Source organism: Urocitellus parryii, chromosome 6, assembly GCF_045843805.1.
Source record: "Urocitellus parryii isolate mUroPar1 chromosome 6, mUroPar1.hap1, whole genome shotgun sequence".
NCBI classification, from domain to species: Eukaryota; Metazoa; Chordata; class Mammalia; order Rodentia; family Sciuridae; genus Urocitellus; species Urocitellus parryii.
Genome location: NC_135536.1, coordinates 164,653,686 through 164,725,774, shown reverse-complemented (window position 1 = coordinate 164,725,774; position 72,089 = coordinate 164,653,686). Strand labels below are relative to the sequence as shown.

Sequence of the window (72,089 nt, the reverse complement as noted above, 5' to 3'; positions counted from 1 at the left end):
AAAAAAGAAGATGGCATGGGGCATGGACCAAGAGAAGGAATAATTAATTCTAGCCTGCCAGCAAAAAAGTGAGAAGAAGGAGGCAGCTTTCACAGTCTTGGGGAGGATTCTACCACAATAATCACAGAAATATAGTTTCTAGATGGGAATAAATAAATAAATAAATAAATAAATAAAGTGGGTGGATGGGGTGCAAGAGGATGCTGCAGGGCTTCATTTTAGAGCTCGAATATCCATCCATCATGAGGAAGCTCAGAAGCCAACGTCAGTGAGAGGCAGATTCTCTCTACCCCTCATGGGCCCAAACCAGAAAATACAGTTAGAACTAAAATAATACGAGCAGATGTCTCTGATGAAAAATGCTCTGGTATAATCAGGGAGTGCAAATTTTATACCATGGATCCCAAATAGCCATTTAAATAACAAAACTAAAGCTGGTTTAATGGTGAAAGAAGAGTGGGGCATTATTCGTACCTGGTTTTAAATCCCAACTTAGACCCCCTACTCCAGATTCTTTTGAACTACTGGGCATTTACTGACTCTTTGTGGTTTTCGAGAACAGCTAGGTTTCATACATGCATACCTACACCTCTTCACAGTGGGGATGCTGTTTGAGCAATGCATTGTTAAGAGATTTTATCACTGTATGATCACCATGGAGTGTGCTTACTCAAACCTACATGGTATAGGTCAATTCCTCCTCATGGCCTCTTGATGCAATCCAGAGATGTGATGAACACAAGATGTATAAGCTGTTCGCAGTGGCAAAACCCTATAATCCAGCAGTTTGGGAGACTGAGACAGGAGGATTGTGAATTCAAAGTCAGCCTCAGTGACTTAGCGAGGCTCTAAGCAACTTAGTGAGACCCTGTCTCTAAATAAAAAATAAAAAGGGTTGGGGATGTGGCTAAGTGGTAGGCACCCCTGGGTTCAATCCCCAGTACAAAAAAAAAAGGGATATATGAAATGGTGCCTATGTAACACAGCATGTTTTGTAATAAACATATTTATCAGCAGGAGTGAGTGCTGAAATAATGACAAAAAGCATAATACAGTAAATACATAAATAGGTAGTATGGTTGTTCATTGTTATCAAGTGTTATGCACTGTACAGACATGTATGGGCTGTGCTTTTATACAACTCACAATGCAGTAGGTTTGTTTACAACATTATCACCACTAGCACGTGAGTTATATGTTGCACTACAGCAGTATGACAGCCACTACATCACTAGGCAATAGGAATCCTTCAGCTCCATTATAATTTTATGGAACCCCTTTTATTTATGTATCCTGTCATTGACCAAAACATTGTTATGCAGTGCATGACTGTCTATGAAATTCACAAACACATATATCATAGGTGTTTGAAGTAATGTAACTGCTCTGAAGAAAAACAGGGTAGGAAGAACTGAGAAAACGATGGGGATACTATATACAGGGAAGAGGGAGCATTTATATAAGTATTTTGGCTTTGGAACACAGTTGAATTTTTCCTAGGCCCAGGCCTGTCTACCTTAAAAAAATTTTTTTAATCCATATATGTAATCTTTTGAGGTGGGATCTGACTATATTGCCCAGGCTGGTCTCGAAATCATAGGCTCAAGTAATCTTCCTCCTGAGTAGCTGGGACTACAGACATGCAATATCATGCCCTGCCTTTTCCATGTTTTTAAAGTACAAACTAGATATAATTTGGTAGCTGCAAGCAAGAGTGCAGCAGTAGAGAATTACTTTTAAAATACCTTACAAATATGCCATCGGACACTAAGCTGAGTGCTCTATGGACATGAAGTCATTCGCATACACATCCTGGCCAAATGTAGTGGGTACTCTCAATTTTACCATTTACAGATGAGGAAATTGAGGTTTAAGAGGTAATAAGAAATATGTCCAGAGACCATGCTAGTCAGTGGAGTAGGAATCACTGGAACATGCATAACCTCTTGACAAAGGCCCCCGTGATACACTACAATGTCCCTTGAGCCCTCCCTGAGTAGAAGAGCAGAGGAAGGCAAGAGGAGGGAGAAGCCCTCTGACTTGTGGGAGGTAGCACCGGTAACCCACACAGCATTTCTAGAACCCAGGTATTCATTAGGTATAGCTGTCAATATGTTACTGCACATCTACTGGCTTAAAGCAACATGCATTTCTTGTTGTACAATTTCTGTGGATCATGATTCTGGGCCCAGCATTGCAGGGCTCTCTGTTCAGGATCTCACAAGACTGCCATTCTGGGCTTAGCCAGGACAATGTTTTCATCATGGTCCACTTCCAAGATCATTCAGGCCGTTGGCAGAACTCATTTCCTTGCATTGCAGGACTGAGGAACCTGTTTACTGGCTGTCCATTCTTAATTCCCTAGCACATGGTCCCCTCAGGCCATTTGCCTTAAAACTGCTGACCTCTTCAAGCCCAGCAGGAAGGGCCAGTGTCTCTTTAGGAACTTTCATCTGATTAAATCAGACTCACTCAAAATAACCTCCTTTCTTACTATCTCAAAATCAACTGATTGGGAACTTTTAATTACACATACAGAATCTCTTTACCTTTTCTACTTATTTCAACCTAACCCACAGTGACATCTGGTGCCACCCAAACTCAAGGGAAAGAGATTATACTGAAACTTTTCCCCAGGGGGAGGGAACCATCCTAGGATTCCACCTTCCACACTGGGGAAAGTGAGATTCTGCCTCCTGCAGCCATCCTCAGGCGTCTCCTCCTAGGTTGTGCAGGATCCTACCCCTGGAGAGAGCCATGGTGCACATCTCACAGTCAGAGGCCTCCCAAATGAACATTTCTCAGTTATGCAGGGCTTTGTTCTGAACTGTGTAATTTTGATGTTTGCAGACCTGCCTGCCTGCCTGCCTCACTTGGGGCCTGTGTGCATTTTTCTGACCTTGATTGCCTCAGTCCACAATCATCCTTCTAGAGAAGGCAAGGCCTGCAGAGCCCTAGAAGAGCAGGCAGGGGCTCCGGAGTATTCATCTTTCAGTGTTTTCCATTAGTGACCTGGGGAGTATACAGATTGCTTCAGTGGCTCCGTGGAGCCAGCAATCACAGCAGGCATTGGGGGTCCCTGAAAATGAGCTAGAGAATGTCCTCTGTGAAGCAGCTGCTAGGGGGATGGGAAGGCCCTGCAGCTTTGCTGAGTCTCCACGGGGCCAAACTAGAGGTCTGTGGCTGGCTGCCCTGTTCCAGAGATGCCCAGTGGGAACTGCAGGGCCAATGTGGGCTTTCTGGCAAAGGTCTCTGGTGCTCCTTTAAGGAGTGAGGCAGCCCAGCTTTGGCTCTGACTGGGACAGACCTCAAGAAGCAGGTTGGTAGAGCAGGTACACTTGGGCAGTGTAGGGTGACATCTTTGTTCTACAATCGATGAGCAGCCTAGCAGTGTCTCCTGAGCCTCAGAGGGCATTAGGTGGGTTCAATACTGTGGATCCTCATACTCACAGTGAAAATTGGAGCCCACAGCATTCACTAAGTCTCCTCTGTCACTCATCTTGTATTTTCCCAGCATCTGTTATATGCCAAATGCTGCTCTAAGTAATGGGAAAACAGGAGGAATATGTCACACTTTTTTTTTTTTTTTTGAAACCAGGGATTGAACCCAGGGGTGCTTAACCATTGAATCACATCACATCCCCAGCCTTTTTTTAAATTTTTTTATTTTGAGATAGGGTCTCACTAAGTTGCTTAGGCCTCACTAAATTGCTGAGGCTGGCTTTGAACTTGTGATTCAGGTATGTGCCACCCTGCCCAGCTCAGTCTCTTGCAAAGGTAACGTTTTAATAGGAAGAGACAGACATCAAACAGATGCATGAAAAATATGTGGGGGAGGGAGGGCTAAGTAGGAAATATGGGTGAGGGGACAATAAGAGATGGTTCCAGGGTAGTATAATCTGTGGAGATGTTGAAGCTGAGGCCTAACAACAGGAAGGGACTAGTCACCAGATGATTTCAGACAATTGGTGCAAAGACACAGGCAGGGGCAAGGTTGGTGTGTTTAGGAACATCAACAGGCTATTGGAGGGAAGTGGGCAGGAAAAAAAGGAGAGTTAGGAAAGAACCAATCAGCCAGCACCTGTGAGACTGATGAGGAGCATTGTAAAGCTGCTGGATTTGTGGGAAGGGGACTGACATGATCTGACGTATCTTTTTACAAGATCACCCTGTATTGTAGTGGGGTAAGACTGGAAACAGAAAACCCACTGGAAGGCAACTGCAATTCCAGAGTGTCCAAGGGTAAAGACATTTGGACCCAGGGAGGTGACATGACTCACTAGAAGCTTTTCCAGCTAGACAGAAATGGCCAGAGGGTCATCATCAGGCAGGGTCACTAGAGAGCCCTAACTACTGTCCCTCTATCGCCAATCTGAAGCAGAATAGAAGCTAATTCTAAATCTATCCCCTAGTGCAGCAGAATTTGCACTTAGGGGATAGATTTAGAATTCAGCAAGAGGATTTTCAGGTGAAACTTAAAAGGAAATAAGTGAAACAGGAGCAGAAGCAGAGGAGACAGACAAGCAGGGGTGGGATCTGAGATGGAGCCTTGTATCAGCCTGATCCCAGGAGCTCTGGAATGTGAATTACATCATAGTTGGCCCTCTCTTGAGGTGAGGGGGTTCCAGCTTTGTTAGCCCTATATTACTTAGTCATTGACCAGCATAGTGTCGAGGGGCATGCAAACACCCAGGCATCTTCAGGGGAGAGGGCTCCAGGGAGCTAAGGACAAGACAGAGCAGAAAATGCAGCTGTAAATTGTGAGCCACAACAAGCACAGCATCTTGAGAACAGGTGCACCTGCCAGTAAAGAATTAACAGGGACATGGACATGCACCTGGAGCATCTCTTATAATAGCTGTGGCTTTACAGAGAGAAGGGAGAGAGGATGCTCAGACCAAGAAAGTGCAAGGACACAGGGAGCCCCAATTTATACATTGAATAGTTAACATAGGAGGCCTGTTTTAGGAGGAACCTCTCATTGCCCACAAATTCTCTTTAAAAACCTTTAGTTAGCTTCCACTAGGCACTTAAATTAGAAATTGCTAATTCCATTCATTCAACTTCTCAGCAATAAATCCATTGCATACTCGAAGGCTATCTCTGAATATCCATTTAAGCATCATAAAAAGAGATTAGAATTAGGTGCACTTACTCAGGACATTAAAAACTTCCACCAAAGCAATCTAACCCTCTGTTTCTGAGAATAAATATGGCCTATGAGTAAGGAGTGTTGTCCTTAAAGGAACCACAGCAACTGCAGAGAAGGAACCAGAGTCAAGGCATAGGACCACCAAACACAGTGGCCCTGGGACTGTCACAACTTTACTTGATGACATGAGCTTTACCACATAACTGTGTAGCTCTTTTAAATGTAGATCAGTGGTTTCCAAAACTTGTCTGCATATCAGAATACCCAGAGATCTTATTAAAAGTCCAAAGCCCAGGCCATGTCCTGAACCAATCAAATCATGATTTCTTTTTATTTTCAAATGATTTTAAACTTACAAAAAAGTTCCAAAGATTCTTCCCAATTTTGTTAACACCTTACACAACAACTGTATACTTTTTACCACCAAGAAATTGGCATTGGTACATTACAATTAATCAAGTAAGGCCTGAATTTCTAAAGATGGATGAGTTAACATAGGAAGCCTATTCCAGGAGGAACCTCTTTATTTATTTATTTGGGTTTCACCAGGTTGTCCATTAATGTCCCCTTCCTATGCCAGGACCATTCCAGGGTGCCACATTGCACGTAGTTGGCCTATCTCCCCTGTCTCGTTTCGCCAGTGAGTTTCTCAGTCCTTGTTCTTTGTGACCTTGACAGTCTTGAGGAACACAGGCCAGGCGTCCTACAAAATGCTCTCCAATCTGCATTTGTCTACTGTTGTTCTCTCAACAGAACAAGACTATCATTGTTTGAGTGGGGTGATGGGTCTTTGGAATAAATACAGCAGAGGTGAACTGCCCACTTATCACATCACCCCAGGGGGCACAGCTAATTCACATGACATCACCAGTGTTGTTATATTTTATCACTTGGTGAAGGGAGTGTTTGCTATACACTATAGTTATTTTATTTCCCTTTCCCTACTCTAATACTTAGATGAGTATAGTCCACATTCAATGTATGGTATGTATAGAGGGGAATGGTCAGCAGTAAGAAATCATAAAGGGACATTTTCATGGCCACTTCTTTGCCTATGTTGCCAATTATTATTGTACAAACATTTTCAAACAATCCAGGATTGAGTAGACTCTGGATCCCCTGGGATTGAACCAGTACTTCCCGTCTATGTTTTTTAGTCCCTTCTGAGCCTCAGTTTACCCATCTAAGTCTCAGTAGAGTATCTATCTATTCCTAAGGGTTATTACAAAGATCAAGTTAAATAAAGACTATGAAGTGTTGACCACAATGCAACTTTTAACATGTTTTGCTACCAATAGTAATAGAAGTAATAATAATGCCTACCTGAATTTGACCTTGTGTAGTAGCTATTTAGTGCTACAAAAATGCCTCTCAGTGACATAAAACAATAAGTTGAAACTTACATTTGAAGAAAGAACTATATTAAAAAAACTAATTCCAAAATTTTCATATATTAAAGAAACACTTACTTATCCTTTATTATGTCACGCACTATTCTAATTGCTTTTATACATATTAACTCAGTGTTCATAAAAAGACTATGAGGTTGAAACTGTTATTATCCCCATTTTGCTGTTAAGGAAACTGAGGCACAATGAGATTAAGCTGCTTTCTTAAAGGCACACAGCTAGTGAATGGGAGAGCTGAGATTTGAACTGAGGCAGCCTGATTGCAGAGTCTGTGCTTGTAGTCACTCTACTATACTAAATGGTATAAAAGAAATAGGAAGTATAAATTTTTCTAGGACTGTGTAAATCGGGGAGGGGAGGCTGACCTGGCCAGGTTAAGGGAAAACAATCAATGAAAACACCTTGTATATCCTAGGTAAGAATATACCCAGACAGGTGAGAGGGGCTGGAGTAGAAGGAGGGAGCAGGGTGTTTGGAAAGATTATTAAATGACCTCCTGGTCAAGTACAGCACCTTCCTAACACTAGCTGATAGCATCTTTCCAGGAAAGCCCCTTCTCTGTCACTTTCTCTTGCTCTCTCCATTTCTGAGTGTGCACTTGAGAATTCAGCAGATCTCTGATTTCAGGGAGATTGGAGGGGATGAAACATCTATTTCAATAACTGGAATGGATGGCCAACATAAAAGAATCTGGGCCATTCAAAACATATCCTCACGCTTTGTCTTCCAACACTTAAGAAAAATCAATCCACCCTCCTGAGTTTTTAGGTCAGGAATGTTGGTGATGCAAAGGAAGTTTCTGATTGTGAAAATTTAGATCAGCCATCAAGTCATGTTTGGGGAGAATGAATGCCATTTGTATCTAGGGACCTAAAGGGGTACTGCTTCTAGAACAGAGTGGGTTTCAAAGTGTTGCATATAGGGCCTCACTATGGGTATGTCCCCAGATGTGGATTTTTGCACTTGAATGCAGACTTCTTGGTGACAAATAATGCTATCATATTTATCTTTCACACATACACTGGCAATTCATTTTCAGCGAGTAGCTGCTCGAAATGTGTTTTAAATGAAATTATAATTAGACTCATGATGAGAATCTGTGACTTGCTTATTTACCATAGCATGTATATTTGAAATCCTAAAAGTACATGTAAATCATCACCTTTGTCCTTCCCTTTGTCCCATCTTGTCTGCATGTAAAATCATCTTTCTGATTCTAATATTGGCAAGGAATCAAAGTATGTTAATTCACCTCATGATTGAAATTTTAAATGTGGTTTTACCAAAATTGGAGGCTTCAAAGCTGTGTACCCTTCAGGTAAGGTAACTAAGGAGTGTCCTTGGGCGCTGGCATTATTTAGAGAGGCTCATTGGGATTCATTTTATACCTGAATAAGATGACTCCACTTCTGTCTGAAGCCCATTAGGAAAACTTGGAATTCCATCGGCTTCATTGAGGACATACTGATTTTGAGCTAATTCTAAGCTATTTCTGAGCTGTCACATTTCAAAAGCAGAGTCTCTCATTGAATTTCCCTTGTTTCTAGCAAGAGAGGTTAGAGGGAGTCTATAACCTGTGCACATCTGTATGTGTATGTTGAGGGGAGAGAGTAGAAGACGAGAAGCAAGAGATAAAAGGGCTTGAGAGAATATTTCATTTTTGAGGTTCTCCTTGTCAGTAAAGACAGGATATTATCTGAGCCCTGGAAATTTTGCTGTGTGGCTAGAACATCTTATAGAAAAGAAAGAAGAGAGAAAGTCACCCTGACAGTGGTTGATCCTTTTGCTATTTACCAGGTCTAGGGTCTTCATCAGTACCCCAACCCTCATCCATGATGCTCATATGACCTGAGTGAAAACTGTTTTTGCTGAGAAAACTCCTTTTCTAGACAAGACTCCTAAATTTCCCACCAAATGGCCACCATTTAACTTCATGGATCTTTTTTGAAATCCAGAAAGACTTGATGTGCTAAGCATGGCCCTTTAAGAATGAGACAGGGACAGAGGGGGGAGGGTAAATTGATGTTTCATCACTAATATTGATTCCATAGGTGTGTTCACATGCCCCCCAAGAACGATGTCCCTATTTAGAACTCACCGTATTCATTCAGCCACAATATTTCTTGAGCATCTATCATGTCCCAGGCACTGTCCTGGCATTTGGTCTCATTGTAATTTAAGTGTTAAAGGCAAGTACTTTGAGGAAGTTATTTAACTTTTCTGCTCCTCAGTTTCTTCATGTCTCCAAGAAGGGTAATGACAGTGGGGTTGTGGTGATGAGCAGCATAGTGAAGAGTTAGACACTTGACACACAGTGAGTGCTACGCAGTCTATCAGAGTGTTTCTGGACACTCAATGTGGCCTGTGCCTCTGAGACCCAGACGACCCCAAGGTTAGAAAGGAATAGGCAATCTCTCAATGCAGAGTTAAGGATCTTACTCCCTAAGAAAGCTGCAGAGAATACCCTCATTCTACTCAAAATGCTGCCTCTGAGTTCTCACTAATTGATGACCATCTTCAGAGTGCTAAAGAACTGCCACCAACACTCCCTTGTGCCAATTGGTAATGACATCTGGGTCCAGCCCGACAGCAATACTTTTAGGTTGCTCAAGTGAAATGAGATGACAAAATTCTATTGTACCAACTACATTCTTCCTGTCCTAGCCCACAACTTCAGAATTCTCTTTCAGACCAAGATAGGCATTAACTGGAAATAAATTTCAGCTTCAATAGAGGAAAAGCTAAGAATAGAATCAGTGGTTGTCCCTGAGATGCCATATGAAAAATTTAGATTAAGTGAGGCTTCCTTTTTTCCTCTTGGCCTATTTTCTTTTATTAAAGGATGTAAAGACAGCACCTTCCATTTCTGACGTGCCTTCCAAGCATGCTTTACTTCTGCTCTACTTGCTGCCTACTGCTTACTCATACTGATAGTCCAACTGTCTGTAAAGCTCCTAACATAAAAGAATGAAAAGAAATTTGCTGGGTATGGAGGGCAGAACAAGGAGAGAGAACAGTATGATAGCAAATATTATAGGTATACTCAGTGTATCAGTTAGCTTTTGCTGTGTAACAAATGACTATCAAACTTAGTGGCTTCAAAAAAGATCCATTTATTTATTTTGTGATTCTACAAGTCACCAATTTGAGCTGATTTCAGCTGGACTCACTCTTTAGTTAGTTGTTGGATCAGTTGGAGGTTAGCAAAGGTTTATTTTTTCTTTGTTCCACAGAGTCTATCTCATGAAACACTAGGCTAAGTAAGGTTGTTCACCTAGTGGTTGCATGGATACAAAAACAGATGGAGAACACTTCTTTCCAACCAATCATCTTGAGCCCATACCCAGAGGGTAATGAGGCCTAAGAACTTGTTCCTCTTTGAGTTGCATGAGAATCAACCAAATTCAAGTATGCACAGGAACCAAGAAATGTACACTTGTCAATAAGAGTAAGAACAGTAGACACAGTAAGACCCATGAGAATCCTTAAAGTAGTCCATAGCCAGTCCAAATACTTCATCTAATTCAGCAGATATCTTCCCTCCTTCCACTCAAATAATTTGTACAGTGTCTCTCTTCTGGTTATAAAAGCAATTCGTATTAATTGTAGAAAAATTTGTAAAGACAAGTACAACAAAGAAGAAATCATCAACCATGATCTCATGTCCTGAGGCAATAATTATAAGAAATTATTTTATTATATATGGCTGAATATGACTTTGTTCCTATCTCCATTTGTTGAGCTTTATATATCAGAACTTCTGCTAACTTCTTTTATTACAGACTCATTTAATCCCCACAACAACATTCATTTTAGAGATTAGGAATATGAAGCACAGAGAAACTAAACATCTTGTCTAAATCACACAGCACATTAGTGAAACCAGCATTTGTCATAGTACAGCCTCACTTCTTAAACCATTCATGCCCATTCAACCTTGTTGTTTCTCACATCCGTACTCCAACCAAAGGACATCAGGGGACTGAAATCTCCTGGAGGGCTTGTTAAAGCAGTTTGCTGAGGTTTACTTTCAGATATTATTATTTGGTTGGCCTGGGGTGAGGCCTAAGAATTAGCATTTCTAACGGGCTCCAGATGCTGCTGATTTTAGGTCCATGAACCAAACTGTGAGTAGCTCTCTTCACAGCAGCATTTAGGAAAGTACTGTTAATTCTGCTTCAAAGATGAGAAAAACCCAAGTTCAGGGAGGTTTAATAAATAGGCCACAGACACACAGCTGGTCAAGTCTCTTTTATATCTCTTTTCCAGTTTAATCTCATGGAAAGCAATAAAAGCCAGATGATTTTCACTTCCTGTGATAGCTCCTGCCTTTCTTCTGGTGAGGTTTACAATGCCCAGGGAGGTAGTTGAGAATCTAGACACAGCCTCTCTGTGAACTAAGAAAGGTGTGCCGACTTCAGTCATTCATTCACTCATTCACTCATTCATTCACTCATTCACTCATTCATTCACTCATTCCCCTCGGGGGAAAGCTCTTGCCATGAAGCTCCATGATGCACAGTGATTTGAGTCCTGTTGTCAGCTGGGCTCCCCCGCCCCCCACTGATATTTAAGTGACTGTTTTTCTGATTGAAGGAGTGACAGTAGCCCCCTTCAAGTGAAGTTAGAACAGAAAAACAAAACAAAACAAAAAATGCACAAACATACTACCTTTTGAAGCTTCAGAAAAGAACAAAGGCCTCTGTGCTATTTTTAAACAGCAGAGAGCCAGGTATTATTTTGCCAGGTTTCTCATAAGAAAAAAAGAAAGAAGAAGAAGAAGAAAAGAAAAATCTCCTATGGTCACAAAACCTTCCTGTTGTTCTGACCAAAAGGGGTGTGTAGCTTTTGTAGTCATGCAGGATTAGCTTGAAATTTTCTGGGTGTCTGCTCCTGCTATGTAAAATGTGGTCCCTGGAACTTGATAGAAATGCTAATTCATGGGCCTCACCCCAAAAGAACTGGACTAGAATCTTTAGGGTCAGAGTTCAGGAATCTGTTTTAATAAGCTCTCTAGATGATTTTTGCTTGCAACTACATTTTTAGAAGCCCTGGTCTCCTGAGAACCCTACAAAACTTATTTGCCATTCTTCTGTGGGTTTTGCATGCACAGATTCAACAAACTGCAGATAGAAAATATTCTGGGGTAAAAAAATTGCATCTACTGAACTTATGCAGGCTTCTTTATTCCCCAAACAATATGGTAAGTATAACAACGATTTATGTAACATTTACATTGTACTTAGTATAAATAATCTAGAGATGGTTTAAATATACAGGAGAATGTGTACAGGTAATATGCAGTACTATGCTATCTTATATAACAAACCTGAGCATCCTCAGATTTTTGGTGTCTTTGGGGTTCCTGGAGCTAATGTTCTGTAGACCCCTAGGGACTACTACTGTATTTTGCTTCCAGAGGAGAATAGCTGTTCTTCTAAAAAGTTTTAGGTCTGGGGCTGGGTATGTGGCTCAAGCGGTAGCGCGCTCACCTGGCATGCGTGCGGCCCGGGTTCGATCCTCAGCACCACATACCAACAAAGATGTTGTGTCCGCCAAGAACTAAAATAAATAAATAAATAAATAAATATTAAAAAAAAAATTCTAAAAAAAAAAAAAGTTTTAGGTCTGTACATCTCAAACTTTAGTGACCTTCAGGATCACCTAGAGAACATGCATTCCTGGATGGATCACACCCTCATAGTTTCATCCAGAGTATATCTTGGGTTGGGCTCATAAATTGGCATTTCCACAAGTCCCCTCCAGACCCTGCTGCTGCCTATCCTAGGCCACACTCTGGCTAGACTAGCATCCTTTCAACTCATGTTAGAATATGAAAGAAAGCAGAGCTGACTTCAACTTTCAGAACTTTTCAAAATCTCGGATTCTTTAAGTCCATTTAGAAATTACATCTTCTTTATTAGGAAACCTTCTGTCTCTTGAAAACCATTTTCCTTTAAAATGTATCTTTCAAACAAATCCACAAACTGTTTAGAAATAGAGCTGGTTCTCCTTGTCCAGGCCATTTCTGAAGGAGGTCCTGGAGTCTAAATAAATGTAAGCATGTAGGACATTGGTTGTTTCATGGTTTCATGTTCAGGAAGTCAGATCACCTTCCATTTACCCAGAGCCCGAGCCCCCTCACATTGCATGGGGATAAATTTGCTGGATCGAGCCCTACAAAAGTGATGCCAAAACGACCAAGATTGGCCACCAGGTCCTCTGAAGATGAAACTTTAAAATGATGTCCCAACACTAAATGCAATTCTTAAATCTTTAGTACCTTCATCTTCTGGGTTACTGAGGATTGATGGATAAATGTATATGTGTATATAATTTCTGAAGTTACTTATTGGGCTCTCCAGTAAATATTAATATATTCAAATTAATTGTGAACATATTGCCTTTGATAGTCAAAGGAAGTACAGTACCAAAATTTGCTTTAAAAAATTAAGAAACATATATATTCAAATATAAGAGTCCAGCATCATGTCAAAAAAAAAACTTAAGTCATAAGGAAATGTCAAAAGACAAAATTGCAACAAATTTAAAGATTTTAACTGTCTTTTACTCAAGATTTTAGAATTGGGCAACATCTTATTCTATAAAATGGAATGCTCCATTGAGCTGAGGAGTTTGACTTTATAGACAGAAAAGGGCTGAAGGAAGCAGAAGCAGAGAATCAAGAGTGGATTGATTGGTTGTTTCAAGCTTACTTTCCTTATAAGGTTAAAACCAAGAGCCTTCCTTATCATGCCAGCTAAAACTAGCTTAGTTGGGGATTTTGCTATTCTCTCTCATGCTCCCAACCTTCTGGAAGGTCAGATAAATAACTATGTTTTGGCTTGGTAACCTGGAACTTTAGCAGGAGTGATTCCATCTTTGTTTGACCTATTGGGCCTAGTACTGGGAGCTCATCCCAAACCATGGCTTACTATATTTTATTGAAGAGAAGGATGAAGTATGATCCTTGTTCTCACAACTATTTACTCCATGCTTTCCATGTGCCAGGCACCTGGACTCACACAATTCCCCTTGAGGATCTATCATAGTGTATCAGGGATGCAGATAACATAGAGGCCGGTATAGCAAGAAGTACAAACATCGAATGCCTGAAAGCCATAGAGGAGTCCAGAGGAGACCTTGGTCCCTGTGAGCAGCCTCCCCCAGAAGATGCCATTTGCATTGAATTTTGAAGGCTGGATGGAAGTTGTCCAGACAAAGCAGGATTGAGGGGTGGGATTGTGGCAAATGGAATCACAGAAATTTGGAGGATTACAGTAAATGGAAGTAGATAAGCATTTTCACCAGGTTAGCTCCTGAGGGAGTAATGGTTAATAAGCACAAGATCTGATCCCTTGGAAAATATTAAACAAATCTGCTACTGCCTCCAAAAGGGAACATATAAATCTGTTTGAAGGAAAACACATCTGCGCTTGTGATTAAAGCAAGTTAACCTTTCCTGGGTGGCTTTTGTCTTTCCATTGTGTTATTCATGAAATCTTCCATTTCCGTAGTATCCCCTTGGGGTTCTAGCTAAATGAACTGCAGGCCTAGAAAAGCATGCTTGCCTAAAATATGTTCCTCCTAGAAAGTGCATTTGTGAAAATTTTAGACATTTGTGCAGCTACAGGAAAGGAATCTGAGGGGATGGCAAGAACAGGAACGTAGAGAGACTTGAGGCATAAATTCTACCAGTACATGCATGTTTTAGTCAGCTTTTTTGCTGCTGTGACTAAAAGATCTGACCAGATCAGAAAGATCTGACTTTTCCTCCTTTTAAAGCAGGAAAAGTTTATTTTCGGACTCATGGTTTTAGAGGTCTTAGTCCAAAGAAAGCTGGCTCCATTCATTGGAGGTCAGAAGGGAGGCTGAACATCATGGCGGGAGTGTGTGGCAGAGGGAAGCAGTTCACAGGAGGATCAGGAAACAGAGAGAGACTCTACTTGCCAGATACCAATATATACCCATAGCCCACCATATATACCCCAATAACCACTTCCTCTAGCCACACCCTACCAGCCTTCAGTTACCACCCAGTTAATCCCTATCAGGGGATTAATTCACTGACTGGGTTAAGGCAACTCAATTATTTCTCCTCTGAACCTACTTGTATTGTCTCACACATGAGCTTTTGGGGGACACCTCACATACAAACCATAACAATGCCTAAGTATGAGTGAGATTCATGAGCTTACTCTTTATAGGCCCACCATACCCTTCTAGAACCATCTAGAACTCCCCCATTCTCAGGTGTACAGGACAATATGAGTCCTGATTTGCTCTCTGGAAGGTCCTAAGAACATTGTATACATCTGTACATACTGAGACACATACACAAACTTGGTAATAGCAAAGTATAATTTCCAGAGTTAGAACATCACTCTCATGAATATACAGTGAGTTTGTACCAAAGATTTATTTACTTCATTAGTGAGAGAACCAGTAGGCTGGTACAGTTCATTCCCAGAATATTTGAGGAACAAAGATTTATATAGCTAGCCAGGAAAGGAAAATAAAAATAAATTTTAAGATGGGTTCAAAACTGATTAATGCCTCACCAGGCAATAAAAATATTACCCTTGAGATTATCTTTTGTACCAGAGAGAAATCATTTGCATCTATATTGGATGAAAGTCATTTGTTCAATCTTCTATAAAGTAATATCTAACTTGACAATCTGGTCTCCAATGAAGAGTAAATAAGAAAAAAACTTTGGTGGTGATAAATATGTTCATTATTTTTATTCTGGCAATGGTATTGTGGCAAAATATATGTCAAGTTTTATCAGATTGTGCATTAACTATGTTCATTTATTGTATGTCAATTATACTTCAATAAAACTGTTAAAAGAAAAAAAAACATAGTCCAACAAAGGCACATTCCCCTAAAAAAGTAGACCATTCTTTGGTAAACCTAAAGTTATCCTGAAGATATTAAATGCTCCTGTATGATGAAAAAGAATGCTATCATCCTTTTGTTTTACTTCCAGGTTTTGAATAATTTTTCTTAGCATTAATTAAAATAATTGTTCTAGAATTAAGGATTTGGGTTTGGCCCATTTTCTAATTGTGTAACTGAAGGCAAAATATTTAAGCCTCCCTAAGGCTAAGATACCATGTGGGGGAAAAAATGGAGATAATAATAGGCTCCTTGTTCATAGGTATATATAAATAGTGGACGAGGGTGAAAATGAGTTCATTTAAAGTTAGATTCACTCACCAAGTCTTGAACTAAGTCCTGATGGAATATGACTTTTTTTTTATATATATCTACAGTCTATTTATAAGCATTTAGGAATGTATGTGCTCAGTATTCTAGTTCTGTGGTCAGTGGTGAGAATGTTTGATTCAGGCTCTCTGGATTCAAATCCCAGCTCTGCTATTTACTAGCTATTGTGCCTTGCTTTCTTAGCTATAAATGGGGGATAATAAAGACACCCCACCTCACGTGGTGTTCTTGGGACTATTCCAATGAGTTGTCACATCCAAGAGTCTAAATAGCACTTGCCAGACCCTCAGTGCTCAGTTATCATGGCCTTGAACAAGTGGCTGGAATGGTCCTGGACATTTCTGCAAGACAGAGGAGTATGGATGGACTTCTCATAGTGGCAGGAACTAAAAATGTAATTTTCATATGAAGAACACTTTTCCTTTGGGGGTGTCAGTCATAACTCCAAAGTTATATCTGGGGTACTAATATAGTTTAATGACATAAGAATGTTCTGGGATATACATATCATGTATACTCTGGGACAGGAGAAAAGATCTTGGCACCCACAAAAGGGTTAGCTAGGCAATTTTTTAGGGTGACCTGGCCAGGCCTTCCACCCTGCTGACTGGCAGGGTTCCCTGAGCAGGATGTACCCTCCTGTTCCCACAGAGCCCACAGATGGCTTACCACCTGCTTTCAAGAAGATGGCTCCTCCCTAGTTCTGGGGCACTGCTCAGCCTGAGCTGTAAGATTTGTCCCCAGAGGGTTCCTATTGCAGACACTGTGGGGCCCCCACGAGTTCCCCCTTGGAGTCCTTACCTGCCTATTGCAGCTTCTGCGTATTTTGCTACTAGAGACAACCTGTGACGTTACCCCACAGAGGGTTGCTTCATCCATACACATGCCGGGAAGTTTTTATACCCGCAAAATGGCTCCAGCCAGTGACTGCTTAATGTGGGAGTACAAAGCTCAGCTCCTAGGTATGGTGGCAGGACGTACTTTGAGGTACACTGAAGACTCCAGAGCTCCCTGGAGGGTGAGACTGCTGCTAGGAATTCGCCTTGCTTGGCTTCTTCTCTTTTCTAGATCTACTTTCATCCCTCAGTAAATCCCTTGCATGTAGATTCTTGGCTCAGGTTAAGTGCCTAAACAGATAGGGTTTTGATTAAGAAATTTGCCTCTTCCTGAGTACCTTGCTTTATAGACTTTGAGGGACAGGAGGAAAAACATAATAGGAAAAATTGGGTCTTTTAGTAGAGAAAGCTGCAATTCAGAATTCTTTAAGGGGGTGGGGACTAATTTTCTCCAAGACAAAGTGCTGGAGAGTCAGACCTGCCTCAGGTCTGGAGAGTGTTTTTTTTAATGCACTAGGCAGGCCCAGACCCTTGGGAACTTCTTCCAAAACAGAAATAGCTGCTCTGAGCCTCACTGACTTCAGGGCAAGTTTCCCCAGCTTCTATCTTCAGCTCAGCCACCATAGGAAAGGATGTCTGAGGTTTCAGCTGTTTCTTCATTTGAAATAAAAATATTGAGCCCAGGCCCTTGCTAGCTAAGGGCATTTGAAATAACCCAGAAGATCCTTTCTCCCCAAGGCATCAGGATATCCCATAAGCTAAAACCTGAAAGTTTGCCTTTTGGAGTTTGCCAGATTACAAGGTCTAAGCTGCCTATAGGTGAGTATAATGATTGTGGCCTCCCACCTGCCAGATTTCCAAAAATCTGGATGGTCTCATATAGACTCACTGGTGCAGGAAGGCAGTTCAGAGTTTGATTTCTTCAAGAATCATCAAGTGGTGCCTGCTGCTCTGGCCACACCCTTAATTCTATCCATCATCTTGCATGTATCATCCAAAAGAGCAAAAAACTCAATCAAGACAAAGACTTGGTGGGAGAGAGTGAATGGGACAGGTTAAGTTCCTCCCAGTTTCTGGAACCACCATGGCATGTGAACATATTCACACATTGTCTTGTGTATCCCACCTGCTCACAGTCGTGGGGTAGGAATTCATGGGGCCAGTTGTTTCTCTTGGTAAGTGGTCTCCACAGTACCTGGCAATAGGAGAAGCAAAATGAAGGTTTCTTAGACTCAACAAAGCCAATAAAGAGTAATAATGGTGAGAAAGTACAATTCATTTTTAAAAATTGATAGGCAAATCTACTTTTTCTGTTTTAATACAGGAATCATGTTGGATAGAAGGGAGAGGACTTGTGTGTTGAATTCATTGAAAATATTTCTCTATATTCTTAAAAATGCTAGCCTTCTTTTCCTTTGGGTGACCTTCATTTACTGACTTTTTAAATATGGCTGTTAAGTCCAGAACAATGAGACTATAATGATTTCTAAAATAATATTAAATAAGGGCTGGGGTTGTGGCTCAGTGGTAGAGTGCTGGCCTAGCATGTGTGAGGCACTGGGGTCTATCCTTAGCACCACATAAAAAATAAATAAAATAAAGTTATAAAAAAAAGTTTAAAAATAATATTAATATAGAATAAGTATCTAAAAACAAATCCAACTAAATTCAGAATTGTTAATAAATCAGTGACATTATGTAGAAAAATCTGTCATTGTAGATAATGCATGGTTATAAACAATATTACAGAGGAAGAAAATTTAAAGTAGAGCAGATGGATTTGGGCAGGACTGTTATTGGCAACACTACAAGCTGCTTACAGGCAGATTAAAGGCATCTTAGAGAAGATGAGCTCTGGGTTGTTTTTCAACACCTAACTGTTCTATAAATGAGTGAGAGTTAAAGCCAGAATGAAGTATCACTAAGAAACAAAAATGGTTAAAATTTAGACAAGAATACACTCAAACTAATTTGTTAGTAGTTTAAACCTTCTAGTATGCCTCTCTGTGTCTATTCACTAGCACAAAGTAGAGTAATTCAGCCTCCATGTTTTATTTTAAACTTCTTAAGAGTTATAAACTAATGAAGAAAGAAGATGTAATTCAACAAATGATGTAGAAAAGAAAGAAACTATTTGGGAAATACCAAATTAGAGTACTCTCCATGTGTAAGCCAAGATCAAGTTAGCAGGTATAAAAAGTGAGATTAAAAATGACTATTGAGAAAAAAACAGAAAAAAATAATTTTAACTCTTCTTGTAATATGCAAAGATATCAAAACTTTTAAATTTAGGAAATCACAAATTAAAAACTAAGCATCGATAAGGCTTTGTAAGAGGCAGTTTGGGTAATATATCTCAGATGTCCTTAAAGCTTTCATTTTTCTTGGCCTATAAATCTACTTTCAGGAACCCATTATAAGGAAATAATCTAAGATGTAGATAAAGTTCTTGTATAAATATGCTTGTGGCAATCAAACTGAAAATGGCAAAAAAAGAAAGAAAAAAGAAACAGAGAAATTTGATAATCAACACTGCAAATATGGATACAAAAAAGACAGACAGATGGACAAAAGAACATTAAATATCCAATAATAGAGGATTAAATAAACAAAATATAAGTTCATGTGATGGAATACAGTGCAATCTTTAAAACAGAAATCCAGTAATGACTAGTGGAAATTTTCATATGATTAATAATTAAAGAAAACCAGAACAACTTATATCAGTCTGATCAATTTTTAAATAAATGTATGTATACACATTTGTATACATAGGATTCTCAGTAGCACTGTTGTCAATCCTGGCTGCATATTAAAATCACCTGAAGAGTTTGAAAATATATTGCTTCCTGATATCCATTCTCAGAGATTCTGATTGGATTGGTCTAGGGTGTCATCTGGGCATTGGGAAGCTTTAAAAGTTTTTAAAGTTTTAAAGCTTCTAGGAAGCTTTAAAAGTTCATTGGCTGTCTCATATTGGAGAACAATAGCATTTTAAAAAAACTTTTCTTCAAGTGCATTAGGAGAAAGCATGAATATCCAGGCCCTTTGCCCACCAGATTTAATCCAAAGTGCTTTAAGCCCACTCCATGTTGATGATAGTGAATGACAGAGTGAGTTACTGGAGAAGTCAAGTTTCTACACCAGAGTTGTTCCAGTCACAGCGGTGACTTATTTTACTTGAATGGAGACTTGGGTAAAGCTAATTGCATAAATCAGTCTTCTTTTCCCATTGACTTCCACCATCTCCTCAGAGACACTTCATCATCATTTGGAGCTCTTGTGCCATCAGCTGGGACTCCTGACATGTTTCCGGGACATTCTTTTGTGTTCCCACTCTCTGTGATAAGTACTTAATGATCTGAAAAATGCTGGAGTGTAAGCTGGGAGTTTTGCTTTTTAAAGCAACTCTGCAGTGAATTGATTACTAGAGCAAATAGTTTTCCAGTGAGTCTGTTAGCTCAACTGTTTGTGCAGGTTGGTGAAGAGTGCATTTATGTGGAGTGACATTATGTGTGTAGGTCAAGGTTTCTTCAAGGAGAGACACACAGAAATGTTATCCAAAAACAAAACCATCAACATTAAAGATGAAAATTATGAGGTCCAGGGTGAATGCCCACATTGTTTGATTTAAAATTTTCAGCTTGATCTGAAAACAATTAGATGGGTGTTTTTATTTCCTCACCTCGATGAAAGCAGACTTTGCAAGTGAATCAGAATTTGCTACCTCCTTCCAGGAAGCTTGCTGACTTGGGAAATGTCTTCCTTGTTTTCAACCACAGGGAATCATTTAATGCTGAGGAGCAGGTGGTATTTCTTCTACAAAGCAAACCTTTCCCCAAGTGAAAGAAAGGGTAGAAAGAATTAGGTCCAACAAAGTTCTAATCTCTAAAGAAAAACAAGATAATAGTCACGTGGAAGAAGTGGATACTGACGACTTATACCACAGGATTCGCCCCAGTTAAATCCTAATTTCCACTGCTACAGAGAACCCACTTTTTTGAGGGGACCTGGACTTGTGACATTGTGACATCAGATCATGCTTGCATATTGGTTTCCTTCATGAAGTCAGAGATCCTGGTTTGGAAGGGAACTTACAAATCCCTGGATCCGATGTTTTATTCCATAAATGAATTGTATCCACCAAACTCCACCAGCTTTTCAGCCTTTCCTTGATTACTGCCAAGAATGGGGGACTCACTTCTTCTAAATCCTCCAATGCAGACTTTGGGAAGATCCCTTAGAAAATTCTTTCTCTGGGTCCAACTTTGTCTTTCTATAACTTCCTCCCAATGTCCATGTTTTGTTTCCTTGAAGTCTGTTGCTACTTGTCTTCCCAATTTGGGAATTCTCTGGAATTATTTTAGTAGATATAATTAAAGTAGGTGAAGTTTGTAGGTCTCCTCTTTTGTGACCTTGAAACTAGGTATTGTATTATAAGGAACACAAGCATCTGGATGGACTTCCCCCTTTATTTCAATGTTTGGTAGAAAGAAAACCATAATACTCATTGAAAATGTGTTCTACAAACTCAGTGAAATCCTAGTGTATTAGTCAGTTTTCTGTTGCTATAACAAATGCCTGAGATAATTAACTTTCGAAAAGAGAAGGTTTATTTTGGCTCACAGTTTAAAGTTTCTGGTCCATAATCTAGTCACCTCATTGCTTTTGTGCCTGTGATGAAACAGTGCATCATGATAAGATCACATGACCAAGAAGGAAGGAAAAGAGTGAGAAGGGGACCACGTTCCCAAAATCCCCTTCAAAACAGGTGCCTTCCTTCCAAGCTTTCTAGAGTTTGCTCTTTCAAGGATATTTTTAAAGAGAAGCCCTAGATTGAGCAATAAGAGGTTCAGGTTCCAGGTATCTCTACGGTTTCAAACAAATTATTTCACCTCTTTGAACTTTCCTCCCTCCTATGAGGAATGATGCTCTGATAATCCTCAAGTTCTAGCCATCCTCGGATATTTAGGATGTGGAGTCTTCAAGTGTAAGTAAGTCTGGCCAGGATTTACCATATTCTTTGTCATGGCTACAAAATACAAGAATTTTTTTTTCTTTTCTCCGCCTTTCTTCTCAGTGCAATGATTTGTTGATTTCTTTGAGCATCTGACACCTCATCATCCATAGGTAATAAAATATAGCTTACAAATAAATGGAAGTTGTCTTAGGTTGGCATCCTCAGATTTGGGCACTTAAACAAAAGATGTATGTACAAGTGATTTATTAAAGAAGTGTTCTTAGGAGAATCCAGAATAAGAGTGAGAGAAGAAGGGGCAGAAGCCAAACAAAGGAGCCATTGCAGACAAGGGACCTAGCCTTGGTGACATACTGAGACAGTCTTTGGAATGAATGTGTATTATACCTTGCAGTGAGTCTCACCTTAAAGCAAAAGATCTGGGCTTTTGTACTCCCATATCAGCCTGTTCATAACTGTGGGCCTGCCTTGGAAGGAACATAAACTATCAGGAGCTGTGGCTCTTAGTGGTCAGGTGAAGCAGGTTTAGGGTAATATTTACAAAAGGGGTCACAGAAATGGTAGGATGGTGACAAAGTACCAGTTAGGGGGCTGATCACAGCAGCAACAGCATCTACTACAGGAGGTAAAACCATGAGTGCGTTTGAGTACATCGTGCTTCCTTTTACTGTTAATTTGATCATATGCCCACAGAAATACTTTATAAAGTTTTCATAAGAATGGGAGATTTTTCTGTTGGATTTGTATTCTGTCCTTTCATGCATCCATGAGTGGAATCATTTTATGTACGTAAAAAGACTTGTTTTATCGCAGCCAATGATAGTCCTACAGTATATCACCTTGGTTCAAGGAACCAAGCCATGTACCTCAAAATACATACATTTCCTCTGGTTCTTTTCTAGGTGGGGTGGAGAGACTTGAAAATTTAAAAAAGGCTTTTTGCTAGAGCTCCTAGAACCATCCTTCCAAGACAGTCATTTTTCTCCAGTCACTGATGTATGTGGCTGCACTAAGAGTAGCATTCAATAAATACTGTTCAAATGGATGAACCCATTGTTGTGGTTTGCTTTGACTATGAAAATCAGGATAAATGAGACAGAGTTCAGTTCTGTCCCTCACTCCCTCCTGGTCAGTTAGTCCACTGTGCTTTGGCACCCAAATAAATAATCAGGAACTGTTGCATAATACAAACCACAACGCTAAATCCCCATTTAGCCACATTTGCAAAACAGACAAAAGAAACACTGGCATTTTTGAAAAGGAGAGATTTAGGCATAATCAGTGCTGGTGGTGGCTGGCTGCCCTGTTGTAATCCAAAAAATGCCAATGTTGGATGCATTTAAATGCTAGGCCACCCAAGACCCAGCACCTTAAAGAACAAAACCCAAGTCAAAGCCACCTGTCAACTCTGCTTTTCTTAATCCTAGAATATCCCAGGGAAAGGGCTCATCAGAGAAGCCAGACTTCCCTTCTCAGAAAAACCAGTTCAGGACACAATCTATTTATATCCATGTATTGAGTGAATATTCCCATGTAGATGTGGGATGATCTGGAAAATAAATAAGCCAACCAAGAAAAGAATTGGGCTTCTAATGATGCTCAGTGACTGTTCTCAGAGACTGTAAGGGAGAAGGTGATATTTTCATAAGCTGGTTGAAGTACCTGTCATTTGAAATGGTTTTCAACCAAATTCTCCTATAAGAAATGTATTCATGGGCTGGGGTTCTAGCTCAGTGGTAGAATGCTTGCCTCGCACAGTGAGGCACAAGGATCAATCCTCAGCACCATATAAAATAAATAAATTTAAGTTATTGTGTTAATCTACAACTGAAAATATTTTTAAAAAAAAGAAAGAAGGAAATTTATTCATGGTGTTTAACCTAACTATGTAATCATCTTGAAAAGAACATACTGGGGAGAAAAAGAGCCACCAGCACACACCCAGAGGGTCTTCTAAATGCCGGGGAACCACAAACTTGTGTTTCTAGATGGTTTTATCATAGAGTTACCAGAATATCTCATTGTATAGTTTTCAAAGATTGTTAAGTCCTAAGTTATGCTACTCATGGATCTCCAATTCTTAGGAACATATGAAGAACCTATTGTTGAAAATGTAAATTCTAGCTCTAGCTTCACAGATCTCTCTCCATAGGTAGTATAACTGGAAATCTGCATTTTTAACACACCACAGAAAAAAGGCTTTGAGGCAAGGAGACCTCAGAATGTACTACTAAAAGTCCTGCTGTGAACAGTTGTGATTTATCCATTACTAAATTAATAGCATAAAATGGATGCTAGACATTACATCATTTCATTCGTGAGCCAATGTGTTCCTCATATATGAAATATAATCTTTTGATTTAACTAAGAAATTGATTATGACCTGTATTGCTCATTATGAAAGAGAAGTAGTTTGAATTTCATGCACAAGAATGTTCAAAATATAATATCAGAGAGCCAAGTCCAGCCCACACTCTTAAAAATTTATAATCATGGCCATTTGGGGCACCAGGAGATAGAGAGTAAGTTGTGTGATAAGAGTGGTTGCTTAGCATATGTGAATCCCCATATTCGATCCTCAGTACCAAAAAAAAAAAAAAAAAAAGAAAGAAAGAAAGAAAGAGCCATTCTTTTTAAAGTAGCCTCCTTTTTTAAAAAATATTTTTTAGTTGTAGTTGACACATACCTTTATTTATTGATTGATATGTGGTGCTGAGGATCGAACCCAGGGCCTTACACGTGCCAGGCGAGTGCCATACCACTGAGCCACAACCCCAGCCCCAGAAAGAGCCATTTTTAATGATAGATGTGTAAACAGAAACTTGCTATTTTTGTCAAAAGTACTCTTTTGATTCTTAGTTTAGCATTAAGACATGAACTTCATCACATTCTGAGGAATAATGAATTATCAGGATCACATATAGTCTCCAACATTCAAAATCCAGTATTTTCTTCCTCTATTGTAAAGAAAATTTTTATCTTCGATAGACTGTTATTTGGAGAAAATAGGAAGTATCAGGTAGGGGTGTGTGTGTGTGTGTGTGTGTGTGTGTGTGTGTGTGTGTGTTTCTGATACATATCTGTGCTTAGCTTTCTGAGTGAAAGAATTTAGCTCATGGATATTAGCCTGTTTGTCTACCCTGAGAGGGAAGGTACTATTAGGAGACCCATGGCTCCATAAGTTTTCAGTCCACTTGAGAAGCAAATAATGCTGGAGATCTGCAGAACTTATAAACTAAAGAAATTACAATAGGGCTGGGGATGTGGCTCAGCAGTAGCGCGCTCACCTGGCATGCGTGCGGCCCGGGTTCGATCCTCAGCACCACATACCAACAAAAGATGTTGTGTCTGCCGAGAACTAAAAAATAAGTATTAAAAATTCTCTCTCTCTCTCTCTCTCCTCTCTCACTCTCTCTTTAAAAAAAGAAAAAAGAAAAAGAAATTACAATAAAGATGCCCTGATTTGGTTGTTACACATTGCATACATGTTTATCAGCTATACCCCATAAATATGTACAATTATTATGCACCAATTAAAAACCAAATAAGTGAAATTAAATAAAAATTGTGCACAGCACTAGGGTGGAAACACAGGTGGAGAGGTGGGAGGAAATAACAACTGAAATTTAAAACTCTGCTGGAGTAAATAACATACTATATGCTCAAACTGGAGAATACAGCCACAGTAACACCTAGAGGACAATTCACAGCAATAAGTATACTATACCCAAACAAGAAAATGTGAAATAAATGATCTGTTTTAGTCAGCTTTTTCACTTCTGGGACTAAAGGATCTGACCAGCACAACTGTAGGGGAGGAAAAGTTTATTTGAGGGCTCACGGTCTCAGGGGTCTTAGTCCAAAGAAGGCCAACTCCATTCCTCTGGGCTCAAGGTGAGGGAGAACATCACCGCGGAGTGTGTGGCAAAGGAAGCTGCTCACATCATGGTGATCAAGAAGCAGGGAGAGAGACTCCAGCTCCAGAGACAAAATATATACCCCATAGCCATGCCCGCAATTAACCACTTCCTCTAGCCACACCCCACCTGCCTCTAGTTACCACTCAGTTAATCCCATCAGTGATTAATTCCCTGATTGGGTTAAGACTCTCACAATCATTTCTCCTCTGAAACTTCTTGCATTGTCTCACATGTGAGCTTTTGGGGAATACCTCATATCCAAACCATAACATGATCCATTTGTCAATTTGAAAAAAATATTAAAAGAAAAACACAATAATACATCTTGGGAAGAAAGGAGAAATAACATAAAAATAAAGACAAGGAAAGAAAAAATTTGAGATTAAGAACATAGGTAGATGACAATTAATATTAAAAGCTAAGTATATGGACTCATATATACCTGTCAAATCACTCTGTGTTATTTTCCAACATGTAAATGAAACTAAAAATAAAATAGTCTGCAGTTTTTAACTGACAGATAAAATATCCACACAACTTACTTTGAGAATAAATATCCTTTGAAAAAAAAAAACTTGTTAGTGATCCAAACTCCTGATCTTAAATTTAGCTTAAGTGTCAATAGTTTCCTGTAAGCCTCATTTCCTCATCTACAAAGTGCTGGTGACAATAATACACACATCCTGTGTCATTTTAAATTTAGTATAAGATTATATATAATATATGAAAAGCACTTAAAACAGTATCTAGAAAAGAGTAAGCCTCTATAAGTGTTAGTTAATGTGATTTTTATTAATATGTAAGTACAGTTGTCTGATTTGGTTGATAAAGTCCCTTCATTTTTCTTTGACCTTTGTTTTCATGAACTTTTGAAATTGAAGGTTTACTTTCCCAGAAGGCACCTCTGGGTCTAAGAAAAGGAGCTTCATTCAAATGATTACTTGTGTGACCAGATACCAAATGTAGGTTTCAGTTCTTATTCAGGCAGTAAGTGCTGACTTACATAGATTTGTTGATTCATGTTATTAATTAAAAGAGGAAACATGAAAAGAAACTGATTATTAGCTTGGGATACACTCTCCTTATTCCTTCCTTAAGATGTTCTTGCTCTATGATAGACTCATGGAATGTTCCAAGTAGGGTGAGCTCTATCTACCTCATAAAACAAAACACTCACCATTATCCAAACTCGTCTTGCCTTTCTGAGCCCAATCTCATATTTGAGTTCAGGCTCTGTAGTGAGAAAGCAATTTTACCCAGAGCAAATTCATTTTCATATTTTTACTCTGTGCATCATTTCTTGTTTCAAAGTGTTTTCTGAGAAACACCACAGGAAGTTCCATGACAAGGAGATTTTACAGAAAAATACAAACAAACAAACAAACAAAAAACCCATATATCTTTCACTATATCTGTCGATAGGAAATGTGTAATGCTCCAGGGATATTTAAGACTGATAAGGAATGTTTAAGGACTTCTGTTTCACTTTTGCTGTGTCTTTCTTTTCTTAAGCCAGAGTTCCACAAATGTTCTTTTGCATAGAGCCAGGCAGTAAATATTTTCAGCTTTGTGGGCCATATGATTGCTACCATGGTAGCATGAAAGGAGTGGGGAAGCAAAAGAATGAGCATATGCTCCTGCTCCAATAAAACTTTATTTACAGACCCTGAAATTTGGATTACATATGTTTTTCACATGTCCCAAAGTTTTTAAATCTCTCATTATTCTTTAACTGTTTAAAAAGAGAGAAACCATCGTCAGTTCAAGCCCAATATAAAAACAGGCAGCAAGCTGGACTTGACCCATAGGTCCTAATTGCCCCAAAGCCAACTGTTTTCCTGCTTTTGTGTGTGTGTGTGTGTGTGTGTGTGTGTGTGTGCGCGCGCGCTAGGGATTGAACCCAGGGACTTGTGTATTGGAGGCAAGCACTCTACCAACCAAGCTATATGGAATCACCTTCTAACCCCAATTAGCGACACTTATTAACATTCCAGGGGAGAGTGTTTAGGCTTTGTGTCAGCTTTGTGTTGCTGTGACCAAAATACCTGACTGGAACAATTTGGAAGGAAAAAAGTTTACTTTGGCACAGAGTTTCAGAGGTTTGGTCCATGATAGACAAACTCTATCAATCTGGGACCAAGATAAAGCCAAGCACAAGGCAGAAGGGCATGGCAAGGGAGAGCTGCTTAGCTCATGGTGGCCAGAAAGTGGAGAGAGAAATGGAAAGGGACCTCAGGGAAGATGCACCCTTCCAGGGCACTCCCCCAGTGACCCACCTCCTCTAATCACACCCACCTGCCTACAGTTAGCACCCAGTTAGTCCGCTCAAACTAGGATGGACCAAATAGATCACAGCTCTCACAATCCAGTCATTTCACCTCTAAAATATTCCTGCATTAACACCTCCTGTCTAAACCATAACAGTGTGCTCTCTCGGCCAGAGCTGCTCTAAATATGGCCTGTGAACCAACAGCATCAACATCACCTGGGTGCTTGTCAGAAACAGAGAAACGGGGACCCCAACCTTACAACCAAATCACAATCCTGAGGGTGGGACCCCAGAGTCTGCTTCAACAATTTTTCTTACAATTCTAATGCCTTTGGAGTTATTAAAAGCACAGTCCTAAACTGTAACTTGAAAAGTGCTGATTTGGGAACATTTAAGAAACTATTGTCAGAATATAGCGGTTCATTCAGTCACTCATTTAACAAGTCAATTAACAGGAACAGTTACTAGGAGCCAGACTCTTGGCTATGCACTGGTGATTTGAGATAATCAATGAGATTGGGCTTTTAATGGACTGGGACATTATCTTACATCACAGCTCCCGGGAATTGTTTCCAGTGGCTCTGTTTCCTGGCTTCCTGGCTTACCAAGCAGGTTTTGCTGGTTGGGACCACACCACCAGCTCAGGCCACACATGGGATGGTGATTTAATGCGGTAATAAGAGCAGAGTGCCCCCTGCCACCCTGATATTAAATGTCCTTTCATTATTATCATTATTTCAGCTGCTGAAGTGATGTTAATCGGAACCATTATGCCTGCGTCTCGGAAAACTAACACTCATGGGTTTGGGGTTTATGGGGACAGCTTTTCAAGCACCAGCCATAAATAGCCCAACAGATGAGCTGGAGGTGTGCTCAGTGCCCACTCTCAGACCCGTCATATTAGGAGGGCAGACATTGCTTTTCTAGCTTTGAAATACCATATGTTGAGATCTTTTGAATTCATCAAATCACAGATAGAATCCTGTATTTTAGAGGGAGACAAAGATGTGGGAGTTCCTGGGGGCGGGGGGTTAGGGGAAGGACACGGAAATGAAGCAAACAAGTGTGTGTAAGTTATACACCACCTGGCTTCTCTGCCAGCATGCCACCTGCCTATCAGCCAGACCTAGACAGGTTGCCATTACCGTGGATCCAGGGGGCCCAACAGCTGTTCTTCTTATGCCAAGAATAGCAACTTTAAGAGGAGAGTGCCAAGGAAACAGGAGACTTGAGAGAGAGAGAGAGAGAGAGAGAGAGAGAGAGAGAGAGAGTAAGAGAGCGAGGCAGAGAGAACAGAATGCACAAATATCCATAGCAAATAAACCCAGAAGAGTGGGCGATGACGGTAGTACTACAGGTGTAAAAGCACATGAACCCTTTCTAATAAATTGGCCTATTAAAAGAAAAGGTCAGGTGCTTGTCTAGGCTGAAGGAGGATGTTCCTCCAAGACACCGAGCAGCAAATTGTTTGTCTGCCTTTGGTGATCCTCTGAGAGGTACTGCTTAGAGACTAGAGACGCAGCACTCTGGTGGTTTCCCTGGTTTCAGGCTTCCAGGGTGCTCAGCACCACAGCAACATGCCTCCTGCCCAGCCATTAGGAAAGGAAAGCTAATTAACAGAGACTGGATTTGTTCCACTCTTAGCAAAGGGCATAGCATTATTCTGAATGAGCAAGGTTTTCTGAATATTAAACCCCCACATCCTTACAAAGTTGATCAGAACTTTGTATAATTTATTCCCTTCAACAAGCCTATGAGATTGGGATTATTTGCCCTGTTGAGGAAACTAAAGACTCAGAGAGGGTGATGAATTTGCCTAGAGTCACCCATCTTCTGAGTGCCAGAACTAAAGGTCCAACTCTGTCCTTCAGATAACAAAGCTTTTATTGACTCCACCAAGCTCTGGTTCATCATCTACCCACCACTTGATTCTGGAGGCTAGATCTTCCATCACTCGGAAACACTGAAATTTTACTTCTGCTCATCTTAAGGTTCAGGAATGACTTGGTATAAATTCTTTCCCATTTCTGTTTCTTAGATTCCTAATTTTAGAGCCCTGCATTTAAGGAAAACTTTACAGCTTGACATCATATCATGAGCATGCATTCCAGTGACCAGGAGAGGTATTTGAAAATTAGCAGGCTTATGGTATGATGCCCCATCAATTTTTTAATGGACTCTCCATAAAACTAACATGATCTTGCTAACTTGTTTTTAATGCCAGTAACAGAATGCATCCCTGAAACTTCTTTTCTCCTTTTGGTATGATTTTTGCATTTGACATTTTATTCAAGAATCACAGGATAGAAACAAACGAACTGTGAAATCTATTATCTCCAAAGTTTCACTTTGGGATTCCTCCAGTCTAACAACACAAAGTAGTAAGACCTGCTTCACAAGAGTGAAAGTGTGAAAAGATTACAATACAGTGTACTAAATGAAAATCCCAGAGGAATTCAGTCTTAAAAGTCAAGAAAACAGTAGAATAGGAAAGATGGAGAAAGGATTGCTAAGCCCCCTCCTCCAGATTCATCTCAAAGACCAGCCCCTATGATTTTTGGTTTCCTTGCCTCTCAATGGGTGTGTTTCTGATATTCTGACTCTAAAGAGTTTTTATTTTATGTTTGCAAAAAAGTTATTCTCACACAAATAATAATAGAATGGTGATGCCCCAAAGCCCTAAATCTAAAATTTTCTCCCAGCTTTGGTTTTAAGTGGGACATCAGAGAGGGTGATGAACTTGCCTAGAGTCACTCATCTTCTGAGTGCCAGAACTAAAGGTCCAACTCTGTCCTTCAGATGACAGAACTTTTATTCACTCCACAAAACTCTGGTTCATAATTTACCATAAATACTAATATAAAATACACAAATCTATTTTTCAGTTAGGTAGTCATGCTCATATGCAATACTCCTATTCCATGGTAAGCTTCTTCAAGCCTTCATTAGTATAACACCAGCTGCTATAACAAAACAAAATAATGTGCTCACATGTCCAGTGGTGCAGCACAAGAGGAGTGTCTCATTCACCTATATAAGAGCTCAGGTGTTCTGGTCAGCAGTCAACTTCACCCCCCTAAAGGAATTTGGAAGACCCAAGTTCCCACAGCCTCGTGCTCAGCTGTTCTCTGGGGCCCTATTTTTTCTGTAAGGAGAGATAGGGAGTGGAATACTGGCATCTGAACTGCTCCAGTCTGACAGGGACACGCTTTATTTCCACTACAATCCATGCACCATCTCTAACCACATGGCACCACCTCTTCGCAATGAGGACTGGAAGTGTAATTCCTGTAGACAACCATTTCCCCAAGGCTATGCTCTGCCATACAAGAGGAAGGACAAATTCCAATGCACAGTTGACTGTCTCAGATGAGAAGAGCCCATGCCTTCTACAACTGTGCTGCTCAGAGAAGTTTTTATCACACCAGACTTCCTTGGGTGCTTTTATCCCGATTTCTCTGATGGCAATATCTGGGCACATGACTTCTTTAATAGGCCTGTTGTGCCTCCAAGGGCCACCCAAGGAAGCAGGTATGTCCCCTAGTACCATTATTATCACAATGAATTATCTGATTTCCTTTTTTCACTTCTATTTTTCCCAGTTAGACTCTAGTTCCATGAAGATAGTGAATCTGCCTGTCTTGTTCATCACTATATTCCTAGTGCCTAATAGTCCTGCCGTATTATGGGGACTCAACAAATACTTGAGAAGGAAGAGAGGATAGGAGAAGGAAAAAATGGAAGGAGAGAAGTTTGCTCTTAGAGAGATCTCAGTCTTGCTGCCTGTAATTTGCAACCATATGGAATTTCAAAAGAGTAGTCAAGAGATGAGCTGGTCACATTTTAGGGCCTAAGATCCATTCCCCTTTGGAATGATGATGTCTCATGCACACACACAAACCCTCCTGACAACTTCTGATAACAATGAAAGAGACAAAATTAAAAAATCTTTTTCTTCTAAATGCCTCTAATGCAAAGGAATACTATTCGACATTAAAAATCAATAATTATTAATACATGCTATAATGGGGATGAATCTCAAAATAATTATAATAGCATATACTATAATTATATAACATATCCTGTGACTTATTCTATATGAAATTCTAGGAAGTACAAACTATTGTGACAGGAAGTAGAATGGCAGATTTGTGGGCACAGGGGTGGGATGGGGTAGGGAGCAGTGGATGGATAGTATTACAATGAGTATAAGGAAAACCGGGAGTGATAGATATGTTCATTTTCTTGATGTGGTCATAATTGCCTGGGTTTATATAGATGTCCAAACTTCTCAAATTGTGCACTTCAGAGTATTTGAGATTTGCTGTGTGCCAATTATACATCAATAAATCTGTTCAGATAAAAAATTTTAAAGACACATATAACACCATGGTAGCCATATAGCACCATGGTAGAGTAGACAAACATGCATTTATGGCACCTTTTGGAGAAACGGCATAATTGTGTTGACCCCCAAAGAGTGTGATGTGCTTTCCGTCTTGGAAGGTGACTGAGCTATGGGGCCAGTCATCTAAGAACGTGGGTCACTTAGATCTTTGCCCACATCTGCACATACTTCTACAAGCTCACATGTTTTCAAATCTGTTTTTTCCCAGGTTCAAAAGCCAAACCCATCACTGACCCCCCAACCCAGGCACCCAGCCACCCCCCACCGCTACCATGGCTGAAGACGCGGACATGCGCAATGAGCTGGAGGAGATGCAGCGGAGGGCTGACCAGTTGGCTGATGAGGTGAGAAACAGAGACCTGGGAGGATGAGCAAAGGAAGGGGAATTCCGGTTCTGGGAAAAACCTTCCTCTAATTTCTGATTTTTAAAAAATAATGACATCAATTTTCTAGGCTTCTGCAGACTAGATTGGGTTTATTATAAAACTTGTGTACTCACTGATGTCTAGATCCTTATTCTCAGTTTCTAGAAGTATTAAGAAGTCAAAGTCTTCTAAGAAAAGTGATGTCTATGGATGTCTTGCAAGCACTGGTGTACTGGACCTAGCTCAATTCTGAGAGCTGGTTGTTAGGAACTTTTCCTGCTGATTGCTCAACACAAAGGTATTATATTGAATCATATAATCTAATAATTAGAAAGACAATGTTAAAATTAAAGGTAATAAAGACTCAAAACTCATCACTTCCTAATTATTTTACCACATTTTACAGTTATCCATGCTCTTGAGTTATTGACATCTATTTTATCTTGGGATGGGATACCATGTGTTACTGCAGATCCCCCCACCTCTGTGTTCAGTAACATCACATTGTAGTTAGAAATAAGACAGGGCAAGAATAATTACACCACAAAATCTGCAAACATTAAAAGTCACAGCTTGATTTGTTGTTTTGTTAATTACCTAGAGTTAAGAGAGTAGAGAAAATGTTAACAATTCAGATGAAACTTAAAAGTATGTTTATTAAAAAATGAGGAAAATCATCCAGTATTTGAAAACTATGATTCTCTTCAGCAAAGACATCACTTTCTTTATTGACCAATGAGCCAAGTTCCAATATATGTTCTTGTTGTTTCATTTTCCCTCTTATATCCAACCATCATTCATATCAGGACCACACTAGTTCATGGCATCTTTAGCTATGGTTACAAGAGTTCCCAAACCAACAAAGTTTTCAGAGGGGATCAATTTGTCTATATGAAATTTATAAAGTGACTAAATTATATTGTTATATTGTGTGCACATATGAATATATAACATTGAATCACACCATTATGTAAAACTACAATGCACCAACAAAACTATGCAAAAGTAGAAATTTACAATAGTGTTGCATATTTCATTGTTTGCAAATTCTGTGCTACTCATCCTTTATGTTAGCAAAATAATAAATTTGAATACATGCATACATATTTATGTATTTTGTCCAGAGAGGTACTACTTCAAAGAGCAACCTACTTAAGTCTTTTCTAAGAAAGTTAACATCCTTCAAGTTCCTGCAGAATCTTGTCCAAAATAAGTTTGTCATGTAAAAGCACAGCTTTGAGAAATCACACTGGTTCTTGGATTTTAGTATTGTTAGGGGAACTAAGAAAAAAGTGACAATACTGTGCCTGAGGGACAAGCACTGAGCTCAGACTTTCCATTGAATTTTTTCTTATCTAAGAATGAAGATAATTATTATAGCTGTCTCCTATAGGCTACTTATTTCAAACAAGTTTGATTTTTTTTCCACCTTAAGGCAACAGTTTAATTTGTATTGATAACAACTTCCAATTGTGTTTCTAGGAGCTTTCTAAGAAACTTGATGCTATATTCATCTCAATTCATGAAAAATTATGTTTGTGTTTAAAATTCAATATTCTTAGCCCAGGGAGGCCAAATTAGTCCTCTGAGTATTTGAGATAATTTTTCATGCATCCTGAGCATGCAAAATTATCTCTTCCAGATTACTTTGTCTTTGATATCAAGATCGGCTTCATATGGCTTTGATTTTATGAAGATTAAGCTTTCATGTAATTGCTTTAGGGAATCAGATCATGTAGAAAGCCCGATAGGAAAGAGATTGAAAATGGAAAGACATTTTTTGTATTTCGATTGCAAATATAAAATAATATGTGACAGGGACCCTTTTGTATTTCTCAAGTGAAGAAAGTATTTCTGGCTTTTCAAGATCTCTGGTTCCTGCACTTATAGTATTTTTTTTTTTTTATCTTAGTCGCTGGAAAGCACCCGTCGTATGCTGCAACTGGTCGAAGAGGTAAGGAGTGACTGTATTTTAAAATAAAGAAACTAATCCCTTAGGTAGACGTGTTCTTTTCCTAGCCCCTACTGCATTCCCTTGGCCACGATCTTATTAATTTCAGGGTTAATAGAGCCTACCAGAAAGTCACAAAATGAAAGAGATGCCATATTCAACTTGCCAAACAGCCGTCTAGGTGAATTCACCCTGCCTCCCACCTCAGCCCATCTTTATAGTTTGGGATGCAGAAAAGTATAGTATTTCTAAGCCAGTGCTCCCAAGAAATCAGAAAAGATTGAAGTCGCATTAAGCAGAGCAATTTTTACTATATAAAGGAATGATCTACATAAAAATCTTCATTTGTAACAATTTTGATGCCTGTATATCACAACTAATCTTGAAATTCTGTTCTGACTTTAGCAATATTTATGACTTTTAAACTAGGTAACTATATAAGTATATAATTTTCAGAAACTGCTATCTTTAGAGTCAGGCACTAACAATCTATGAAAAATAGGAAAAATCTTAAACAAAGAGGAAATCAAGGCCAATAATATAAATATAAAAGCTCTTTTATATTCCTGACTCTGGATTGCACATCCATTTGCAAGGCATGGTTAATGAATCCCAAACTATTTTTAAATGGGTAAAATAGGGCAGATAGCAATAATGGAATCAAAAGGGCATTTGCAATAAACCTCACTCATTCCAATTTGGTAGAGCAGCAGTCAACCAGGAAGAATAAATGGATTAATTGAACTTGCCCATTGGGAGAGATGAAGCGGGAAAAGAAAGAGTCGGACTATATTTATCTTAACCTAATAAAACAAGCCTAATAGTTTTTATTCAGCGAGATGCTGTTTCAGCTGTGCTTTGAATGCAGCTGCTTATCAATGTATAAATTCATGTGTGATTATCGTTTTTAAAGATCTTGGGCTTTCTGTAGCAGAATGATTAAATGAGCCTACCCACCTCGTGCTACTGTCAATTACATATGCAATGACATGAAAGGAAAAACGATAAATTTTACAAAGGCTAAAAGGAAAGGCATCTCATGCTACAGTGTTGACGTCCTTCCTTATTTCTGCAGCTTTAGCTTCTCACCTAGGGAAGAAACATGGCTAGATGTAAATTGCCACAGAAGGAATGGGGAGAAGGTGGCAATAATGAGCTCCCTAAAATTAAAAAAAAAAATCTGGTATTTCAGAAATGAGTCTTTGAGCCTGCAATGTAGCACAAATTGCCCCCTCCCAGAAAGGCAGCCCAGCAAGGGAAAGCAGCCTTCCATCTCTAAATGAGAAACGTTTATTTACTGTGTTCTGGGAACACTGTTTTTGCAGAAATACTTGAGGAGCAAGAAGGAGACAGATATTCTAAATCTAAGAGTGCTGGCAAGTCTCTCAATGTGGTTTTATTCTCCCCCAGCTTCTCATGAGCAAAGAATGAAAGGAACATGCATTAATGAAATTTCTATATGGGCTCTGACATGAACCTGAAGAGTGCCCTGAAGTCCACTGATGTAATTATTTTATTGTATACTATTATACTATCATTATAATATACTTTATGACCTGGGACCACAGCCTCCAGTTTTATTTTTCATTTTTGTTTATGCATATGCGCAGGTAATATACGTTTCTAAATACCAGGACTGTCACCAATTTGCCTGCCTGTCCAGTGTTGGAATGCTGCCCAGACTGTGGAGAGTGGTGGACCAAGTGCCACCACCTTGACTAACTCCTCACCCTTCAGAATCTTGGGGACATGAACACTTTCTTTCTCATATCTTCTTAAATTGCAAACAGTGTCAGCCAGTCTCGAAAAATCAGTGTCTGCTCTAAATTATTTTAAGAAACAAAAAATTTCCCAAAGCTCTATTGATGGAAGTAGGCTTCTCAAATTATGTGTTTTTGTTTCTCCCAAAGTGTTTCTCGATCAAGCATGAAGTTGCATCTTAGAACAAGAAGCAAAACAGATGGAAGCAATCTCCTACCTCTAATAAATAAGAGGAGGCTATTAGACTTTCCATCCTTAGGAAATTGTGAGCAAGACATTATTAGAATGGATTTTTTCTTACTTCCTCCTGGGTTATTTTATATTTATGGTCAAAACCCCCTCATATCTAGGGCATTGGCTATTCAGATGATATTCTGCTTTTCAATCAAAAAGGAAATTCTCTTTAAAGAGAATCATCATTAAATATTCATCAAGGGCAGAAATCATTTGGAAAATCTGAGCTTTGAAATACCAGGATCTTGCCCATGATCCCAAAGTTCATCAGTGCTGTATAATTTGAATTGAACTGAATCCTTATTGAAATTCAGTCTCAAAGACAGGAAAGGTTACTAAAATTGTGAAGCCTCCCTAGGGCAAACAATTCCACTTTCAGTGGAATATACAACTTTGCACCATCCCTAATAGACTCCAGGGTATAACATCGTGGCTGGGTGGGGAGGCACTTTTTAATAGAAGCCATCAGCATTTCAAGGACAATATAAAGTTACAGGCAAAAAAGGTTAAAATCCTGTAGCACTTGCTTTCCAGCCTGGACTTGGGAACTTGCATTTAGTGGACACATTTCAATGAATATTTACTGGACACCTCACTCTGCTGATAGGAGAGAAGATATATATTGATGTCTTTCAGGGAAACAGAGAGGCAAATAATTCTCCAAATGCAAGGTCATACCTACCTAGAAAGCACAGAAGAGGGAATATTTGATTCTAGTAGGAGAATCATGAAGGTATTCTCAAGGAGAGACATTTGATTCTGGGCCAAAAAAAAAAAAAAAAAAGTTAATTCTGCTAATGCTAAGTGCAGGAAATGAAGGCTACACATTAATGCCTTGAGCTATGAAAACTAGGCCCAGGAAAAGCCACCCTGCTTTAGGGCAAGCAGATTGGAAAGCTATACAGCTTTCATGGAGTAATTATTGAACCACTAGCCTGTCATGAATGTTTTAGCATCTTTTCTTTTTATTCCAACTGATCTTTCAGAACACTCTGGCCATGGAAAGGGAATAAACATTCTAAAAGCTGTGCTTGTGTTATGACAGACCCTGTGCTAGAAAACATTCAGGTTGGGCAGTTGTTTTCAGATATATAGATGTGGGATCTTTTGGGACTCCAGAGACTTCCTTTAGTGTCTTAGCTTTAGGTCAAATGTATTGGGCTTTGGGGATAGCATTTCAAAATGACAAAAGGAAAAATTGAAAATGTTCAATAAACATTGTCTTAGTTCATGTGTAAAAATAAATAAATAATATAAATAGCACAATAAAAATATAGAAATAATCTTTTTAAAAAAGAAAGAAATGTAAAAAAGAAAATCCCCCATTTTTATATAGGCTATTTTCCAAGCTATCTTGGAAACCAAGACTTGAGCTAAGGTAAAAATAGAACCACCTCTTCTCACTCCTAGCTATTAAAACAAAGTATTCTTTCAGGAATAGAAGAAAGTAATATTCTGTCTTCCTGAAGTATTGCCCTCATCCATGCCTCAACCTCTAAGTTTTTGGTTTTCCTAAAGAACACCCAGTTATTTTGATTGAAGTTATCAGCAAAACAATGGAACCAAATGTAAATTCTAACATTTACTAAGAACCTACCACATGTCAGGTCCTGCCTGGTCTTAAAGCCATCATCACTATCATATATGATCTAATTCCATCTTTGTAGCCACATTTTACTACTACTTCATCTCCATTTTACCATGAAGGAATGTGAGGGCCAGAGGGTTAAATAATTTGCTCAAGATGCACAGTTATAAATGGCAGAGATGAAATTAAAACCCAGGACTACATGATTCCAGAGCAGTTAATTTACCTTCCACCAGCACCTCCTACTATACTTATTTATTTTATTTGAGAGTTTAACGCTGGGGGGAAAAAGTATCTAAAAAAAAACAAAGCAACTTGTTCTTAATAGATTGAGATTCCATTCAAATTAAATCCTGCATCTTAATGTATTTCTTCCTGAAGTTAGCACAGCCTCCCATTGAGTTGAACTAACTTTTAGCCTTCTGTAGTTCATTTTATCTTCATAAAGACTGTGGGAAGTAAGGGAGCTTTTACTGTCCCCATTTAACTGCTGGGGAAGCTGGGACACAGAACAGTTAGGTTGAAAGCCACAGGACTGCAAAGACAGGTCTAGAATTTAGAATTTCTTACTCCCAGATTGATTCCATTTCTGCTCAGGGACCAGCTGAGAAGCCATGTATTTGTCTTCCCCTTGTCTTTAGTGCCTGGGTAGAGTAGAGGTCAAATAAACAATTATGGAACAGAGGAACAAATGAGTAAATAAACAAAATAATGAATGCATTAAACACTAAATGAACGGAGGAGGCTAAGTGCAATGGTGTACACCTCTAATCCAAGCTACTTGGGAGGCTGAGGCAGAGGATTGCTAGTTCAAGGTCAGCCTGAGCAACTGAGCAAGACCTTGTCACCCTGTCTTGCTAAATAAATAAAAAAGGAAAAGGACTGGGGGTGTAGCTCATTGGTCGAAAACCCCTGGGTTCAAACCCCAGTACCACAAACAAGTAAATAAGCAAATGGAGGAATGAGTAAGCAAGGAAGCGAATGAACCAGCCAACCATCCACACCGTCTGACTGCATCTCACCCTGATCTTCAGTAGGGAAAAATACCTAACAGGTCGCATGACTCTTCTAGTCTCACAGCTGCTTCTGGCTGAGCTAAGAGCATACCCTAGCTTTTCTTACCTCACATCAGTGCTCTCTGCTCCTGTACTGCCAGATCAGAGCAGCTTCCAACACTCTCACATTTTTTAGTTTTATGAGTCATTCTAATGCAGAAACACTTAGCACCAAATTGAACATATGTGAAATTATACTTGCAAGGATTCATATAAAATAAATGGGTCTAGCAGACTATCAAAATGTATAAATAGATGAGAGTTGATCTGACCACATGAAAATCACTAACCTTTTTCCCACCAATGGTCACCAGTAGAATGGAGCAGAGTCCTCAGGCAAGCCTTGATTGTGTCCTCAAGGAGAAACTGGTCTCTGAGTTGCCTCTGTCCTCAACAGAACCTCCACTGCCACATTCGTATGCCTGAGGAAGCCATCTGCTTTTTGTAATTTAGTCTCATAAGCAGTGGCTAAAATATGCAGAAAAAGGGCGAAGAAGTCATTACAATTCAGGCTGTTATAGACAGAACTTCATTTGTAACACATTTAAGGAAAAGACGGAAATGTCTTTCATGTTCTGGAATCTTGCTGCTCAGTATGTGTCCGTGCACCATCAGCATGCATCAGAGAGCTTGTTAGAAATGCAGAATGTCAGGCTCTATCCCGGTGCTACTGAATCTGAATCTGAATTTTAACAAGACAATTCATGTACAGGTAATCCATGTGCACATTCAAGTTTGAGAAGTAGTGATCTGGAAACTTCTGATGGTGGAAGGTAATGATGATATATTTAGTTGGCCTAGATATTCTTCTAGAGATGCATTTTTTAAATGCCTTTATCTTAAAAAGACTTCATGTCATGCTAACTATACACCAAGCTCCATTCTAGCACATTCCACTTATTCATTTATTGAATTCACATAAGAACTCAATGAGGTATAAACTCATTATTGCTGTGTCACAAATGAGAGAACTGAGGCACCTTGTAGTTAGGACACTCGTCCAAGGTCCTGCAGCTAGGAAATGAAATCACCAGGATTCCAGCCCTGAATCTGCTCTAGAATCTGTGCTCTCAGTGACTCTCCTGATGTCACCCTGGGCCATCATTCTCCCTACCACACTCTGACTTGGCCACGAAAGCCTGTCAAAACGTGCTCAAAAACAGCATAGGTTTTTGTGACCTGGGGCGTTAACTGCATGATTACTCTAAAATGATGAGTTTATAATGGCTCACAGTGATTATTTCCAGTGTTTTGTTTGACTTTTGAGAAGCACGACTGGAATTTAGTTGTCAGCCCCCACTAACATCTCCCTTTCTTTCTTAGTTCTTAAGTAAGTCAATTTATTCTGTGGGTTTCCATGAGCGTTCCTTGAAAAACTAATTAATCTAAACTGTAGGCAATGCCATTTTATATTCATTAAAAGTCACCCTGTGAAATGGAGTGTCTTTATTTAAACTGGTTAGAATTCCTAGAACCTGTGATCCCTAAGTATGAGCAATACATGTATCTTTGTTCCTTCTCCCTTGCTCACTAACTCCCACTCCCCCTGTCCCAATAATGCAGGTGGTGTTGGTTTATTTGGATAATAAGGAATGAGAGGAGAAGTGACTTTTAAAGACTTCTTAACAAAGGAATTGCAGTAAGCTTGGACAGGAGTTCCCCACACACACACACACACAATATCATTGTACAGACTTTTAGATTTTAGAATAAAAAGCCCTTGCTTCTGATCTTGTTCACTCTTCTAAATCTTACAGAACTTCTCTCCAGAGAAAGAAAATAGGCAAATTAGTTTCTCTCTGGCTGTGTTTCTCAACTTTTGTGAGGCCATGCTCTCCTCTAATAAACCTATACATTTCACCCTCAAGATTCTTATGTACCTTCCCCATGGCCATAAGAGAAAATTCAGTCTAGAGGATTTTGAAAGATTTGCTTTCTGTGGTTGGTGTTATGAAAATCCTAGGTGTTTTTATTTTTAAGGCACAAAATTACATTATAAGTTTAAGTGTGTGTATGCCAATACACACTTCATGTTTTGGAAGCCCCCTCCCAGGCTCTACTTGTGGTGATTTTACCACACCCCTTCCTTCGGCCCCTAAGATCACCGATAGAGTGAGCCAACAGGGTACTCATTCCTATGAGTCCCTCCCCAACCCCTAATGTTCTCACCATATTTCCTCCCTTTTTTCTTTGGTCCTTCTTCATTTTCCATTTCTAGGGCTAATTGTCCCCTTACTGATGTCTCTTTCTCTCTTTTCTCCCTCTAACTCCTTTTCAACTTTGCTACCATTATTGGAATGTAGAGTAAAGATGCTGGTATCAGGACTTTGGTTATGTTGGATGAACAAGGAGGTAAGTTCAGATTTCTTCAGTAAGAAATTTAAATAAAGTGATTTTTTAAAAAAATTCTTTGTGCATCCACAGGAGGCCATTTGAGCATGTGTTACACACATATGTGAGTTTGAGGGTTCTAGAATTTTCATCTTGCTAATTTTTCTTCTCTGTTGAAAAGATTGATAAACATGTAGAAATGCTGACATCTTTCTCATGACTGAATGAATGATACTATTTGTTATATCTCTTGGAGTAACAGAATCCTGATGGGAAAGCCATGTGTTTGTATTTTTTAAAGAATAGGATTTTAAGCAGTGTATGATTTTTTTATTCTCCTTACCCCCAAACTTTTCCACAAATTTGGGTTCCTTCACACCTTGATAGGATGAGAATGTTATAAATCACATTGTCCACTTCTTTTAACCATCCTAATTTATTATCTGGCAGTTTTGATTTTCAGGCCACTATGGAGATTCCTTAAATAACTAGAAGGTATTTTTGACAGGATATAAGCAAAGGGAAATGATCTGGAAAATAGAAAATTAAATCAATTGAAATATTTGGCCTGTTTTCTTTTCATTATTTAAGTACACTCTATTTTATCTTAAAATAGTTTAACCTTTATGATATAGACTTATTTCAAAAAATGGAAAATCTTATCTTGCATATATGTGTGTGTATATATATATCACTCTTTTTTTTTCTCCAAAGACCATTAAATACTAAAAAAAATAATGACTGTAAGGAACCAAATCTCACTTTAAGAAAACTAGAGTTGCACATTTGAAAACATTACTTCTACACAATGATTTGTCATCATCACATCAAGTTCACACTCACACCTCAGCAATAGCAGATCTATTAACGGCCAAAGGCATTGGTTCCTAATCATACAGTGGCTGACATTTCATGTCTGTGGTAAGAGGAGCAAAATGTTCCATCACCTTGTACTGTTTAAAACAAAACAACAACACAAATATTTCCTAGTTATTTAGTGATTTTTTTTAAAGATCACTACACTTTAGAATTTGCTAAAAGGATAAAAAGTAGTGTTGTAAATAAAAATGGAAAGAATACAACAACAATGAACTGAACTGTAATTATTTTAAACAAACAATACACAATCTGACGAAATTTGGTTAGGGTGAAATCATTTTTACATGTACATGGAAGTCATATTGTACACATATTGGAGAACAGGGATTAGGGGCTCTTCTTTTTGAACTTTTGGCCTCTTTTTAAACTCATGATGGAAATGCTAGAAGCAGTGAAACTCGGGAAGCCGGCATTTTAGTATGGCATCTCTATATTCTATGGTGGCACCTAAAATGGTAATGCCATAATATTTGTGGTTTTGTTTGGTGGCAAATATCAATATTAAAACTTATTCAGAGGTCCCAATAAACTCCAAGCATAAATTTCAAATTTGGACAATTGCCATATAGGTATCAGGCCTAAAAATGTTTTCCCAAAATATAGAAAGCCCTTACACAACTTTAAAGAAAAGAGCAATCAAAAGAAAAAAACATAGACATAAGATAGGAATCATCAGTTTACAAATAGACATACGAAACTGGGTCTCAACCATCAATGGTAGTGAGATACTGTTCTTTATCTAGTCGACTGACTTAAATTTTGAAAATTGATGTTAACCAATGTGATGAATATGCTGGGAAAACAAAAACCCTTATTCTACAGATGGATGCTGTAGAAGGGTATAAATTTCTTGAAGAGTAATTTATAATACCTTAAAATTTAAAGTGTCTTGATTTTGATCAAAGACATTCTACTTTTAGAATTTGACAGTGGAGACACACATTTACAATTACTCAAAGAAAAATGTACATGGCTTACTTGTAGTCATGTAAGACTAGAAACAACCTATCTGAAAGCAGGGAGATGAACTAAATTAATTATGGTAATACCATGAAATAAATGTTCTGCAATCAATACCATAAATAAAGTAAATCTTTACTGACTTCTGGGAAGTGGGGTAGAGACAGGAAGATAAGTTATTTAGAGTCCTCTAAGAAGCAAATCCTAAGGAGCAATACAAAGTATAAGAGATTTGGGGGGGATATGTCTGTGATGGGTCAAAGGGAAAGGGAACAGGGATAGGTAAGTGGAACTTTTAGACTTTTAAGGATTTTATGGATCCAATACCTATATCAGCAGAAGGAAGGAGGATTGGGTAGGAAGGGCCTCAAACTGTAATACTTCTTGGAAAAAGTCTCAGCCAGGCTGATGGGAAGTCCAGGAACCGAAATCACCCATTGGAACAGCCCTATTTTAGTCATGTATGTTTCAGATCTGTTAGCACCATTGTACTCAGTCATTGGCTTGAAGCATCCCAGGGAGCACATGACCTCAACATAAATGCTGTGGCAGTTCCCAGGTGCAGAGCTGACTCTACTTCTCACAGAAGAGTCTTCTATAAGGAGCCTTGAGGGCACATCCCCATGGCTGTCATAAAATCACTTTTGTTGTTACATTATTTGCATTAAACCTTTTCAAAAATATACATCAAACAATTCAAAGAGAAATACTTCTGTAAAACCAATTGAACATCAACCCCAATGCTTTCCTTCCAATTTTAAAAATATAAATTGTCCAAATGTATATGCCAATAACAGGGTCTAGTGGAGTTCTATTTTGAAGGCACTACAATAACAGTGCCAGTCTACAGAGCTCCCCAGATAGATTTGCTATAATTATAAGACTTGTTGGCTTGATCTGTGCAACGATGTCCCAGCTTTGAAACTCAGAAGGCAGTAAATCATTGATTTTTTAATAAAGGAAAATGTAAACAGCAGGTTCCCACATAGAAGAGTGGTACCTTATTTCCAAAGCAAAATTGAAACAAATACACTTCAATAATTAGCAATTCCACCTTGTTGGCTCTTTCAATTAGTAATTCAGAATGTGAAGGGATGGAAAAAGGAGACTTACAGCAGAGGGAAAGTTGGCAAAAGATTCAGGATAATGACTTTTCCCCTTAACTATATACACTAACATAAAGATGTGGAAAATACTATAAATGAACTTGGAGTATTAAGCACAGATGATTCCCAGATGTATTTGCATACTTTATCTGAGAAGCGAAGCAGAATAGAATATTTGTTTGACAGGTTTCTTCATGAGATAGTGAGTGTTCTCAGCTAAAACATTTCATTTGTGGCCGTTCTTGAGTAAATGCTGAATTCTTCTGTTCACTGTATTTCCTAGGCTAAGCCTGAGTTTTGCCAGATGTGTAGTGAATAAACCGATTCTGATGAGAAACCTGCAACTGTAAGACCACCAAAAATGGATGATCTGTGCCTAGTGTTAAGTGGGACCCATTCCATTTATAGTATCATAGGAACTTAGGGCCTTTTAATATGACAACTAAGCACAACTGTGTTCACTACGGTCATAAATGCATTTTAATTCTGCATGTGCTATGTTTAGTTGTTTTAAATCAGTAACTGCTTTGCAATTTCTCTTCAGTTATGCTCTACTAATTCTGTCTATGCCTGAACACCAAAAATGTTGACTATTTCTACCTTGCAGCTGCTCAGGAGCCTCAAGAAACAGACATCCTTCTAAAGAAACATTATACACCCACTGTCAGGTCAGGCCAGACCATTGCAGGTTATCTAGCTGAACAGTTAAATTACTTATAGGGTTTTTGTTTTTTACCCAGGTATCAGGACACACCAAGGAGCACTGAACATGACAGACATCCCAGGAAATATACCAAGCCCTGGAGCTTTTCTTTCCCTACAAAACTTGTGTCCAAGGGAAACCCCCTAAAACAACCATGGCATTAACATAAGATGATCTAACCTTTCACCTCTGTTTCTATTGTTGGTTTTTGCTGGATTGTATGTTTGTTCTGATAGCTATTATAGTTCTTTGAGAACAACCCTGGGATGAACTCCAAACTAATAATGAAATTTCTGATCACCACCTCCTGGCAGAGGGAAGAAAAAGTAGAACCCCATCCAGAGACCCAGCCAACAATCTTAAAAGGTTCATGGCACTGCAAAGCAGAATTTGAGAAAAAATATCCTTCTTGCTGATGTTTACTCGCCAAGTATCAGTTAGGAATGACTAAGGCTGCACTAGCCAATATAGTAGCCTTTCGTTGCATGTGGCTCGTTAACTTTATTTACGTGAATTTTTCTGTTTTAAATCAATGTTAACAAAAATGAAAAGCACATAGGCAGCATCTTGAAATTGGACATATTCATGAAGGCTTGCACACTAGCAAAGCATCAATGTCTTGCTATTTTATTGTGTCTTGTTTTGTGTTAAAAAACAGAATGAGAATCCTAAGAGCCCTGTGTTGTTTTACTAAGATGAGCTCAGTAGAAAAGATGTGTAAACTTAGAACCCAGAATATCCTACCACTGGTGGATCTATCACAAATCACCATTCAAATATCAAAGCAAAAGAAAGTTCAAGCTTTTATGCCAACATAGAATGTTGTGACTTGAAAGCCCTCTTCTGACCTAAAAGGTTGTTCTCCCAGTCTCTAAGAATCAACATAAAATTGACAGAAAGCAAGCTTAGAGAGCTAAGATGAAATCAACCCTGGATGATTCATTATATCTATTATCAGAGAGGCTGCTGTCACCCCAGAATGACATAATGACATTGGTTGTTTTCATCTCCACTCCCTGAGAAATGTCTTCACAGAAATCATCCAAGTGCTATGAAGCCCCAATATATCAAATGTACCCAGAAACACAACTCACTGGACTCTAAAAATTAATATTATTATTAGAATACCTGTGACAAACGGTTTATGCTATTTTTTAAATTAAAGGTTTGACTTATAATTTGTATGTAAAGATGCATTTAACTAATATGGGCAGGTATAAAATATTTTTCTGAATCAATCCTTTTCTGAACAGTTTTCTCAATTAAATTCTGAAAAGTTTTGTCAGAATTTCCTCTTTTGTAGTCAAACCTTTGCAAACCTTTCTTTTTGTAGTCAAACCTGGCAATTTATAGCAGAACCCAACTCCCAGAAATATGGATTTTGATTTGCTTGTACATTTGAACAAGTTCAGTTCAACATTTATGGACCAATTCACATATCTAGATGCTATTTCCTAATTTCTGCAGGCACAGCAGATAGCCTTTTGGAAATCTTGTGGGAGAGTTAGTATTTGGCCAAATAAACAAGTTAGTTGGCTTTCTCACTCAAGAGAAACTCCTCAAAAGGACAAACACCTAAATATACATCCCTCTGCCATAACCTACACTGATTTCAGCTGTCACTGGTTGAGTCTAACATGCTTTCCCTCAGTCTGCCATCGATCACACCCCAGCACACCTGGAAGCCATTAGCAATTATTAGATTGTAATTCAGCATCCCTATTTCTATCTATAGGTATGATGATCCTCATCTGATGACATTGAGCTCTTTGACATTGAACCTTCCCCCACCACCACCAGTCCCCTCAATCAAATATTTAACTTGACCCAATCTAATCTATTGGGATGTTTTTGTGGTTGTTTTTGTTTTGTTTTGTTTTGTTTTTTGGAGGGATGGGGGATTGAACCCAGGGGTGTTTAATCATTGAACCACATCTTCAACCCTTTTCACTTGTTTTTATTTTGAGGCAGGGTCTTGCTAAGTTGTGTAGGGTCTCAATATGTTGCTGAGGCCTGTCTCCAACTTGTGATCCTCCTGTTTCAGCCTCCCGAGTTGCTGGGATTACAGGCATGTGCCACTGTGCCCAGCTCTATTGCATTCTTAGAAGGAAACTGGAGTGAAATCTTCAGAAAAGAGAAAAATCTCCTAGAATATCAAGAGTATACAGTATATGAAGATATCACTGTACCTGTACTTATTCAGCAAAAAGTTTTCCAGCTCTTCAGCACTATCATCTTATTTCCTCCAGATATCCAGTGCTAGCTAAATGCTAAGATTTTGTTTTCGCCAGTCTTTTTGAAAAGCAAAGCGGAGTTAGTAGTCCTCATAAACAGAATTTTGTTCTTCAGCCCCACAAAACAGAACACAGTAAGCTTTTTACAAATTCATAGTTTGGGTCACTAGTGAATCCAAGTTAGGCTTTGGAATGACAATTGCCACTGTACAATTTAATGTGAAATTGTTTTTACATGATTATTCATGCCCTTAGGCTGGAAATGTACTTATCAGTTTTATTCTAAGCATGCCTGTATTCCTGGAGGCATCCAAATGCATGCATGCATGAAAATATAGATGAAAAGAAGAATGGGAATGTAATTAGGTTTTGTAATTAGACAACCAAGACATCTCATTTGCTGCTCTCTTTTAATGGCTTTAAAAGCTATTTTTAAAAATCCCTTCATTGAACTTGTAGTTACCTCAATTTGGTGACACAACTTTTGAAAAAATAATCAACTTGATGTATGTAACCCTGGCAACCTAGAAATATGATTCATTTTTATGTCTATCAATCTATGTCTTAGATACACTAAGGTCAGCTTTGCTAGCAGCAATGGTACAGTAATCATCTATGTTCCAATCTGTCTCACTTCTTCAAGGAGATGTTTATTCTCCCTGCTGTCTACATGGGGTTGATTGGGGGGGGGGGGCGTTATATACACTGGAAAGTCAGGAGCCAGAGAAATGAAATGCCTTTCAAAGCTTTCTTAGCAAGTGACTCATAGGATGAAAGACAAATTGAAACACCCCAATATTGATAATATTGCTGTGTTGATGTTACTTTCTTTTACAGCTTCTATGAATTAAATATGGGGAAACCAAGAACAGACCATAGGCTACTTTTGGCTACGCAGTCACTGCTTAGAGGAAGAAAAAAGACCCATATCCATTGCTAATTATTGCTATTGCTGCTGCTGTTTTTCCTGAAAAGGGGGAACATGGGTTCTATTTTCTACCTTTATCTGGTTAAGGATATTTAAAAACAAAACAATACAGATATTTTAAGTTGAAGCAGATACTTCCTCTTGTAGCACTAAATAAGAATGGCTTAAATATGAACTAACACCCTGTTTTTCTTTCTTTGGAGTTTCACTGGTGTGTGAGTAAGTGAATATACTGTGCTTTCCCCCTGGACACTCAGAATCCACAGGCCTTCTGACCCATTCCATCATGTCTGAACTACAAACTAGTTTGAGCATCATTTTTGTTCATTTCCTCCTATCTGCCCGCTTAGGGCAGCGGCAGCCCTCTGCATTGCACCCTCTTGGACAATGCATTGTAATCTCTCTCTTTCAAATTCCTTTTTCACGTAGTCATTTCTCATATTCTGTTGGAAACCCAAGAAAAATTCATTCCACACTGTCATCCCTTTGTCCTAACCAGAACAACTCGATCGGGTCGAAGAAGGCATGAACCATATCAACCAAGACATGAAGGAGGCCGAGAAAAATTTAAAAGATTTAGGGAAATGCTGTGGCCTTTTCATATGTCCTTGTAACAAGTAGGTACTGGGTACCAGCTCTAATCTGTGGCGTCCAGTTTTCTTTCTTTCTTTTTCTTTTTTTTATTTTTCTTTTTTAATGTCAAAGTGAATGTCTGAAGTTTTGTCTTTTTTTTCTTTGTCCTTTTCCATCTGCTTCATTCTGTGGGGATAAAATACTTGTGTTTAATCAGAACAACTGGAACGCATTGAGGAAGGGATGGACCAAATCAATAAGGACATGAAAGAAGCAGAAAAGAATTTGACGGACCTAGGAAAATTCTGCGGGCTTTGTGTGTGTCCCTGTAACAAGTAGGTGCTGCCTGCCTGCCTGAAGCTTTGGTTTTCCAAGGCCCCATCTCCAAGCCTTGACAAGCTCATTCCTGCAGGCGCATAGGCAGGATGAGCATGTGGCATGCAGAACAGATCAATACCGTCTCCAATGCATTCATCTCATAGCATAGATGATATTAGTGGGAGTTACTGTTGATGCATTAAAAATCAGGCATACTACAGTGAAAGCCTCACTGTCAGCAACTTTTATTGATGAACGTTTCAACATTTTCCAGAAAGTGTACTTTGAGACGCAGGCACCCCGTGATCTTTGTTTTCTCCAACCCCAAGAACCAAAATTGCGGATTTAGAATAGAGAATGGGTAAGTTTGGAAGATAAGAAACACGTGTCAAAGTTTGATTTTTCAAAAGTAATAGAGGCAGGTAATTTGGCCCAAGGAAGCACTCTGCAAGTTAGATTATGTCAGAGATTTTTCCCTTTCCATTGCCCACCTGTTACCAAATTTGGTCCTGAGACCCACCTTGTGTAGAGGTAGCGAGCTGTCCAGCGTGAAGTGCCCAATCCTTGCCCAAATTGGAACCATCCCTCTCAAATTCTTCCCCTTGGAAGAGCAACCCGTACACTGGCTGAAATGTTGAAATGTGTAGATTTTGCATGCACGATATCACAAAATTTTCAACTGTTCTTAAGGTTCTGCAACGCTTTTTTTGGAATGTAGCAGAAATGTGACATGTGGTTATAAGGTTTGCAACAGAAAGAACCTGAAACCAGGGTTCTGGAAGATAGTCTCATTTGACTAGCAGTGAAAGCAAAAAAAATGCATGAGTGGATTGTCCAACATGCATTTGGAAAATTAAACTCATTACCTGATCTCCCTCACCCCTCCCTCTTTTCCTTTTAAAAGAAGCTTTTTCTCCTAAAAGCTCTCCTAGCCCTAGCTTTTAGAATAGAAATTGATGTCGTTTCTAGCAGATTATATGACTATTCACTTTTTTAAACTTTGAGGCTGATTTAAAATATCCCACTTCCTGTTTAGGAGGGGGAGGGGCTCAATTTACCAATAAATAAAAAGCATGTTTTTGAAAGAATCATCTACAGTGAAGTCTGATTAACTGGAATCTAACTAACTGGAATTCTCAACTATATACTTCCTTCTCCCTTTTATTTTTAGCAAAATAATAATAATAATAATAATAATATCCCAAATTAAAAATACCCTGAGACAATCTATGTAATTTGCATTGTCTCAAGTCTCCATTCTCTTACAGTCTTCATATTTTAAAAAAAAGGAAGAATATAAGATGAAAGGCCATCAAACACAACAGTAACATTGGAAAAATTTGATTATGAGCACTACTCAAAGATGCCCAGGCAGAAAATTGGCTCAGGGGTCTAACAAAATTGCCCTTGAAATTGCCCTTGAAACAAAATTTCTTCTTCAGTCCATTGTTCATTAAGAAAGTCGTAAAATTTACCAAAATGACTCACTAGCAAGCATTCCAGTTAGTCAAGATTTGATTGTATATCCTTTCCAGTGGCAACTGGCCCCCACGTGAGATTTCCTTCCATTTTTTGTGGTGAATTCCAACAGATTCATTTTCGCCCTTCATCAACTATGTGTGAAGAAAGGGTGGAGGCAGGGCTCCCTGGGATGGATTCTAAGGTTCCAATGAAACACCACCCCTACGATTCCACATAAAAGTGGTCGCTAATTCCTTAATGCACAAGAGACCCTAACTGAGCTTCAAAGCTTGACCGAAGTGTTCCCTATTGCGTGTAAATAATGCTTTAAAAACCATGTGTCACAATGCAGTGGCTGGTGGTGCCCTGGACTATTTGAGGGCTTTGCCCTGTCTCAGCATGTTTCGAAGGACTATGGTAGATGTACGGCAGTGATGTGAGTCTATGTGCAGAGTTGTGGGTGCAGTGGTTTGCCTTCTTCTGGAAACGCATACTTCCCCCTCCTTTGACTTTGCCAAAGATGGTATACCAGATATTTTACATAGCAGAAAACATCAGAAAGTCCATAAAACTTCCTTTATTCCAAGGAAGGAGGAGATGGGGAGATGTGGGGATAAAGCCAGACTCTAAACTCTACAAAAATTACTTTGGGGATCTTGTCCCCTTGAGCAAGCCCATGGCCCCTTGGTGCGCTAATGTCTGACTGACTACTCAGAGGGCCACAATATTATACACTAAATTGCGGGGAGTTGCTGAAATTCCACTGGTGCATTTTCCCAATTGTCACCAGGGTTGCTTGGTCTGCAATCTGCAAGGATTAGAGCTAGTTTTAATAACTGGCTCTGGTCCTCTAGTAAAAGGGGAAGAAAAAAAAAGTTAAATTCTGCTGTTTTGTAACTTAAAAAAAAAATTATGAAAATGGTACCAAAGGATGTCTTTTGTTTCTGGACTAAAAACATATGGTTTCTACTATGCAAAGAACCTAAAAACATCTTTGATCGCCTTAAATTACAACACACCCACCAAAATGTGCTGCACATGTTTCTATTGGGCACAATAGGTATGCCTGGATTTTAAGTTTTTCTCCAAGGCAGCTCAGTGAAATACAGCCATGGAGACCACACTGATTCCAAACCACTCTCCCTCCGTCACAACCCCAGGATAGTTGGAAGTAGGAGTTTGTAAGCATTCTCCGCCCTGCCCTTCAGCCCATCAAAGAAGCTACTGAACTGCGTTTCAAATCCTCACGAAGGCTATTACTGTCCTGCTAGTGCCTTTTTCGGGAATGGTCAACTTCGGGAGTAGTTTGGCTTAAATGAGAATGCTTCACTTTCCACTCATGCCTGTAGCTGGTGCATGAAGAAGAGATAAGATGGGTTTCCCTTTTTGGTGCTAGGTGGCTTGTTCTCTCTTCTATTTTCCTGCATTCATTTCACTATGCTTCTTTTACTTTTTGTCTCTGTGGACAAAGGTTTGTACATCAACTCTGGATGTATGGTGACTGTTTGGAAGTACCGATATATTATCTATTCAAATCACTCTAGAAGCTCCTCAAAGACCATCACCCTTGGCCAACCACCAATCCTTTATGTCCTTCATGAAGCACTGGAAACGTTAGTTCCACATATGTGTTAGGGAAAACATATTAACAGGGATCTTTGCATGATGGTGTGTAAAAACTTGGTCAAGTATGTTTTTCTTGATGACACTGTGTTGCTGTGGTGTGATGTACACACCCTACTTGGCAGTCTTGTTTTGTGTCTGTCTGCCAGTATGTTCTTTCTGTGTTTTGTGTCTCAAAATATAACCATGTCACTGAAATAAAACTGAATGTTCTCCGGCTACCTCAATCTTTATCTTAAATCCAATTAAACCACAAAACAAACCAAAGATTGCAGTCTTGACCATTGCAATCGACTCAATTGAAAATGAATGATGAGTAGTGGAGGCATGGTGGTGGCCAACTGTTTGGGTCCGGATTATGATATATCGGTATTCTCTAATGCCTCAACTTAAAACTCATTTGCTTGGTTCGGTTCTTCGCTTGAAGAGGTGATGATTGCCATGAGCTTGCTCCACCCTGTGCCTTGTCACTCACCCTCTTTTTTGCATAGGCTTAAATCAAGTGATGCTTACAAAAAAGCCTGGGGCAATAATCAGGATGGAGTGGTGGCCAGCCAGCCTGCTCGTGTGGTGGATGAACGGGAGCAAATGGCCATCAGTGGTGGCTTCATCCGCAGGTGAGCTTCATGCATTCCACACTTCAGCGGTTACCTATTATTAAATAACTAACCACCCCAACACTGAGTGAATCTTGAAACAACAACCATTGTTTTACTCATGAGTCTATATGTTGGCCAGAAGTCTCTTCCACAAGCCTCTCCTGGGCTTACTCATCCTGCTTCCTGCAACTAAGATGCAAGAGGATGATCCAAGAGGGTCTCACTCAATTGTGTGGTAGTTGGCTGCAGCTGTCAGTGGTATACTTCTGTCCTCCTTACATGGTCTTCCAGAAGAATAATCAAGGTTTCTTTATGGTGATAGCAGCATAGCAAGGTGGCAAGCTCTAATGAACAAGCACTTAGCAAGCCTTGACTTGTGCCATATTTGCCTAAGCTTCATTAGATAAAGCAAATCACATGACCACATGCATTATATCAGTGTGGCAGTTGACAGGCATCTCATTCCATGGGTTTAGATGAACAAAGCTTACAGAGAGGTTTAGGCAGGATTAATAACAATAAATGGTGAAGCACTCATGGACTAGAAATAACAAGAAGCTATTACCACCTAAAGTGACAGGAAAGGGAGCTGGTATCAGAACCCAACAATAGTTATGACTGTGACAAGGGGCTACGGGTAGAGAAATGCAGCCACAGCCAAATCTAGCAGGGAATGCAGAAAGGAAACAAATGTCACAATACTTCACTCCTCTTGCCTTCCTTACTCTCCCAGGCCATTAGCCAAACCCCTTGGAAGCCAGAGGGTAAGAGAAGCTGGGTGATATAGTCATGGAGGTCAGTGTCTCAGAACATAGAGCAAGGAAAAGTCAAAGCATAGATTTGGGGTGAACATTTCTTTTGAGGAAAAAATAAATGCCTCTTTTAAAAACCTCCAATTACACAGTTCAGCCAGTTCAGAATTCAGATAGCTCTTAGGATACCAGAAAACAGAATAACAACTAAATATTTCCTATTAAAAGAAAAAGCATGTTTTTTTTATAGACTACTATACCAGGGCTCAGTCAGGGGTAGGGCAATTGTTTCCACAACTACCTCTTCTCAGGCCATCATAACTGTTGTTGGTCACGTAGTACCCCTGTGATTCAAATGATGGGTCGATGTCACTGACATATAAGGTCTTGGTAATGCACCTGTAGGTTCACAGATGAGAATTCTCTTTCTACCTCTATCTGCTCCTAGGGAAACCAGACCAATGGGTTCTCAATGCAATAGCTACATATTAGACTCAACTGGGGGGAGTTTTAAAAAATAAAGCAATGTCTATGTCCAGCCCACACCAGTTGATTCAGAATCTTGACCAACAACACAAGCATCTGTGGTTTTAAAGCTCCTCAGGTGATTCAAATATTCAACAAGAGCTGTCAACCATTGAACTAGAATATGTAGTAGTTATTGGTGGTCATTTATTTAATTAAGGTTTTTCCCTGTAAGAAAAAATATCTAGGAATTTCTCCCTTAATATTTGAATTTTCTCTGGCCTGGACTACCTGAAAAATCATAATGGGTCAGACTACATTGGGTGTTACCCAAGGGGGAGGGATTTTAATTTCTCTGAACATTTTTTATCCCTTGGGGAAAATCTAGAGTAGTGCTTACTGTGTGCAATAAAAACTTGTTATTTGAAATAAAGTATTTTCTTAGCCTTCACATTGGAATGTGGAAAAAATGGTAAGGTGCTTTGTAAGCCAACTCTTTCCTCTCCACATCTACCCCCATTCAAACTAAAACCATATTTTATCACAGTTTTCTGCTCTGAAATCACCCATTCACAATACCCATAATAAAAACCCATGGCATTAAAATATGAGCAAATAAAAATCATCTTCAATAAAGAGTTCCCGTTTCAGGATTAAAGGGCAGACTGTAATTATCACTACTCTTCCCACTGATAATTGGTTCCAAGTGGGAAAAGAGGTGAGAGACTCACTAACTTAGCATAATAAGTATTTTCTTTTGTTCTCAATTTGAATCCTGGAGATTTGGGTTCAAAAAGAAAACACAGTTTCTATTTAGTTCCACCTTCCTTCTCTGAACTAGAGACCCTCTATCTAAAATGATTTTATCTTAAAGAATAAAAATGTGTAGAAATCCTATATATGAAAGGAGAAATGATAGGCTGGTGTAAGTCAAAAAGTAGATGAATCTATTTTTTATACTTTCTTTAAAAATTCAAGGGTTCAAAATGCAATTTTTGTATGTTTGGGTTTTTTGTTTTGTTTTGTTTTTTAGCAATGCTGGGGATTGAAGCCAGAACCTCACTCATGCTAGCAAAGGACTCTACCACTGAGCTATATCCCCAGCTCAAAACACAATTTTAAAAGTTATTTTCGAATGTACAAAAGCTAACCGTGTTCTTATATTGGATAGAGGTTTAAGATAGAGAACATGGATGCTTTCGAGGTCCACAGACTTTCCCTAAGCATTGAATCTAATATTCAAGGTTTTTCCCACACTCTGTCTTCTAAAACTTGCTCTGTGGCTCCTAGGGTAACAAATGATGCCCGAGAAAATGAAATGGATGAAAACCTGGAGCAGGTGAGCGGCATCATTGGAAACCTCCGTCACATGGCCCTGGACATGGGCAATGAGATCGATACGCAGAATCGCCAGATCGACAGGATCATGGAGAAGGTAAGCATGCTGCAGTCTACAAGTTGTTTCTGCTTGTCATTTCTGAAACAACCAACAGGAAGTGTGACGGGCACAAGACCCTCACTCTCTGACATTGGATTCAGGCATATTAATTGCTGGAAATTGTGCTTTTAATTTTCTAAGACAAACAAACAAACAAAAATCCACAGGATTCAGCAACAGAACTTGAGTGAAGATTAGAATATAGATTTGAGAGTGGAGTGCTGAGGATCAAACCCAGGGCCTTGTGCATTCTAGGCAAGCACTCTAGGCAAGGATTGGGAAATATTTCAGAAAAAAAGTTGTATTTGCATTGAATCTTAAAGGATGGTTAAGAGTTGGCAAGTGGAGATGGTGAAGAACTAGAATCAGGAAATGGGGCAAAGAATAGTTTAGCCCGAAGGTAAGTATGAGCTTTTGTTTTGATAAATACCAAAGGTTTTTTGGTATATAATTTAAGAGGACCTAGGTTTCATTTCCAACCTAACACTTCATAGCCCAAAATTTCAAAATAAGAGGAACTTACATGATGAAATTGAGTTCACTCCAGGATACCAGACTTGTCTCTAGGACCCCCTTAGCATTGACAGGAACCCTAGGAAAGACAGAAGAGAGTAGAATGGGAAGGGATGGGCTTGGGCACAAAAAAATCAGAAAAGAATACTGGGAAGTTTCTATAAAGACATTTAGGGCACCAAAAATCTGATATTCTATACCATACAGTTCTGATATCATTTCTGTTTCCTTGTAGTCAACCCCTTCCCCAATCAGTAAGGTGTTGAATATTGATTATTATCTCTTAAAGGTCCAAATACCAAATGGAGGAAGAAACATGTTATAATAATAATAATAGTAATTGTTTCACTAATCTTATGCATATATATTTTCTGTAAGATATTGAAGTAGTCTAAGATCCTGAATTTTTTTATAACAATTAATTCCTCTTCTGTGAGCAGAGGAGGATACTTTTGTGATCATTTGAGTCACAAGACTTACCTAGTAGTTTCTTGATACCCAAACAGCCTCCAGCAACTTGAAAAAGAAACAAATAGACATACAGAGATTGTGTTGCCCTATTGTCTTGTATGTGCCCCATATTGAGAATCTCTAGTTGCATACTATTTTGCCTAATCGATATAGAGCTACACAGAAGTCACAGTTGGTTGGCAGAATGCTGTGCTTTACTTACTTTTGCAAGTTATAGCATGCACATTATCATTGTTAAGAAGCTTTTGATGTGATAAAGCTTTTAAAGCTGTGCAAGTCAATAGATTTTAGAAAAACATTGAGAGTTTCTACACGACCTGATCCAAGCCATTATGGTCCAGAAAAATGAACTTAGAAATAATTGCTGAACTGCTTTCCAACAAGAAAATGATTGAGAAAACAGGAAGCATTCATTTTCTAGTAATGGACCCAATTTACTCAGATGCAAGAAGATAATGCATCAAAGTCAATTAGGTTCCTAAAGGAGAGGTTTTACCAATGGTGAGGTCAAACTCTCATTGATAGAGTTGGTCTTGGAGCAAGAGAAAGCATTTCTTCCTGGAAAGGCAAGTGGCATCTTGATTCTGCCACTCTGCATTTCTATTTCTCATCTTTAGGGAGAACCTTTTATTCTAGGTCCAGTATACTCCACAGAGACATATGTAGCCATAAAGTTTAGTCAAAAACCAGGAAAGTGGATGGGAAATAGCTGGTCCAGTGGGAATCATTCCTTGAGTGCTGAATCATTTAAAAAATGGGGGAGGAGTCTAGCTGCTTTTGATTAGTTAGTTTATTCCAGTCAATACTGTAAATAGCACCAACCCCCTACTTTTTTTTTCAAACTCAAAATCTGGGCATGATTGAGATAGAGCCCATTTCAACCCAGCATTGCCCCAAATGATCATGTTACTGAGCTGCACAATTACTAACAGACTGGTCTTCTCCTGGAAATTCTCTCTCTCTCTCCCACCCTCTCCCCCCACCCCCCATCTTCTTTTTGACACAATTGTACATATAAGGAATTTCATGTCAATCCCCATTCAGCCTCTCCTTCCTTCTCTCTTCCCTCTCCCTTTTCTCTCCTCTACTATTCTTCCTTTCACTCCTTTATTTATTTTGGATTGGTACCTTCTACATGTACACAAAGGAGATACTCCCTTTGGTACATCTATTCATGTATATAACATGATTTTGTGAGGCTCATTCCATATTTTTTTCCTTTTCCCTTCCTTCCTCCCTCCCTCCCTCTCATTCGTCTACTTCTGCTCCGCTGATCTTCCTTATGTATTTATAACATCTGATCCCCTCTGCAATCACCTTCTTTTCCTTATTTTGCTTTAGCTTCCACACATGAAAGGAAACATTAGATTCTGACTCTTAATAACAGAAAACAGTGTGCAAAGGTCTCCTGCATCTCTGATATTTTATTAATATCACAAAGTGAGGGGTCAGCAAAATCTTGTGATGTTGCACACATCTTCTCTCTTAACTCTAGTGACCATGTTTACCCACCTGTATTCATCATGGTCTATGATCTTCTGTCATCATTTGAATTGATAGTGACGTTTTGGGAGTCCAAAACAATTGAGATTTTCAAAACATGTAAAATCCTTGTTTTCTGCTCAAGAGCACTTATATATATTCTTCTAAGGTCAAAAACATACAGTTCTTTCAGAAAAAAAAATGGAGGCAAGTGTATATCAGATGTTTTGGGAAAGGTTGCTAAGGAAATAACAGTGATATTCAAATTGCAATTTAAAGTTGTCAGTGATAGAAGTCACATTGAGAAGCATCGAAGCTGATTTTTTAGCAGTCCTCAAATTCTTCCATTAGTGAGGAAAAGCAGCACTTAAAAACTAAGACTTTAGATCCCAACAGCATTCACCAGCTCTGTGACCTGGTTGCCTCATCTAAAACATAACAGTTCAGTCCAGGCATGGTGGGGCATACTCGCAATCCCAGCTGCTCTGGAGACTGAGGCAGGAGTATTTTGCAAGTTCAAAACCAGCCTCAGCAATTTAGCGAGGGCCTCAGCAATTTAGCGAGACCCTGTGTCTAAATAAAAATACAAAAGGGGATGTGGCTCAGTGGTTAAGTGCTCCTGGGTTCAATCCCTGGTGGTGGTGGTAGTAGTAGTAGTAGTAGTAGTAGTAGTAGTAATAATAATAATAATAATAATAATAAACAGTTCATACTTATACACAGAATGAGTAGCTATATGGAATGAGTAGCATCCAGTTTGAGAAGTTTGGGCCTAAAAGCTACCTGACATAGTCTGAAGTTGAGGAGATTCCCAGTGTTCAGATGTGGGCTGAGCAGCTCCTTAAACTACTTACTGGCTCTCTGGTGATCATTTCTGTTTTCTCATAAGGGCAAATCATGTAGCATATGTTGGGGATGTCAGCAAGTTTAGGATTCTCTAAATAGAAATGTGAAAACTCTGGAATGGGTTAGCCTCCATAAATAAAGTCCTCAAGCATATAAATAGAATGAACAGAGGCATTCTCCAAATACCAGGAAGACATCTAAAAGGAGATTCAGGACATTTTTCTTCCTAAAAGGCACTACTTTTTTATATTTTATGTAATAAAACCATGGTACCTTTTATGTTGGGTATTAGATGGGTAGGAATTTAATATGCTTCAGAAAGGATTTAGGTGGAAATCACAAATGCCCACTGAACAAAGGTCAATTCCAGCTCCTTGCCCATCTTTAAGGATCTCCAAAGAGTAGCCTTATGCTCCCTGCAAACATCCCCTGTGCCACTTTGTGAAGGCTTATCACTGCATTCTTATGCAAGAGGTTCTAGAATGTTTGACTTCAGAAATGTCATCTGTTTTTAAATGGATTATTTTTCTTGTTTGAGTTTGTCTCAGAGTTCAGCCTGGAAACAGTCAGCATAATTTAATCTTCAGGAACATTTCACATTGGTCTGAGCTAGTAATTTTCCTTTGCACTGAAGTATCATTATTGCTGATATTATATATAGCTGGAGAGGGAGGATTTAAGAATGAAATAAAATTGGAGGAATTTTCAATTTTCCAAATGAAGAATTATCTAGAAATAAGTTCAACTTTGCAAATTTCTATTTGAACTTTTTTTTTCCAATTGTGGGGCTTGAACCCAGAGATGCTCTACCATTAAGCTACATTCTCAACCCTTTTATTTTTAAATTTTGAGACAGGGTCTTACTAAGTTACTAAGGCTGGTCTCTGTCTTGTGATCCTCCTGTCTCAGTCCACCCCCCGTCCCCACGTCACTGGGATTATAGGTGCATACCACTGCACATAGTCTAACAAATTTCTGTTTGAATATGGATGACCCTAATGTCCTAGAAATTCAAAATTCCAACGGAACAAAGAAGACCCAACTCTGTAGAGGCTGAAATGTACCAAACTTGGTAGTAGGTGTAAACTCAGTAATCACTGAGTGATAATAATTAAGAACACAGTTCTGTTTCCCTGCCCTGCCTGGATGCTTTGTGGTCCTCTTTCCAGACTGGAATTACAGACAACACTACCTATCAGGACAGGATATGACAACTAAACAGAATTGTTGTCTCTGCCTCTAATCCATCTTTCTCAGTGATGATGAGAATGATCAATTTTCTGAGGTTTAAGGTGTATTCTGGTAGCATTCCTAGGTTTTATGCTTTCTTTTTGCAGCAAAATGTAACCTAAGCAGTGAAGATATCAACCCAAAGATTAAAGGGAGCAAAAAAATTATAGTAAATATGCCCCCAATAAAGAAAAGCCTATCATGAAAATAAAAAGAACAGTAGAGCAGAGGCAGGGGATCTAGGGGAAGGGAGGAGGGATGGGGAAGGGGGGCAACAGTGGAATGAAATTGACCAACTTATGCTATCTGTATAACATCTGTATAACTATAATGCACCAATAAAAGCAATAAAGAAATAGAATGGGAATGAAAATTCTCTTCTCTCCTCTTCCCCTCCCTCCCACCCCCCCTCTCTTTCTCTCTCTTCCTTTTGACATAATTCTACATACAAGGAATTTGGTGTCAATCCCCCATTCTGCCTCCCCTTCTTTCCTTTCTCCCTCCCCTTTTTCTCAAACTGTTCTTCCTTTCATTCCTTTATTTACTTATTTTGGATTGGTACTTTCTATATGTACACAAAGGAGATACTCCCTTTGGTACATCTATTCATGTATATAACATGATTTTGTGAGGTTCATCCATATTTTTTCCTTTGTGTATATGTAGAAAGTACCAAAGCATCTGATATACACTTGCCTCCATTTTTTCCTTTAAGGTCAAAAACATATTTTGACCTTTGAAGAATATTTACATGTTTTGAAAACCTCATTGTTTTGGACTCCCAAAACTTCACTATCAATTCAATTGATGACAGAATATCAGATCATGATGAATAGAGGTGGGTAAACATGGTCCCCGGGGTTAAGAGAGAAGATGTGTGCAACATCACAAGACTTTCCTGACCCCCACTTTGTGATATTAATGAAATATCAGAAATTGAAGGAAGACCAATAGAGTAGAGGAAGGGGATGTGGGGGAGACCAGTCAATCAACACACTCACATTTGTGAGTCTTCAGAATAGAGTTTGAAAATGATCAAGCATCCCCAAAAGCTGTAGCTTATAGTAACTGCAAGAGAAGATGCATTGAGCATTTATGTTTGCAAAACATTCTTTTTTCCATATTTTTATTGGTGCGTTAGAATTGTACGTAATGGTGGGGTTCATTGTCACATAATTGTACGAATTACAATACAATAATATAATTTGTTTTATTCCCCAGTATTTCCTCCCCCCCTTCCCTGTCCTGGTCTCTTTCCTCTACTGATCTCCTGTTGATTATCATGAGATCCTCCCCCATACACACACACCCCTTTCTTTTCCTTTTTCCTCTCTAGCTTCCATATATAAGAAAAAACATATGACCCTTGACTTTCTCAATTTGTCTTATTTTGCTTAACATAATGGTTTTCAGTTCCATTCATTTTCCTGCAAATGACATAATTTAATTCTTCTTTATGGCTGAGTAAATCTCCATTGTGTATATATACCACATTTTCTTTATCTGTTTATTCCCTGATGGACACCTAGGCTAGTCCCACAGGCAAAATGTTATTCTAAGAACATTACTTACATAGTAATAAATATAGACTTGATTCATCCTCACTGCAAACCTAAGTAGTAGAGTGATATACAGTATGGATTCTGACTTCAGGCTACTTGCATTCTGTTTGTGGTGTCCCCCCCAAGTACTAAGATTTTAGACAAATTGCCTAAATCCTGTCTGCCTGATTTTCTCACTTGGAAAAAGGAGCTAATAATCACACACACCTGGTGGTTGATGTTATCAATATTGAATGAATGGAACAAAGTAGATGCTCATGCTCTCTGGCCGTATTCTTTATTGTCCCCAGAGAGTAGACAAGAAAGCTGAGATTCCGAGATACAATTTGTTCAAACTGACATAGCTAATAAGTGAACCATAACTGTACAGTGGTGGTGATTCAACTCAGTCCAACAGATGGAAGTACCATAGAAGTCATCAACTATCCTTCCAGGATAGAAAGATAAATGACAAAGAATGCTCTCTGGTGGGGAAAACCGTGAAAAAGCAAAATCAAGTTTAAGTGATCATCCAAGTAGAGCCGTAGCAATGGTCCTGGAAACACAGAAGTGAGAGTGGCCAGTTCTGACTGGGTATCTTCTTCACCCAAGAAGCATTTGACCTGGACCCTGAAAGATGAACAAGATGTCAAGGGTTCTGTTTTCTTTCTCTTTTTTTCTAGGCTGATTCCAACAAAACCAGAATCGATGAGGCCAACCAACGTGCAACAAAGATGCTGGGAAGTGGTTAAACGTTCTCAACTGTGCTCTCTTCTGAATGCTGTTGGGCAAGATAGCTCCTTCATGCTTTTCTCATGGTATTACCGAGTAGGTCTTGCACATACACACACACACACACACACACACACACAATCAGTCCACCCCCATCGTAAATGTTGTCCTGTGTCATTTGTCAGCTTTCTGACAATGCCATATGTCTTTTGTTCTCTGAGTCTCTTTCTTTCCAAAGGTTGTACATAGTGGTCATTTAGTGGCTCTAACGCTCTATGTAAGATGTCTTGGGTTTCATTTTCCCTTTTTTTCTCTCCTCAGTGGCGTTTGCTGAATGACAACAATTTAGGAATGCTCAATGTGCTGTTGATTCTTTCAATACACAGTATTGTTCTCGTAAAACTGTGACATTCCACAGAGCTACTGCCACAGTCCTTTCTTTGGGTGTCAGGCTCTGAATCTCTCAAAATGTGCTGTCTTTAGTTCCTCATGGCTCTTATCTGTCTTTATGATTTCATGATTAGACAATGTGGAATTGCATAACAGGCATTGCACTAAAAGTGATGTGATTTATGCATTTATGCATGAGAACTAAATAGATTTTTAGATTCCTACTTAAACAAAAACTTTCCATGACAATAGCATACTGATGAGAAAACAACACACACACACAACACAACAACAACCAACCAACAAAGCATGCTCAGTATTGAGACACTGTCAAGATTAAGTTATACCAGCAAAACTGCAGTAGTGTCACTTTCTTTCTGTCGACATATAGACTTACTAATCATAATCATCCTTTTTTAAAAAAATGAATTTTAAAAAAAGATGGATTTGACACACTCACCATTCAATCATTTCCAGCAAAATATATGTTTGGCTGAAACTATGTCAAATGGATGTAATATAGGGTTTGTTTGCTGCTTTTGAAGGCTATGTTTTGGAGAAAATAATCTTGCTGTGAAACAGTGTGGAGATGTAAATTTTATAAGGCTGACTCTTGTTGATCACCATTTCCCCTGTGATTCGTTATCAGTACAATTCTTTGTTGCTTAATCTAGAGCTATGCACACCAAATTGCTGAGATGTTTAGTAGCTGATAAAGAAACCTTTAAAAAAATAATATAAATGAATGAAATATAAACTGTGAGATAAATATCATTACAGCATGTAATATTAAATTCCTCCTGTCTCCTCTGTCGGTTTGTGAAGTGATTGACATTTTGTAGCTAGTTTAAAATTATTAAAAATTATAGACCCCAGATATCCGCTTTAGTTTCTTCATGGACCCGTCTGATTTGGCATTCACACAAGAAGACAAAGCCTCATTAATCTGTTCCATTGCTCCTAAGAAGCCAATTGTATGTGAAGACAACACTGGGTGGAAGAACCAAAGATGTCCTCTTTAAACATAATTCCAAGGCAGCTGACAGTTTGGCTTTATTTTCATAATTTGTTCTACAAATACTTGCCTGTGAATTCAGTATTAGCTGTGTGTGGGGTGGGGGGAGAATGTAGTTTTCCAGCAGACACTGAAAAAAATCTGTGGTATTCAGACTTGGTCCTATGTAAATTCAGGTACATCTGGTGTCAGTCAACTTTTATCTTCCTTCTTGTCCTCCAAACGCCCACCAACCAAAGTTCAGCCCTTAACTAATCACAACCACCACCATCAGTACTGGCCCCAATTTGTTTTTATAACTCTTTGGACTTATCATAAAATGCACCCATTTAGCTGGGAATGTAACTCCATAGCAGAATGCAGATCTAGCATTTAATATAAAATTCAAAGGTTGTTTAGTATATTAATAACAAAGTTGTCTAGTATAATTTTAGAACATCATTATCACCCCCAAAACAAGCCACATGCCTATTGGCAATTATTCACATCTCACTTTCCCAACCCTAGACAACAACTAGCTTATTAATTGTCTCTATAATGATTTTCCTGTTCTGAATATTTCACATAAGTAATCATACAATGGTCTTTTTATCACTGACTTCTTTCACCTGGGCTTCTTTCACTTGCATGTTTTCAAGGCTTATCCATGTTGCAGGGTGTATATCAGTACTTCATTCATTTTTCCAACCAAATAATATTCCATTGTATGGATATGCCACATTTTTTTCATCCATTCATCAATTTATGGACATTTGTGTACTTCCACTCTGGACTATTATAACTAATGCTGCCATGAACATTCATGTGGAAGTTTTTTGTTTTGTTTTGTTTTTGTAGACGGATGTTTTCAATTCTCTTGCCATCACAGTTTTACCACCATAATGGTCTCTACCACTACATCCACAAACAATTACACCACCAATACCTCTACAAGATCACCTCCACCACCACCCCAACCTACACCATCTTCATTTTTTACATTGTCTATACTCTTTCTCCACTCTCTTAACCAGCACTTCCACCATCACTGTTTATCACCAGCTTTATTACAATTACCATAATCACCTCCATGATGACTGTCACCACCACCTGTACCTCCACATTGCCCACACCACCATCTCCTCCATCACTTCCATCTCTTCCACCTGCACAACTCTCTGCATAACCCCATAATAACAATGCAGATAAATGTATCCTGATTCATTAGGTTGACTGTCAGATAATTTTACCCACAAAATTTGGTGAGACCAGTTATGATGAAAGAACAGAGATGACAACATTGTCCTTGTAAATAAATGTTTGCTATTCTTTGGCCTCTTTTCCAAGCCTCAGAACATATTATTATGTAGGTCCCCCAATGCTCAGGGAAGCTATTCTAAGGAACTAGAGTAAGAACACATTTATTCCTTAAAATCATGGCAGTAAAAAGGGATGCTAGAAGACAGAGAAAGTGAATATGTTCTATATGTCAAAATTGCCAAAGGGTCAGTATGTGGGCCATGTTCTGTTCCAAACTCCATCTGTTCTCCACCAGTCAGTAAATGTATTCTCATATTGTTTGAGAATTTAAAATCATACACTAAGTACATGAGAGTTAAAATACAGGCATTTTGCTTTTAAGACCAGTCACATAATTCATTGTGAAGCACATTGCCTTTAATGATTTCATTTGTCCTGCCTCAGTTCTTATGAAGTCAGCAACTTCTAGCTAAAGGATAGATCCTCAGGGATAATTCATCTCTGGGCAATGTGCCACCCCAGGAAATGTATTAGAAATGTAATGGTTAGTGAAGACAGAGCACTGTAAAGGCTAAATCTTCTATGTCCTCCCAACACCCATGCATGGCACTAGGAAAGGACCCTTCTACAAAAGACCAGAGCTGAAAAATGGTCCCAGATCCTAGTGAGACAGTCCTTTCCTCTTGTCCTTCTCTCCATTTCTAGTTTCTGTTATCCCTCCTTTAAATACTCCCTAGCATCTACTTTGACCAACTTTCCCTGATTTCTGTGTCACTAAATCATTAGCAAATTGATGATTGCACTGGCTATTAAGAGAAAGGACAATTTCATATTTTATGATCATTAAGTACATGCCAGACACTGTTAAGTGCCTCTTTTATGTTGACTCATTAAACCCTCTTAAAAACTCTGCAAAATTGGCATGTATTAGTCCTCTTCTGCAGATGAAAACATTGACCGTTTATTTGAACAAGATCTCTTAGCTAATAAGTGGCAAAGGCATGATTCAAACCAGATATGTGTGACTCTAAAGTTCAAGAGAGGCCTAGAAGGTACATTCCAGGAGACATTTAGCTCTCAATTCAGCCAACAAGGAAACTCCAGGAGACATTTGGCTCCAAGAGGAACAGCAAACATGGCAGGAATGGTTTTCTTAGAAGGTCTTAGGAAGCCAGTTTTCATTCACTCACTCCTTCAATAAATATTTACTGAATTTCTATTATATACCAGGCCCTGTTCTAAGTATTATGGGTATAGCAGTAGGGAACCAAAACAACTAACAGAGAAAATTCCCTGTATTCATTGAAATTTAATGTTCAGAAACAGTCTTCAACCAAGGATGGATGGGGAGTGGACACTCTAGCTGCCTGGGTCCTGGGTTAGGACACCACTGAGGTATACATCCTTCATTGTCTCCCTGAGTTTCCCCCATGGACTCAATCTCCAGTTTCTCTCTTGAGAATTTACCTGATGATTATCACTGTCTGTATTGTCCACCTTCTCTTCTCTCTCTTTCTCACCTTGCTACTTATTTTTCCTAGAACCCTTTCTCAAATAAACAACTGGTCGTGAAATTCTTGTTTGAGGGTCTACTTCTAGGGGAGTCCTCCCAAAGACAACCCTTTTATGAAGTTCATGTCAACTCCTGAACATCTCCCCAAATCACTGCCATAGAGCAGTGTGCTGCCTTCCACCTACTTCTAGCATTCTTACTTCTGTGAAACATCCCTTAATACTGTCAGCTAGCATCTAAAAACTGGCATTCCTTGGGGATGGGGTTGTGGCTCTGTGGTAGAGCACTTGCTTAGCACTTGCTTAGACACTGGGTTCGATCCTCAGCACCACATAAAAATAAATAAATAAATAAAGTTTTTAAAAAACTGGCATTCATCAGTGAAGAGCCAGGGCCACTTGCAAATCAATAACAGCTATCATCTGACCCCACTGCCCTTCATTCATGAAGTCCAGCCTTTGCCCCTCACACACAGCAATAGCCCTCTGCAAACAAGGGTTGGTGACATGAAATTTTATAGTAAAAGATACTATAGTAAAAGATAATAAATGATACCTCCCACAAAACTATAAAGAGTTTATAAAGAAAAAAAAAAGGAGTTTATAAAGAGTAGTATGCAGCTGCTATGAAAAGAACATTTAATCAAGAGTCTTGAAACTTCCCTGAGCTTTAATCTGTGTGTGTCTAAGCTAAATGCTGTGACTATGCTTGCCTTACTTACTTGACAGGACACTTGGGAAAAATCAACTGAGATGACGTTCATTAAAATGCCTTTTAAATCTTCCATGCCACCAGGATGACAACTAAAGTGAAAGGAAACACAGTCGGCACCATCAGGAATAGAAACAGTCACCCCTTGCCACTTTTAATTAGAGTGTACATTCATCACATGTATGTGCATACATTATACTCAGTGGACTTTGCTTAGGTTGAAATAAATTAAGTTTGGAAATATTTCATGCGTTTATCAGATCTACCCAAAAAACAGCCCAGGTATCTTCATTTTTCTCAATGTAGCAGTTAGTGTGCTAATTTTTTTTACAATTAAATCTCAATCAGTCTCTGAATTTTAACTAAAAGTCAACAACATTAGTACTTCTTTCTCCATCATTTGCGTCCCCAAAATATAAATGATTCCCTAGATGTACCATTGGTGTGAACCAAATGGTGCTATATTCTGCAGTATCCATATATTGCTATCATTAGCATTTTTGTCAATACTATTAATAACAAAGGAAACCAGAATATAGATCCAAGGAATATAGTGGAGGCTATGAACCTTGTTAATGAGTCCTCCTTGACAAACTAACCTCAAGACATAGTGTCTTCCATGATAAATATTTATTGAGCTGACAATTCTGCAGTTTGGCATTTTGGACTAAGCTTGATGCAGTGCTGATCTTGGGTGAGCTCCTCATGTGACTCCAGTCAACTGGGCATTTTAGCCTATGGGAATTGGCTAGCTATTGCTGAGGCTCCTCCCCCTCCTCTCTGTGGTCTCTTGTTCTCCTGCCAGCCAACTAGGGTTTGCTCTCCTGACAAAATCAGGAGTCCAAGAAAGAGTGGACGCTGCCTCCTCTTGAGGCCAAGGCTCCTCACTTCTGCCCCGTTCTATCAGCCAAGGCAAGTCACAAAGCAGTGCATATCCCAGAGATAGGGCAAAAGACTTCTCTTGTGGAGAAAAGCTTCTAAGTCATATTGCAATGGGTATACATAGAGAGAAAGTTGAAGAATATGGCTATCTGTGCAGTCAATCTAACACCACCAGAGGCATATGGAATTCTTCCCTCCTCTGTGTCCTATGGAAACAACTGGTTAGGGTGAATCCTTTCTGGGTTTTGGAGTAGGCATATGTGAATATTCTTCCCTTTTAGTGACATTAAAAAGAAAAAAAAATGTCTGACTCAGAGTATCAGCAGCCCACAGGAGAATTTGAGATTCACAAGCAGAGTGCCAGTGGGGTAGGGAGTGGCTGATGAGCGGATGTGGCAGCCTGTCCATAAGACTGACCTTAATCCTAAAATAACAAAACTAATCCCTCCTATTCAAAGCGATAGGGTTTTAGCCACCATCCTTAACCCCTAAGCACCCAAATCTTCAAAGAGAACATTTTAAAATGTGCCAAATAGAACTGGATGCTCAACTAGCACTTGATAAATACGCTTATTCTGGGACCTTCTGTGGTTTCCCTCCCTCCCATCTTTTATTTGTCGCTCTTTTGTGGAAATTTACACTGGATTTGATGTGGGGTGGAAGAATGCTTTTATTTTCCTCTCTTCCCAAATCTTTCTGTACAAAAATATACTGTTCTCTTTGCTAAAGGGACTAAAAAGACTGATTACTCAGGGCTGAAAAAGAAATTATGTGTGTCAGAGACAGCTTAAGTATACACAAGATATATCCTGGGTGTCTGGGGGCGTGGGGTGTGGGAGGTGACTCCTGTCTTCCATGGCACTGTCTTTAAAGGAACCGTGACAATCGCCAGTTTAGGAAAAATGAGGCAAGTGCTAATGGTGTGTGTTTTTAAACCATCAGAGGCTATGGAGATAGGAAGCCCTAGAGACCTGAATCCATGCATCGTTTGTTATTAAAGGCAAAACTGCAAAGTAGGCCAAAGAGATTCTCCAAAATGTTAGCACTTTTTATTCCCCTCCTCTAAAAATGCACTTTGTTTTTCATACCTATTGATTTGACTGTGACCATGGCCGATTTGATTTTCTACCCTCTGAGAATAGTTAGAAATTCTTCATTTAAGATATCTCTACCACGGGGCTCAGTGGCAAACACCTGTAATCCCAGTGACTTGGGAGGCTGAGGCAGGCTGTGTGAGTTTGAAGCCAGTCTTGACAACTTAACATGACCCTCAGTAACTTAGTGAAACCCTGTTGGAAACTAAAAAAGTAAAAAGGGCTGGAGATATAGCTTAGTAGCAAAGTACCCCTGGGTTCAAGACATTCCTACCAACTTTCTTAGGATAATTTTATTCCAATGCAATCACTTCAAACCAAGAAGAAACTTCAAAGTGGCTTGGAACTGCTTTTCCTAAGTTAAAGAATGTTATAGGTCAGTTCTTCTGAAAACAAAGAAAGCAAAGTCTGATATAAAAGCCTAAGTATAAGTCGTTTTTCTGGGAATATGACAACAAGGAGCAGGAATGAAGGATGGGACAGCCAAGTGGTGAAAAAGACTTATTGGAAAGCCAGCGGAAATCCTTATGGAGGTATCAATATTTTCATGCACCTGGATGTTTGATCTCATGAAACAGCTGAAAAGTCTATGAAACGCCTATCAGGACCATATTCCCGGAAGGAGGGGCAGGTGGACAGCATTTATTCTTCAGCAGCTCCCATCTCCTTTTAGTCAAGAACTGCCACAGGGCAGAGCATTAACTCCCCTGTTTTTCTGAGTTGCACACATGAAAGCGGAAGCGTTTGTTGCAAAGATGTCCTACACCAGAGGACCAGAAAAACTCCAGGACAGAAGAGGTGGAGTTGAAGTGGGCAGTGCCAGCTCATCCTCCTCCAAGACTGGTTGAAGTCAGTGTGAAAGTGGTTGCCAATGCTGTGGCTGGAATATGAGTCAGGGATGGGAGAGTTTTAAGGTGTGTATATAAAATATTATCATAAAATATATAAAAAATATATATATAATATTTATATTAAAATCCCATTAAAACATTTATGCCCAACAGGGAGCATAAATTGGTACAACCACTTTAGCAGGATCTACCAAAGCTAAACATAGGCATACCCTATGACTCAGAACTTCCATCCCTATGTATCAACCCAACAGGAAAAATACATACTTTTATTTACCAAAAGGTATGTACTAGAATATTTGTAACAGAAGAACTCATAATATCCAAACTGAAATTTACCCAAATTCCCATAAACAATAGAATGGAGAAATAAATTATGGCTATTTAAACACAGAATACTAACAGTAATGAGAATGAGCAAACTGTAACTACAAACTGAAGCAATGTACATACATTTTGTTAGTTTGATGTAGATGGAAGAAGCCAAACACAAAAGAGAACACATTATTTGATTCCATGCATACAAATCAAGATGAATGAATCCACAGTGTTAAAAGTTAAAACAGTGATTTCCCTTGGAGATAAGATAGTAACTAAAATAAGAAAGTTTCTTGGATTCTGCTAATACCCTGCTTCTTGGTAAGGGTGCATTCATTCTTGGTAAGGAATGAATGCAGTTAGTAAAATCTCACTATACCATATTATCTGTGCACTTTTCTGTATGTTATACTTCAACAAGAAATTTTGAAATGGTTATAAAAATGACAACAAGGTGTACAATCTCCAACATCCTCTGGGCTCTCCCTTCAGTTCTATAAAGGCCTTCCAAATACAAAGAAACCCCTCTTTCCTTTTTTCCTTTCCTTTCCTGTTCATTCCTTGACTTTACCTTGTATTCAAAGGGGAAAACTGAAATTACCAGCAGGGGCACAAGTGACACAATTTCATCACAAAGTGAAAAAAATGCCTCCTTAAGTAGAGCAGTATCACAGCCTACAATTATTGGGCACAAAGTACTTCCATTTCCTGTCACTCCTATTACAAAATTTCTAACATTTACCTATGAAGAACTTCCTTCTTATATCAAGTAGACTCCTAGTAGGACAGGGTAATTAATATAAGGAGAATTTAATAACAGGGACTACTTATGAAGGTGTGAGCAGGTTTAGGGAAACCAAGGAGAGAGTATACTGCTCTGGGACTAGCCACAGTGGAGGGCCCTTCTCATCCCTAGTCCCAAAGAGGCAAGGTAGGGAGCAGTTTCCTTGAACCAGCACCTGAGAAAAAAATTAGATGATTATCTTTTCCAGATAATTTTTTTTTTACATGGAGAGGAACACCTGGTTGGAGCCACAGCCTTTGGCAAAGACCTGAAGCTTTCTTATAGCAATGTAGTGGAGAAGAATCTGAGAATAGATGCCACAGTCGCCCACACCTCCCCCATCTGATCTCTTGCCTCCCATGTGCTGAACCCCACTGGTACTCCATATACATGATTCCCATGTGCTACCCCACCAGAAGACAAGGGAAAAGAGTCAGTGATGAAATCTACAGAGACTGTCACTATCAAGACCCAAAACAAAGTAGAAAGAGAAGAGCACCAGTATGGAGGGGTGAAAGATGGCATCCAGCACATCTCTCCTATAGGCATCTCCCCCAGGTCACACTGACTGCTGAGGTTATTATATTAAATATAACATAATATAATGTTAATTATTTTATATATAATATAATAATAACATGATATTAAATGGTATATTAAACAGTCCAACTGAAAGTACCTCAAGCAAAAGAGGGCTTGTGACGATGAGTCCCATGGAACTAGAATCAGAGTCATGGACACTTCTCTTCCTCTTACTTATGGGGTACATGGTAGTTCCACTTTTGTCCTTGTATTCTCACTGCTTTTGCTGCCTCATGCTTACTACAGTGAATCAACCATGTTTTCTCCACTCTCCCTTTTCGTGTCAGTTTTCAGGTTCTGCTCTATCGCTTTCTCCCTCATTCTCTAAATATTTCCTAGTCAAATTCTCCAAAAGAGAATCCCACTAG

At 39.0% G+C, this 72,089-nt stretch overlaps 1 protein-coding gene across 5 annotated transcripts; it reads left to right on the top strand.

The window, feature by feature from the left end:
* Positions 1 to 32,475: 32,475 nt before the first annotated feature.
* Positions 32,476 to 62,362, top strand: Snap25 (synaptosome associated protein 25). Of its 5 annotated transcripts, none has more exons than XM_026385838.1 (7): positions 32,476 to 32,547; positions 34,481 to 34,522; positions 41,461 to 41,509; positions 49,089 to 49,206; positions 52,777 to 52,890; positions 55,380 to 55,524; positions 62,294 to 62,362. In XM_026385838.1, exons 1-7 carry the CDS (start codon positions 32,476 to 32,478, stop codon positions 62,360 to 62,362), a joined length of 609 nt encoding a protein of 202 aa, XP_026241623.1. The 5 variants fall into 5 exon arrangements, with proteins under 5 accessions (XP_026241623.1, XP_026241621.1, XP_026241622.1 ...); XM_026385836.2 differs by having other exon boundaries at positions 52,765 to 52,890; XM_026385837.1 differs by lacking the exon at positions 49,089 to 49,206 and adding an exon at positions 48,798 to 48,915 and having other exon boundaries at positions 52,765 to 52,890.
* Positions 62,363 to 72,089: the final 9,727 nt, after the last annotated feature.

What these genes read in the sequence shown, in the direction of transcription:
- Snap25 (XM_026385836.2), top strand. Translation starts at nt 32,476, where the DNA reads ATGGCTGAAGACGCGGACATGCGCAATGAGCTGGAGGAGATGCAGCGG. An exon ending in CTGACCAGTTGGCTGATGAG is followed by an intron (nt 32,548 to 34,480) that starts GTGAGAAACAGA and finishes TTTTTATCTTAG; the next exon opens with TCGCTGGAAAGCACCCGTCG. An exon ending in TATGTTGGATGAACAAGGAG is followed by an intron (nt 41,510 to 49,088) that starts GTAAGTTCAGAT and finishes GTGTTTAATCAG; the next exon opens with AACAACTGGAACGCATTGAG.